The sequence below is a fragment of the Sphaerodactylus townsendi genome, linkage group LG02 (assembly GCF_021028975.2).
Source record: "Sphaerodactylus townsendi isolate TG3544 linkage group LG02, MPM_Stown_v2.3, whole genome shotgun sequence".
Lineage (NCBI taxonomy): Eukaryota > Metazoa > Chordata > Lepidosauria > Squamata > Sphaerodactylidae > Sphaerodactylus > Sphaerodactylus townsendi.
The window spans coordinates 21318135-21389533 of record NC_059426.1 but is presented as its reverse complement, the minus strand read 5'-3'; the positions used below and the strand labels follow the sequence as shown (position 1 = coordinate 21389533).

Sequence of the window (71399 nt, the reverse complement as noted above, 5' to 3'; positions counted from 1 at the left end):
ATTACTCTCTAAACTGTTGTTCTAAAAATGGACTGTTATATTGGTTATATGTTGCTCAGAGTCAGGGCCAAGTAGAATTGCTAACAGGCCTGAAAAAAACGTTTTGTCCTTTAAGAGAAGCGTAAGGCCTGTAATTGGGCAGCTGAAGTTTTTCCAAGCGTGGAGGTAAATATCATCACTTGGTAAATAAACATTCAATTACGCCTCTGATAAAAGGCCCTGGCCAGATCTTGGAAGCTAAATAGGGTCTGTCCTGATTAATATTTGTAGAGGAAGGAAGGAAGGAAGGAAGGAAGGAAGGAAGGAAGGAAGGAAGGAAGGAAGGAAGGAAGGAAGGAAGGAAGGAAGGAAGGAAGGAAGGAAGGAAGGAAGGAAGGAAGGAAGGAAGGAAGGAAGGAAGGAAGGAAGGAAGGAAGGAAGGAAGGAAGGAGAGTGGGGGGGGGCAGGTAGAGTCGCTACAGAAGCAGACAATGGCCAGACCATCTCTATTTATTCATTCCCTGTCTTGAAACCCCCTCTTGTTTCTGAGAGAGGTTGTCTTTTAATGTCATGGGGAGAAATTATATATATGGTAAATGGCACCGTCATTAGATCAGATAGGATTTTATTTTATAGAACAATTTTTTAACATATTAACATATTTTTTAACATATTTAACATATTTTTGTTATTGGAATGAATGTTTCTATTGATGGATGGTATTCTCTGAATGCTGTGAGCTGCCCTGGGCCCCACCTTGGTAGGAAGAGGGCGGGATAAAAATCAAATTACATAATGATGGGGTTGGCCTGAATCAGGTAAGATTTGATGGTACTCTCTACCGATACCAAAAGGATGGATATTTTTTTTCCCCAGGCAGTTGCCAAATCAAGTGTGATGTGCTGGTCTGAATGCTAGACTTGGCCCACAGAGATCATTTTTCCAATCCCCATGCTGCCATGAAACTCACTGGGTTATCTAACATACCTCCCAGAGCTGCTGTGAGGGAAAATCATATATATCACCTCAAAAAGCATATATATCACCAGGGAAAATCATATATATCACCTCAAGTTCCACCCCAAGTGGCAGGGGAGTGGGTGTTTAAAAATGGGATCAATAGCTCCTGTGGGGAGCTGCTTTGAATGCCTTTTGTAACATAAACATTTTGTAACATAAACATTTGGCTGCCTTTGCAATATGGTCCAAGAGGGACATTTTCAGAAATGAGTGACAATATGCGTTGAATATAAATGGAGAGTGAATTGCTTGTGGTTATCACAGATTTTTGCAGGTATATGCAAAAGGCACTCACAAGGATCGACCTCTATATGCATGGATGTAGCAAAAGTCTTGGACAAGACGTGACCCCTAATTCTGGCTTCAAACCATCCACTGACACAATTTTCCTTTTGTGCCAGTCAACCAGCCATAATGCTCAATGGGCAATTTTCAGCTGCGCTCTTACCCTAATTAATTGGCATGAGTCCCAACTATCGCCATTGCCAAGATGAGCTCAATGCTGCATCTGGCCACCCACAAGAGTTTTAACCTCATCCGCATTGCTTAGTTATATGCAATCTTTTCTTGCCCGTTTCAGAATGAGAAGATAGCTTTTTACTCGGAGAGGCTGATCTAGCAGATTATGTCACCTTTGAGAATTTGGTCAGTAACTTTTCAAAAACAGAAATTGACACAAAATACCTGCCTTTAGCAGTCAAGAACCACATGGGGATCTGGACCTAGGGCAGAAACCTTCTGTTCCTCTGTAGGGTTGCTAATGCGACTGAAGTCCCTCTCCTCCCCAAACCCTGTCCTTTCCAGCAGAGGCGGAGTGCTCACAGGGACATGTGGGGTCACATGTCCCTGGGCGCATGCCAGCTGGTCACATGGGGGCGGAGAATCAACCCCACACCCCTCCCCTCAGCCCTGGAGGAGCCTCCACCGGCTGAAGGAGCAGCCTGGCGGGGCTGGGCTGAGGGGCAGCCCACGACAGGCTTCTGCCAGCTAAGGAAAGTGGGGCGCGGGGGGGGGGGGTTTGGAGCAAGTGTTGCTCCAGGTACCATCCCCCCCACCCATGCCTCTGCTTCCCAGGATCTGCCACCAAACCTCTAGGAATTTCCCAACACAGGATTGACAGCCCTGTGATCCTGAACCTGCTCCAAAAGTCTGGGTCCCAAGTAAGAGGAAAGACATTTCCATTTCTTTAAATATTAATCATCATCAATACCCTGGCCAGAATGGATCGTAAATTACAAGCAGTTATCTAATGCCAGAGGAAATGTAAGTGTTTAATGGATAAGTTAGTCTACTCTGGGTTGGGAAATCCCTGGAGATTTGGGGTTGGAGTCTGTGGGGAAGGGCTGGACCTCAACAGAGAATAATACCATAGAGTCTGCCCTTAAAAAACCCATTTTCTCCAGGGGAACTGATCTCTGTAGTCCGGTTTGCCATTCCAGGAGATCTATAGGCGGCACCTGGGGGCTCGGATACTTTAGAAGAAGAAGAACTGGATTTATATCCCCCCTTTCTCTCCTGTAAGGAGACTCAAAGGGGCTTACAAACTCCTTTCCCTTCCCCCCTCACAACAAACACCCTGTGAGGTAGGTGGGGCTGAGAGAGCTCAGAAGAACTGTGACTAGCCCAAGGTCACCCAGCTGGCATGCGTTGCAGTGCACAAGCTAATCTAGTTCACCAGATAAGCCTCCACCTCTCAAGTGGCAGAGCAGGGAATCAAACCCGGTTCTCCAGATTAGAGTGCACCTGCTCTTAACCACCACACCACGATAATTATACATTTTATGTGGAATGTTTCTTCTCACTCTCGCCGCTTTAATTTGCCCCCCTCATCATCTACTGACAGATCATCCACCTGGAGATGCCAGAGATTGATCCTGGGACCTTCTGTATTCCAAGCACGTGCTCTACCAGTCAGCCATGGCCCCTCCCCCTGTAGTCTGAAGCTGCCAAAGATCTGCCTCTGTCCAGCAAGTGAGAATTGCCTATTAATTCATGCAGGATCCTTTACTGGAGGTGGGAACTGCCCCTGAGTATTTCATCCCAGCTGAGGTGTGGTGAGAGGGCAGAGGAATGACAAAGTTGTTCCTACTGAAACAATAAAGAACATGAGTGTGAATAACAATGGTAACAAAAGGGAAATAACAGAAAGTACCCCTCCCCCCAAAATAGACAAAATCACATCTGTAACCATCCCCGTTTGCTAATGAGCCTGCAGGGCCAAGCCTGAATGTAATCTAAAGCCAGCTAGAAAGTTTATGGCTAAGGTAAGCTCAACTTTGTAGGTACTGAATACTCAGGTGTCCCTTTCTGTTGGATCTAACTGGCTTTTAGATATACAAGAGATGGTAATTACAGTGCAGTTAGATAAAGACAATATAAATATGCACAAATAATTGCGTACACACAAATGTCTTCCATGTAGATAAATGGAGATCATTACACTGTGCAAAATTAAGCGATAATATTTATGTACCAATAGCACATCCTTTAATCCGAAAAAAATAGGAAGCTTTCCTTGTGTAGTCCCCTCATTAGCCACTAGGTGGCAAAGAAGTTCTTCTGAGGAAGTCCTTGCAAGGCAGCAGCATCATTGCTGCCCTCTGGTGGACTCACTAAGAAAGGCAAGTGCTAAGAAAATAATGTTGGCTGTCCAATGGATTCTTAGGAGCCTAGATGAAACTTGTGCCCAACTGTTTATTCCCATTTTCCCCAGAGCGTTTAATTGCTCACTTGGATGTTTTGTGAAGACTACATATTTTGTGAAGACTACATATTTTGCACAGCCATTTGAGATCTGAACTGAATACCACTGCTGTTTCATACATCTGCTAAGTAGCCATGGCTGCTAACGTGGTTCGTATTTAAGTTTGCCACCCTCCAGCTGGGGCCTACAGATCTCCTGGAATTACAACTGATCTTCAGACTGGTGCCCAATATTTTGTTACCAAATATCAAGTCAACAGGATAGAGCTGTAAGTAGCTTTATTTGCAAAGAAAGGGGAGCCGTCCTTACATGGGCAGACTCCACTGGCTCGTTACATATACTACATATTTATTCCCTTTCCCGATTCCACTACACCCTCTCCATTCTCCCACGTGCTAAGGATAATTGGACTTACAACTTTCCAGTCTGCTTATTTACATGTTGCTCCTTGATATGTTGCCCCCTCTCATATTCTTCAAGTATGTTCATTATAAGACAGTTTGTCATCAGAGCAGGAGGAGAAGTTAATATGCATTAGCCTATTAAGCATGCTCAATATGTACAATCTGATGCTAGCTAGTTACTCAGTTCAACTGGTCTCAGACGGTCTTATTTTATTCCACCCTAGCCAACTGCTACTTCCTCTTATTTCTTTGTTCTGGTAGAAAACACATTTCTCGTTTATCACAAGACTACAGAATTCAGTCCCCAGGGAGAAAAGGGGCTGCCTTCCCAAAACCTGCTCTCTCCAGGCTCCACCCCCTAATCTCTAGGAATTTCCAAACCCAGAGTTGGCAACCGTACAAATCATGTGTAGAATAGCACCAACCTCCTTCACTAGTTGACTCCTCCCTGCCTTTCCTTGCTATGTTGTGGTATTCCTCTGATAATTGAATAGCCTAAATTCATTTTAGAAAAATGTTTTACTTCCATCATTGCCAACAGGCCCGAAGAAAAATGTCGTTTGAAAGTGTGCTAATGGGCAGCTGAAACTTTTCATGGCCGGAAGGAAATAGCCTCACTTTGTGAAGAATGTCCTATTAAGCCTCTTTTAAAGAGAGAGGGCATGTGTGTGAGCTTTTTTCTCCACCAGTTGGCAACCTACAGTAAGGCACTCAAGAAAAAACACACCAAATTTTTCTGAATTTTTAAATCATCAAGCACAGTTTTAACGCCCAGGATTAAAATGCCTGACAATAGCCGCTACATTTTAAAGAAAAATTACATAAAAGCATCACATGGGAATGGTATAGCGCCCATGTGGCAGCCGTGAGCTTAACACAAAGACTGAGCAGAAACAATGTTAAAAATGAATTAAATGAAATAAATCAATTTGTTGTGGAAGTGCACTTAAAATACAAATTATTCAGCCTCTAGACAGAAACCACCAGAATAAGTAGTCCTCAATGTACACAAGTTGAGGATATACAAATAGGACCAAAAGAGAAAAGAAAAACAGGACTACACCAAACAATGTGCCAGCAAATCAAAAAAGGAGAAAAGATGCCAAGTGCCGGGTGACAGGTGACAGTAAAATGTCTACGTGTTTTGCTGTATAGGTTTTGTCAGGGTGATCAGAGTTTCTTTGTGCCGAACCTTTCCACAGGGGTTGAGTTGTATGAATAAGAGCCCCACCAAAGTAAACAGAACCAAACACATTTTGGCTGAATCGTAGGGATGACAGCTTTCAGGGGGAACCTGACAGTCCTCTGGAATTACAGCTCATGTACAGACTACAGAAATCAGTTGGCCTGGAGAGAATGGATGCTTTGGAGGGTGAACTGTATGGCATGCTACCCCACTGAGGTCCCTGTCCTCCACACACTCCATCCCCAAATCTCCAGGAGTTTTCCAAACTGGATCTGGCAACTCTACCTCCACCCTCCACCCCCACTGGTGGTCAGGGGAGACCTGGCAACTCAATCAATGGGCCTTCTTCAGCGGTTCCGAACACAGAGATATCCAAACACACCAAGAACAATTGTTGGTATAATATAAGCCAACAGGTGTTGATTGGTTCGCATTTTATACTGTATGGCCAAACGATGACATTATTACGATCTTGTTCCATCACTTTCACGCTTACCATATAAATGTATGGTGGTCAATTATGTCCAATTTTGGCAGTTCATTCCCTCATGGTGTGTATGCATGCATCAAACAGCAGTCTGTTAGAAAAAGAAAGAAAAGAAGATAATGGGGGAATAAATGGTGGAGAAATGGACAAGGGAAGGAAGAAAAGGCAATTGGATAAGCGAGGCCAAGGGGGAAATGGATGACAGAAGGGTGACTGAACTACGGAAAGAGAGACAGAGAACAAGGAAGCAGGTGACAAGGATGGGATTTTCCTTCCCTGCAAATCCTTGCGAGTCTCCATCTAGTAGTATATTTTGGCTTGCCTAATCCACCCTAATATTTAGCATATATACAAGAATACTGAAATTTTCAAGCACTTCACATAGACCATCTTGGTACAACATGGGCCATGATATTATCCCCATATGTCAGAGGGGAAGTAATTGTTAATGCTGAGAGTCCATGACTTGCAAAAACTAGGCCCTAGCTACAGCATAAAGCCACACCATAGGTGTGCCACCTCTTCGGAGCCCAGAAGTTAGGGTTTTCTTTTTCCTGCTGCAAGGTGGAGACCAAAGAACAGAGAAAACATCAAGATGGAGTCACTATTGTGACAGGCGTTTCTTGAAACTGAAGGGGCGCATACTGCCTCTCTGATAAATCTGGGGAACTTGCTAGGCTTTTTGAGATATAATCCTTCCTCTCAGTTGCAAGACGTTCTTGAAGTACCAAATCTAAAGGCTTTGGGTCACTCACCTGAGGTAAATTTTGTATTGTGCCTGAAGAGCAGACACTTCACTGAATCAGGTTTACTAAAACAATAAAGATTTATTTATGTGCAGATTATGTGGTAAATTCTCCTCAAAGCTTAAGGTTAGCAGACCTGCTCATCATCATAAATAGGCCTCACAACTCTCCCTGAGGCAGAGTTAAACCACTCAGCCACACTACCAGGCAGAGCTACACACAAAATTGTTTGCTCCTTTGCAGAGACAGTTCTCCCTTTTCTGTCTCCCCTCTCCCCCAGGCAGCTCTCAATCACCTTTTAGAAGGAGGCCGGAGGCCAGAGTTCCACTCCTATTCGCTGTTTTATCTCTCAGGGCAGGACAGCCTTCTGTCCTTCGCACCATTCCTTTAGAAAGTCAGTATAAAAAAAGCAAACCGGGATTTCATCAAGGACCGGAACTGTCACATGTCTACCAACTGATCTCCCCACTAGTCCCTGCCAACTATTCAAACGTTTGGGAAAAACTGCTTTTTAGTTCCTCGTGCTTTTCTTTGGCCCCTTCCATACATGCAGAATAATGCACTTTCAATTCACGTTCAATGCACTTTGCAGCTGGATTTTACTGTGTGGAATAGCAAAATCCACCTGCAAACAATTGTGAAAGTGGATTGAACGTGCACTATTCTGCATGTGCGGAAGGGGCCTTCATCCTGCTCTAATAGGCAGTGCTGCGGAGAGTGCCAAGATTCAGCATTCCTTTCCATCTGTGCCACAACTCATCCCAAACTCCCTGTCAGCTCCAATGCACAGAAAGTATCCAACTGATACAGACTGACTTTGCTGAGTCACACTTCTGGAACCTTCACATATACTTGTCTGACTCTTCACCTTGGAATGGATTCAGACAAAACTTTTCTTTACACATCAGACAAGAGAGACTGATTTTCAGAAACATGAGAATCTGGGTGATCTTTACAGAGTCTATTAGCTGGATTTAGGAAACCCAAGTTGTTAGGTGATGGACTTATTGTATGACCTTCTGTCAGCTGCTGTCCCCTGACTGTTGAACTGGGGGCTCCCTCGGTGGCTAGTTGACTGAGTAAGATAATAAAGAAGGCTGGATAAACAAAGACCAGCTGTCTGTAATTATCACAGTGACCCCCTACCCACATCTTTGGCTTGCTCACTTTTGCTTGGGGAATTTGTGCCAGATGACTTTTGTGTGTAGGTTAAGTATGCTGAAGGCCTCCACAGCTTATGAGAAAGAAACATGCCAACAGCAAACTAAGGCTGACATTGAAGGGGTGAGAAAACAAACCATGGCCAGCTCCATGCAAGTGGCAGGGTTTACATGTGTTTTTTCACAACGGCCATCCCTGGCTGTGCTGCTCTTAAAACTCTGGACATCTTCACATGAGATGTTACTTTAAAAAAAACTGATCTTGCGAGTCTGAAGTCTCTTCACCCCAATATATACCAGTAAGTTCAAACTATTTGTGTTACCACTCCCCACTTCCCCCTGCCAGTGCCCAAAGCACCAGTGGGCAACAAAAGGAAATGACAGAAGGCCTCCAGCAGTGGGAGACCTGGAGTCCTAATGTGATGTCATAAAGTCCACCCCTCAAGTTGCCATTTGCCCCAGGGGAACTGAGCTCTTCAGTTGGAAAACCAGTTGTAATTTTGGGGAAACACCAGGCCTGTCCTGCAGGCTGGCAGTCCGAGCTACAGAGAGCATCACCAGTATTCTGAAGAAGTATTTCAGGCACAAGGATGCCCCGGATAGCTGATTTCAGACTGAATCCTGAGCTACCGAGGCCTAGCAGTAGCCCACAAGTCCAATGTTGGCACAACCAGGCCATGAGCTCAGAGTCTGACCTCCAATGAGCAAGACTTCTCAGAAAAACATCTTGCTCATAAACAATGCCAAAGAAAGGGGGTGGAATAACCCACTTGGGATAAATAAGCCCTGCAAAATGTTCTATTTAATATATACTATGGAAGAGAGAATGGGTTTAATGTTTCTCTGAGGTTTTTGCATTTCTCCCCTTTGAATATCTGACTCATTGTCTTTACAGTTTATGATCCAGACTCTGGAAAGAAACAAAGATCTTTACAGTGAACTGAAAAATAACGCAAACCCTCAAGGCCAGATTGTTGAGGTAGAGGAAAAATAAAAACAAATGCACTAATTAACATCTGGTGTGTATTCTTGGTTTTTTTCTCCCCTCAGACATAAATGCAGTATTTGTGTTACAGCCTTGGCAATAATGACTATGAACTATATTATTAAGTCTGTTTTAAAGATTCTTGTGGTGGAATGATGTCTCAAGGAACACAAAAGGGAAAAAAATAATAGATTCAGACAAAACAATGGTGAAAAGCCCATTAGAAACATAGAAAGCAGTGATCACAGAAGATAACATAATTTTTTTCCTCTCAGAGTTTTTTCATATATCATAGCACTGTCTTTTTCAATAAATGGAAAGATGCCCAAAGTGCTTTTATCAAATATAAGCACACTCGGGGTTTTTTCTTGTTTTGAAGAAAATATCTAAATAATTTAATTCAGCAGCACTTTTGTTACTATTCTCTGTTTTTTAGATTAAAAATTTAACCATGCTGGCTCAATAGAGCATTCAGCGTTTTACAGAGCAGTCCTGTGAAGGTCTACTTAGATGCCTACTGCTCCATGGGGCTTGCTTCAAAAGTCTGATTAAAATTGCACAGTTAATGAGGCACAGTCCAGGAAAAGCCTTATGGTTGCCAACCTCCATGTGGGGCATGGAGATCTCCCATAATTACAATTTATCTCTAGACTACAGAGATCAGTGTCCCTGGAGAAAACAGTCGCTTTAGAGGGAGGAATCTATGGCACTACTAGACTGTGCTTACGTCTTTCCTCCCAACCCTGCCTTCCTCAGACTCTGCCCCCAAATATCCAGGTATTTCCCAGCTTGGAGCTGGCAACAATTGAATATGTCTACTTCATTCCTACTAAGATGCTCGTTCATGTGTGTTCAAGGACGATCCCAAAGACCTCCTGTTCACACCAGCCATTTGTAAATTCACCACACAGTTAACTGTACCCATCTAGGTAGAAAAAGGAGGAGTCTGGATTTATACCCCACCTTTCTCTCCTGTAAGGAGACTCAATGTAGAGGAGGAGTAGTAGTTTGGATTTATACCCACCTTTCTCTCCTGTAAGGAGACTCAAGGTGGCTTACAAGCTCCTTTCCCTTCCTCTCCCACAGTGAACACATAAAGTGGACTCAGGAAGAGGCAATCACCTAACGAAAAGGGAGAATTCCCACCCACTAAGGGATACCTGTTCTTGTACATTCATTCATATGCATGTAATCTTCACTATCTTTGGTTCCCACAAACAAGTGTTCCCAAATGTGATACCTGGAGAGGAGGAAACCAGGATGGCCCAGGCTAACCCGATTTCATCAGATCTCGGAAGTTAAGCAGGATCAGCCTGCTTAGTATTTGGATGAGAGACCACCAAGGAATTCCAGGGTCTCTATGCAGGCAATAGCAAACCACCTCTGCAAGTCTCTTGCCTTGAAAACCCTGCTTGGTCACCATAAGTCAGTTTTGACTTGAAAGCACTTTACACACACATAGGTGCTGAGAATGGAAGACAGCATTTTCAGATGTTACAGTAGTGTGTGATGGGAACCCACCAACCATGTACATATCCTCCCAATATGCTCATGTTATGTCAAAGAAATGATGTGTATATTTACCATGCACATGCAGTCCAAGTACACATAAACAGATCACTGGATTTTCAAGTGTTTATGTTCATACATACTTAGGTGGTAGCACACAGTAAATACAAGCATCACACCTTTTCACACAACTTGATTGAGGGCAGTATGCATGCCTTTTATTTATTTATTTATTTATTTAGGTTATTTATTTAGGTTATTTATAGTCCACCTCTCTTGCTGAGGTTCAAGGCTGATTACATAGGTCGATTCCCCACTTCAAAAATGGAAGCAGCGTCAAATCGTTTGGGAAAAACCGGGACCTTTTGAGCCATACAAATGAGGAGACGAAGAAATGGCTTATAAAAACAAACTGAAGAATTACTCATCCCTGAACTAGAACCAGCAAGCTTTTAGACTGCAACACAAGGCTGCCTTACCCAGCTAAGCCACAGAAGCTCTAGTGGCAGAAGGGGATAAATACTAGGCTTTAAGTGAATGCAAAGTGTTTAAACTGTGCTGGGGACAGAAACTGTGGGGATTCATGGTGGTGTGTTTCGAGTAAACCCGAATGACAGTGGGACTGGTGTATCAGAATCACCCTGCTTTCAGCCCAAACAGAAAAAACTTGTCCTGTTCAAAAATTAGCCCCAATTCCTTCATACACGATTAAAAAAAATGTTTCATATGTTCATATGGATAAGATCATAAATGCACTTAGAAAATCATACAGGGCTGTTCATAATTACAGCAAACACATAATCCATGTACAGCATACTTGATGTTTCTTTATGGGTATATTGAGTAATTCTCACATTACCTTCAGTTTATGTACAGCTCAGCATGTGATTTAATCCCTACATTTATTCAGGATCATGTCCCGGGCAAACTGAGTGCATGCTGGCTCTTTTTAAATGGATGTACACACATGTGTGGAAGCATTCACTGTTAACAGGTGAACAGGTCCACTATCAGTGTCCAAGTCAGTGCTCTTCTTTTTATCCTGGAATTCATTGTTTTTCAGAAGGACTACAAAGGTTAACAAATAATTGGTGCCATTACAGCTTTAATCACAGGCTGCCCAAGGACATTAGCTAGCACTATAGAATGAATTGCAATAGTTTCAGAAGGTAGCCCTTTTGGTGTGTGGTAGATTTGAGTTCAATGGCACCTTACAGATCAGCCAGAGTTTCATGATTTCAACATGATTGAGAAGATGGCATCAGAGGCGTAGTGGGAGGAAATGGTCCCCAGGGCAACACCTCCTCTGGGTGCCCCAGAGCACCCACCCCATGCCCCCCTTGCACTGTGCCCCACTTAGCTGGTGGCGCCAGTCCTGAGCAACCTGGCAGGGCTGAGCCGAGCCGAGCAGTGCCCAGTGGTGGCCCAGCCATGCCACTCCTTCAGCTAGTGGAGGCTCCGCCAACTGATGGAGCAGCTGGGCAGGGCAGGGCAGGGTAGGGCAGGGCCGAGGCGGCTGGAGGGGGGTGGCTGGGGACATATTTTCCACCCCTTATGTGATCAAATGGCAGCCGTCCAGGGACATATGATCCCACACGTCTCTGGATAGCCTCTGGATAGCATCATGACTGAGAGCAATGTATCAGACGAAGGAGCATGGACTCTCAAAAGCTTATACCCCCCAAATTTTGTTTGTCTGGAAGGGGCTATTGAACTCCAATCTAGCTGAACTCCAAGAGATATTCTAGCTCAATTGAGAAATACACGGTGGAGATAAAACCCAGAAATTCATTTCTGTGCTGTGAATATCAGTCATTTTCTGCTCCTGACATGGAAACCATGTATTCACAGTTGCACAGAAGTGTCCCAGTTAGGCAGCAGGTTTGTTTGTTTGTTTGTTTATTTTATTTCTTCAATTTATATACCGCCCGATCCCCGAAGGGCCCCGAAGGTTTGGAGAATGTTCTTGTTAGGCAAAAACAGGAGGCAACCAGCTGCAGGAGAACGATACAAAACTGCATTACACTGTTTAGAGAAACATCTGTGTTTGGAAGGAAGAACAGGATGCACAATTAACTGGGCCATCTTGTTCTGTCCCTCCAAAGGTAAAACTTAAACATTACTGTTTTTAAAGGGACGGGTCAGGCTTCCCTGGACCCAACCTGTGTTCTTTGCACCCTGCAACAGCCATGACAAATGACTTTTTAGAAATAAAATTGAGCCCAAATAGGCTCAAATTAGCATTGTGGAGGGAGGACTCACACATACTACAGAAAAACCAGGCTGGGGGAAGGGGAGTTATTTGTCCGATTTTGCTGCTCCACATAAAGCAGCAAAATCAGGAGAACTCCCAGCAAGTGTCTGTGAAAGAGAACAGCTTGAGAACCTGGACCCAACTTTTTAAAAATAGTAATGTTTAGTCTAGACCTAAGTCCATTGAAGTCAATGGGCACAGGAGGGCAGAATTCCATTTAGGAATGCTCTGTAAGTCTGCGGAAGATACTGATTTGCCCGTGGTGCAAAACAATGTGTTAGATCCACAAGCAAACACTGCATTTCTGCTCCCGTGGCCGACATAGTAATCCTAAGTCATTGACTTAGAAGAGAAAAGCTCTGCTTATGATGACACTGCCCGGGTGCTGAATGTGAGGTGCCAACATATGGAAAAACGGAAGTATCCTCAGAAGAAAAGAGAGAGAAATAGAGGCAGTCTTCAACCTTCTGCCTACTACTACATCTTGCCAGATCCCAGCTTGCGCAGCCTTATCAAAAGCCATGACAACACAGTTTTCCAACATAGGGGGAGGAGGGGATATTCAATTATGCATTGCTTACTAAATGTGAAAGGGGCAACTGGAGCTCAGCCACCCTTGTCCAAGACACAATGAAGTTTTAATTAAAAAAACACAAAAGAAAGGGAAGGAGAATAGCAGTTTTCCAGCCTCTCCTGGCTGCATTGAGAAATACCCCCCCCCCCCTTTCCAAGTTATTTTGAGCATTGATTTTTGGAGAAAATTCAAGGTTTCACAACTCTTTCTAACAAAGCTACCCTGAAAGGGGGGGAGGGCAGAATTCTTGTTATGAGCTTCAAGGATACTTAGGATGGTGATCCACTTGTGATTCTGCTGCCTTTGCCATTCAATGAAGCTCTACAAAACGTCATTTGTATTGAAGTGCTCCATGCAAGTGTCAGCATTTGGGATCACCTCCTGTCTTCTGGTCCTGATAACTTGGTTCCACACACCTGTTTTTGACTGCTATCGTAAACATCTGTATTGACTGTTACAAGGAAAACACCCCCACCCCCTTTTCTGGTGGTCTACTGTACAGCAATGTTTCCAAAACGAGTTTGCCCTTCATGAAAATAGAGCTTTGTATATTACTTGAGTGGGGGAGAGACAACCCTTGAAAAATAAATGAATGTTTTAAGGACACTAAATCTGCATAACACATTCTCTGTAAGCATGTATATCAACAGAAAGGAATAGTACTTCTGGAAAATACCTACTAATTTTTAGGAGATTTCAAGAATTCTTCAGGGCATAATTCATCATCGTACTTCAAGCAAGGAAGGCATGCAAATAGATCACACCTTCAGCTTGGGACACCATCTATTACTGCAATGGTTAAAGTGTTGGACTAGGACCAGGTTTGAATCCTCCTTCATGCCATGGAAGCTTGCTGGGTGATACTGGACCAGTCGCACCATCACAGCTGAACCTACTTCACAGGGTGGTTGTGAGGATAAAATGAAGAGGCGAACACTGTAAGCTGCTCTGGGTCCCGGTTGGGGAAAAGCAGAGTATAAATGGGGCAAATAAATACATAAATGATTGATTATGGTGAGTTTATTCTGGCTTTATGATGTTGATGTAGTTTAATTAATTCTTTTTTATATTGTACCTTGGCATTTAAATCTCGTAAACAAACGAGGGTGAACTGCCTGTGACATAGGAGTCTCACTGGAGTTCTGGGAGAGCTTTGGAAAGATTTGCCAAGGCCTGCCTTTTCTGGCCTTGAACACACAGGCTGCGGCTTCATACTGAACCGGGCCATCAGCTCATCAAGGCCAGTATTGTCTACACAGACTGGCAGCAGCTGTTTTGGCTCATTCTGCACAGCATTCTTATAAAGAGTTGCAATCATTATAAAAGAACTCATTTTCCCTTTTTATCAATGGAAAACAAATTCATTTATAATGGGAAGAGGAGGAGGAGGGGGAGTTTGGATTTTTACCCCACCTTTCTCTCCTGCAAGGAGACTCAAGGTGGCTTACAAGCTCCTTTCCCTTCCTTTCCCCACACAGACAACTTGTGAGGTAGGTGGGGCTGAGAGAGTTCCAAAGAATTGTGACTAGCCCAAGGTCACCCAGCAGGAATATAGGAGTGTGGAAACACATATGGTTCACCAGATAAGCCTCTGCCACTCAGGTGGGGGAGTGGGGAATCAAACCTGGTTCTCCAGATTAGAATCCACCTGCTCTTAACCGGTACAACATACTGGCTCTCTCTTAGAGTCACAGGTGAAGGTGTTTCACATCACTGGAGATGCTGTGAATAGATTGAATTTTTAGGACTGACTTCAGAAACAATATACTTTCAGGAATGTTCAGCAGTGATTTGCATGTGTGGCGTTTATTGTGGTATTTGATTTTTACCCACACGTTAGCAACATAATTATCTGTTAAACTGCCAACAGAGAAGGTAAGTAACTAAGGGTTTTTTTCCAACCCTTCTACTTCCTGTCTAAGACCATGCTAATTCTTTCATTGCACCCAGAAGTGCACAAAGGAAGGTATCCAGCCAAGAGTATCTAAAGTTTTGCCAAAATTAATGGATGGCCAATCAGTTTCCAGTAACAGTGGAAAAACATTCCATGTAGGAACATGTCATGCCCCCAATTTAGTGTTTAGTTTAAACAAAAAAGATAAGGATGCCCCCCAATACAGCATATGGCACAGAGATGTGTATATCAATCCCCTGCAATGGATGTCAACTATTCTGACTTAACAGTTCCTCTGATCTGCCCAGGGGTTTAATATGGATTGCACACAAGTGCAAGAACCAGATGTGCACAATCACAGTTGATGAGAACAATCCTAAGCAAAATCCTAGTCAATGGGGCTTACTCCCAGAAAAGTATCTTTAGCATTGTACACACTCTACCAATGACACACCTAAAATACCCTCAAGCAGTGAGAGTTGGGGCCATTCACACCAATATCACATTCCTATGTTAAAATTCTCAGGAATCCTAGGTCCGTAGATTTGTGACAATCCTATAAGCACCTAAATCAAGTGCAGCTGCTGCACCCCTAAGGACACTTCCCTGGAAACAAGTCCCACCGAACAAGGTACTTACTTATAAACTGAGCCTTATCCCCTGCATATACGTACATGCGCCAGGAAAATTAGGACTGAATTCTACTGGCTAGACGATGCATAAAGCACTCTGCCCACATTCAGCCTTCTCACACCTTACAAACTTTGCTGCACACTCCTGTCAATCTGAACAAATACCTAAGTACAGCTAAACTAAGCTTTAAGCAAGAAGACATTTCACCACTACATTTTATTTTTTTAAAAAACCTTTTAAAAACCATATACCTTTTTCTGCCTTGAGTCTCGTAGTGGTTAAGAGAAGTGTACTCTAATCCGGAGGAACCGGGTTTGATTCCCCGCTCTGCCACTTGAGAGGTGGAGGCTTATCTGTGGAATTTAGATTAGCCTGTACACTCCAACACACACCAGCTGGGTGAACTTGGGCTAGTCACAGTTCTTCTGAGCTCTCTCAGTCCCACCTACCTCACAGAGTGTTTGTTGTGAGGGGAGAAGGGAAAGGAGTTTGTAAGCCCCTTTGAGTCTCCTTACAAGAGAGAAAGGGGGGATATAAATCCAACAAGAGAGAAAGGGGGGAATATAAATCCAATTCTTCTTCTTCTTTGTATGGGGTGGGTGGGTAGGCGGGGATAAATGTTTATAGAGGGGCTGTGGTGGCTCAGTAGAAGCATCTACTTAGCCTGCAGAAGGGCCCGCATTCGGTCCCTGGCATCCCCAGTTTAAAAAGAACGAGGCAGAAGATGAAGGAAACCAAGAAGAGCTGCTAATTCTGAGTTGACAATTCTGACTTTGATGGGCTGATGTTCAGATTCAGAATACGGCAGCTTCATGTATATTTTCTCCAAAAGACCTCTCTCTTAGATGACAAGGTTTGATCTGACAGCAACCCAGGATCTGGAAGCTAATCAGCTTAGGAAGGATTCCATCCCCTCAACCTCATTTGGAGTATCTGGGCCCAGAACTGCAGCGGGATGGGCGTCCATCAATACTTGCAGGCCGTACATCCACCCTGCCCTGCCCAGAGGCAAAGTGCTGGTTTACAGCAAAAACTTGTTAAAGTCTGCAGACACTTTTGGAATTCTGACACCGTGTGGCAGGCCCTGCCGCAAAACAGAGAGGGCTACCACAAAAAAAAGGCACTTGTGGCATACTGTCAGCCATACAGTGAGGATCCTTGTGTTGTGGTGGCAGCTGCTGCCAAAACAATGCCTTTTAAACATCTGCACAGCCAATCAAATCTCCAGTGGCCAATGCTGGTCAAAAGCCTCACTTTCTAAAAACACTTGGCAGGCACCAGGAAAGGTGTTGGCGGGCACCATGTTACTGGCCTCAGGTTGACAGAGCGCATGGCTTCAGCAATTCCCAGACAGTGACCCATATCTGCGTGGAGAGTGTGGGAGTGACGGCTGGGCCACCCTCCATCCAACCCTTCAGGGAGGCTGCAGCAGCCCAGGGTATTCGTAACTCACCCTTAGGTTCATGACACCTCTTGGAGGGAGGCCCTATAGCTCCCAGCTTGGCATGACTTTTGGGGGCAGAAGGGGCACAGGTCAGGAATGTGCACAAATACACCCATGTCCCCCTCTGGCTCCCAAAAGCTCCAGCCCCATTTGCTGCCTGGTCCCTTGTCAGGAATTATGTCTAGTGATTGAGGGGCAATTTTAATTTATTATAATAATTTTTATTATTTAAAATGAAAGATATTATTATTTTAATAATTATAAGATATATATGTAATTTGTCTATTATATATAAAGGGTCTTTTTAAATTTGTATAATTTTAATATAGATTATAAATAATTAGATTAATGACTTTGATAAATTATTTCCTAAAGAAATAAAATATATTCATCATCTTGAGCAAGCTTTTGTACCAGCAAAGAAATCCGACCTAGAGGGGGAAAAGGCATGTTGGCAGATTCTAGCTCAACTCGGCAGCACCACCTTGTGGTGTGCAAAGGTCGTTCTGGATAGATGCTGGTTAAATCTCGACTAGCGGGGTTTCCTCGCCCCGCTAAAACGAATGGTGCGCGCAGTTCTGCTCTCTGGATGGGCCACTGGCACAATTGGTACATAACGGCATCTTTTTTGCTAATGGGACGCTATTTGCGCAACAAGAATAACGAGGTGTGCAGCTGAAATACTTGGGTTGGGGAGGCAGAGGACATAAAAGAATCTTGTGGCTGCCCTCTGATCAGTCAGTATAATATTGCCCTTACAAACAGATTGCATAAGTTTATAAGTGATGAAGGAAGAGAGGGGGGCAGTAGGGAGATTTCATGGTTAGCAGCAACTATCAGGCACTAGCAAGCAACCAAATGAGCATGAAAGATCAACTATAGTAAGACCAAAATAAAGCTTTTTTGAAACCCTATAACTGAATCTGGCTGAGCTATAGATAATCATAAAACTGAGCAATGTCTACCTTTCAAATACTTAGGCATTACTTTTCAGTCCTCCTTTTCATGGTGGGGACATTCCATTCTTATATCTGCCTGACACAGTTATGGGGTTATCATAAAAAATATCTAAACTGAAGGTGGGGGACCTTGTTGCCCTGTTATGAAAGCTTTCACGGGTAAGGTAGTTCCCCAGTTATTACGTGGGGTTGAGATCTGGGGAGGGAACCAAAAAATATTGGATCGATTGGACATCATCCAAAACATTTTTGTGAGAAAAATCTCGGGTCTCCTAAAAATTGAGGCAGGTCTGCCTTCGGTTTCCCTGAAGGTTCATCTAAAGCTCATGCAATTTTCCCTCAAACAGGCTAGTGCTTCTAATACACTGCTGGCGTCCTATGGATATCACTTCTACCTAAAGAAAAACTATTGGTGCAAGGTCTTGACTCCTGTTTTACAACTTTATGACTATCCCGCCCCCCTCCCCCCACAATGAAAATCTGGAACTATAATAAAATTCATCAATGGGCAATCAATAAGAAAGCATGCCAGGACATTCCGTTTCCTTAAAATTCAAAGTTTTCAATATAGCACTCTCACTTTAGGCCAGTTAAAAAATTATCACGACATTTATATGAATTTACAGATGCATCACTAAGAAGAGCATTTACAAGCACCCCATTTCAGAAAATGCCCTCGACTTACATTCAGGGAAGATAGTAAAATCTCTCCTGATCGTTGTTTCTGCCCATGTGCCTGTAACTATGCAGACAACCTTGCCCACTATTTTAGCTACTGTCCGTTATATGACAGTATTTGATCTAGACTGAGCCAAGTCATTCCAGTCTGTGGAATCAGATGAGGATCGTATCTGTTTTCTTTTGGCAGATTGTAAACCCAGCGATTATGTATAAGGTTGCCTCTTTTGTATATGTATCAATTAAAATAAGGAAAAGGTTTGTGCTTGTCAATCCTCAAAAATAGTTGTAGTCCTGTTTTGGTCTATTGAATTATTGTGTTTTGTCTTATCGTATATTTTTGTCTCACTATATCTCTTTTATTGATTTGGCTTTATGTCTTGTTGTTAAGGCTTGTGGCTATAAGCCTGCCATCCCCATTCAGCCTCTGCAGAGGCCAATTTACTGGTGGTCCCTGGCCCCTCAATGATGCGGCTGGCCTCTACCTGGGCCAGGGCCTTTAGTGCCTTGGCCCCAGCCTGGTGGAACGCTCTACCTCTGACCATCTGGGCCCTGCGGGACCTTGAACAATTCCACAGAGCCTGCAAAATAGAGTTATTCCACCGGGCCTTTGGGGGAGCCAGCCATTGATATGAGTGTCATTCCTTATGCTGAGGGCACATAGACCGCCCTGACATACTATTAGATACTAGCTGTCTGCTAGTTAATTTTAGGCTTTTATAATCTGTCTTATGTTTTTTTTAAAAAAAAATATTATGTATTTTAATTGCTGTACTAGATTGTGCACCACCCAGAGCCCTTTAGAGATGGACGATATAGTAAACTCAAATGAATGAATGAATAAGTCAGTAAATAAATAAATAAATAAATATTTATGAGTTGTCCACTGTAGTCGGTAATAGAAGGCAATAGTTCCATTGCTTTGGTGTTAAAATTGCACCCTGCTACACAAAAAAAATTATGTGTTTATTTCCTAGATGTTGCCCATCTTCCAAGGAGAACGCAATACCCTGCCTTCCATTTCATCCTCAAAACAACCCAATGACATAAGGTGGGCAGGGAGATGATGACTGGCCATATATATATATGGAGACATAGTTACTTTGCAGTAAGTCATGTAGACACATTTAAAAGAAACAAATTTATAATTTACTAATTGTAGTAAGTCAAACTAATATTAATTCTTGCAAAGGCATGGTTATTTTAAATTGATAAAGACCTGGTGCTCTTTGAGAAGTTTTACCGGTACATGATCTGCTGTTTAATCAACTGAAAAGACAACTCCTTACTGTGTTTGTCTAAAACTATGATGCTCAGTCTTAGTTGTTTGGCTTTCTGTCCAGGACAGGAGTTGGTAACCATAACTCATCTGACAGAACGTGCTGAATGCGTGGATTATATCTCTGGCTGAACAAAATTACAGCATTCCTCCCCAGAAGCTCAAGGAGTTTTCCAAAGAACAGCAGGCATACAGCTTAGCTAATTCAGTGTCCTCACTGTAACAGATAAGAGTATGAATCATAAGTTGAGCAATTGTTTTATCAATCTGTAAAGTAATAAAAATGTGACAATTAAGTGAGAAAAGTAGGTCTAAGCTTCATCTCCACCCCTATCTCCCTTTCCCCTCCCACCTTCTAAACATGGATCCCATGAAGATGCCTGTTGGGAGTTTCACCTGTCTTTTCATGTAAAAGGTGGTGTTATAATGATTTCACTATTGATGTAAGATTGACACACATATATATCTCTATAGACCCTTTGAATTTTGACTGTGCAATCACTTGTTAAGAGTCTGTTCAAGCTGCAGCCTGAATAAACTTTAATATCTCTCAAGTCCTAGTGATCTTATTGGATTTTACAGAGGGCTGGGATCTTGAGCCTGTTCAATGCAATACAAAACAAAACAAAGTTTATGTCAATCATAAACAGCAAATCCCCTGCCTGGCTCTAATACAGAATTAAAAACTCCATTTTAATATAAACATTTAAAAATACATCAATGAACATATAAACTACATATACAATGGACAACAACGATTCGAAACCCCACATACACTCATGCACAAAAAAAGGGGAGATTCTCTGGACCAATATATACACAACAAGTCTCTACCATGAGAACATCATATTCAATGAATTGTGCACAGTTGTGAGGTGAACAAATTGGCTGGTGGTCAATCTCCGATGAAGGTGTAGTATTGATCCGGGATGAATTCAATACTTTCGACTAAAAAGTCTTCTTCAGCCACTCACATCATTCTGGTACAAGTTGTTAGCCTGAGACAATTCCAACTCCTAAATATAAGGCATTACGCTCTGGCCTTAAGCTCAACTCCACAGGTCTGCTCAGTCTCTTGACATTGTGTCCTGTTCCTGTATGTATAGTTTATATGTTCATTGATGTATTTTTAAATGTTTATATTAAAATTGAGTTTTTAATTCTGTATTAGAGCCAGACAGGGGATTTGTTGTTTATGATTGACATCTTGAGCCTGTTCCCCAAAGGTGGGATGTCAGTCATACTGATTGTCCTTCAAGCTGAGTCCGAATTCATCAATCCGATCCCACCTGAGATGTTACAACCTAAGAACCTGGGGATTGAATCCAGACACCTGGTGCATGCAAAGCAAAACTTCAATCAATTTCAGTGGGGTTTGCTTCCAAATGAATGTCAGAATATTCACAATGAAAGCTCCCTTGGGCATTAATGCTAATCACAAAGCCCTGATCTAACTATAATTGTTCCATTCATGTCAGTAGTGCGCATGGGGCAAAACTCTGAGCACATTTCTCAGTCCCATTTAACTACTCCATCAGGACTGCAAGGGAGGGTCTCTGCAGCAACTAAAGGGCAGAATGTGAGTAATTGTTCCACCACCCTGTTTCCCTGAAAATAAGACGTAGTAGAGGTTTTGCTGAAGTGCTAAATATAAAGCATCCCCCAAAAGTAAGACGTAGCAAAGCTTTTGTTTGGAAGCATGCCCGTCGAACAGAATACCAGAGCATGCAGCTGTGGAGCAGAAAAATAAGACATCCCCTGAAAATAAGACACAGCGCATCTTTGGGAGTAAAAATTAATATAATACACTGTCTTATTTTCGGGGAAACACGGTATATAAAAATTCCCAGTAACTTGAAAATTAGCACAGCATGCAAACAGATAAACTGTCATTGTTCTTCCAGGTGTGCGTTTAAAAAACTTGCAAAGAGCCTTTATCAAGGGCAAGGTTAAGAAGCCTCATTTAGAAGTGATTCAGGCCATTTTATCAAATGGTGTTACAGTAGGGTTGCCAGATCCACCATGGTCACTGGCGGCAGCTGCGAGGTATGGTTCTCAGCTCTAGGCTGGGAAACTCTTAGAGATTTGGAGATGAAGCCTCAGGAGGATAGGAACACCAGTGGGTTACAGTGTCATAGATGCTACACTTGAAAGCATCCATTTTCTTCAAGGGAACTGATCTTTGTAGGCTGGAGATGAATTGTAATAACAGGGGATCTCCAGGTCTCACCTAGAGGTTGGCATCCCTATGCTGTGGCATGATAGAAGAGGACAGAGAAAAGGATCCTCACTTGACACGAACTGAGGGGTCAATAGTCAGCTACTGACTTTATATTAAGCTTTACAGAAACACTGTAGAAACCAGAGCGTTTTCCCCAATATATCCTGGGATAAGGAAGTGAACCATCCCAGGTTGGGCATGAATTCTGCAAGGTTTCCGTGCCTAAATCGGGCCCGCCCCGTGAGATTTGCCTTTATCACGCAGCTTTCAAAAAACGATGAAATTGGCGGTTCTTATGAAAAAGCACATGCCGCTCTCACTCCCATGCAAACACAGTGGGAGATGGGCCGGTTTATTTTTCCATCTTTGCCGCTAGCTGCAGCCAATCAGAACGTCAGAAAAACAGAATCTACGTAAACGAACGCACACTACGTAAACGTAAATGTGGAAAATGAAAATAAACCAGGGGCTCATGCATAATTCACTGTTCTTCCCCCCCAACCTGAACACACTGATGGGCAGCTGGGTGGAGAAACCAGGATAAAAACACTCTGGGATATATGATCCTGGGTCTATCCCAGGATGTTTTGTCTGTGGGGGAAACGCCTAGGACAGTGATGGTGAACCTTTTTAAGACTGAGTGCCCAAATTGCAACCCAAACCACAGTTATTTATCACAAAGTGCCAACCCGGCACTTCAATTTAACCTGAATGCTGTGGTTTTAGAAAAAAACGGTTGGCTTGGTTCCCTCTTCCTCCTCCCCACCCGCTTGAACAGGGGCCATCCTGCTCTAGCCTCCAGCAAGTCCTGCGTGCACCGCTCTGTGCCTCTCTAGCATCTCTGCCTCCTCTGCACACACACACACACACACACACACCCCCCCGCCTCGGGCAGAAGCCACCCGGAGCACAGGTACCAGGCCCGCCAGCCAAGTCCTCCCTACTCACCACGGTGCGCGCACATCGTGCTCAGTGGCCCAGGCCAGCCTAGATGTGTGTGTGTGGGTGTGGGTGTGATTTTCCGCCCCCCACATGATGAACTCTGTGTGTGCGTGCCCACAGAGAGGGCTCCGAGTGCCACCTCTGGCACCCGTGCCATAGGTTCGCCATCACTGGCCTAGGACTGCCAATCTCCAGGTCAGGCCTGAAGAAACTTCTGGAATCTTAACCAATCTCCAGATAACAGAGATCAGTTTCCCTGGACTTTGGAGGGGTGGACTCTATGTCATTAAACCCCACTGAAATCCCATCCCACCCCTACACTCTTCCCAAGCCCACTTCCAAATCTCTAGGCAATTCCCAACCTAGAGCTGGCAACCCTAAAAATGATCACGAAACCCTTAGTCACTTGCAGCCAATATTAAAATGAATCTAATGGCTCCTGATAACATAATCCCAAGCAGAGTGATAGTCTAGGGTTGCCGACTGAGCTGGGAAAATTCTGGAAATTTTAGGGAGGGACCTCAGGTAGGTAGAAGGCCAGAGGCCACCCTCCAAAGTCGCCATGATTTCCAGGGAACTGCATGGAGGTAAGTTGCTATTGTTGGAAAACTCCAGGGCATGTCTAGAGGTTAGTAGCCCTGTAACGCCATTGCAGTCAATGGGCTAAGAAGAATGTAGCTCTGCTTATAAGGCGGTTATCCAGTGGTGGGATCCAAAAGTTTTAGTAACAGGTTCCCAGGGTGGTGGGATTCAAACAGTGGCGTAACGCCAATGGGACTGGGCAGGGCACGACGGGGGCGTGGCCGGGCATTCCAGGGGCGGGGCATTAATAATTTCTCTGTTACTGTAAAAAACTCTTACTGTAAAAAAAAAGTTCCTAATTTCCAGCTGGTATCTTTCTGTCCATAATTTAAACTCATTATAGCAAGTCCTATTGTCTACTGGCTACAGAAACAACTACTTCTCCTCCAATTGACTGCCTGTCAATACTTTCAAATACTTAATTTTGTTTCTAGAAATCAAAAGAAGGATACTTTCCTTAAACAAGGAACGTTACCATATTACTAAAACATGTTTTTAAAACAGGCCAACAGGGAGAATTATCCCGTTTTCTTCCTTCGCTAACCAGCCACATAGGAAACAACAGGACTTTATGATTTTGGGACCTAATGGAATTTCTAACGGAAAAGCAGACCCAATTAGTAACCCCCTCTCGCACACACCTACTCTCGGGAACTGGTGAGAACCTGCTGGATCCCACCTCTGCGGTTATCGTAAATCCAATGGGACTGCTCAAGATTATCAAAGCAATGGGATTCCCACACGCTTTCCCATCTTTCAGCTCGTCATTTAGAAAAAATATTTTTCTTAGCTTTAACCTTATTCAGAATAAAATTCAACATCATGTAATGTTCCGAACATTAGGTTCGGTTTAACTTAACTCTTTTTTTAAACTCTCCAAAATCTTTTTTAAAAACTAGTTCAACAGCAGGCAGCCGTTAAATCCGTTTCGAATGCCGCGCACGGCGCAAGCGCCGTCTTCTTCCAGCTCCTCGCGCGTCTCGCCATTTCCCTTCGGCCACACCCTTTCCACGCCCCACTCCCTCTCGCCTTTGAGCTTCCCGCCCTCTCTTGCAGAACCAACGGAAGGCGGCCAACCAGTCACGCCAACAGCGAGCGAGGGGGAGGTGTTAGTCCGTTCCCCTCACTTCTGTCCGCTAAGCCCCGCCTCCCAGGGACGCCCCGCCCCTCTGGCCGCGCGTGCGCCGTCGTCAGCGCGCTGCCTAGCAAGGTGTGGGCGGGCCCGGCTGAGGCGGCTGGCGGCGCCCAGGCCGGGCGGAGAGCCTCCATGAGCAGGCGCTGCCCACCTGTCGCCTCCGTCCTGAGGGGACTCCTCAGCTCCGCTTTCCTCTGCCTGGCGCGGAACATGAGCCTGCGCGGGGTGCCGGCTGCCTGCCTGGCGGGGCCTTCGGGCAGCGGCAGCGGGAGCAGCCGCAACCTCTTGGCCCGCGCCGCCGGTGCCTCCGCCGCCTGCCTCTCGTCGTCCCCACGGGTGAAGCTGCCGTGGCTGCGGCTGCCCGAGGTGCCGGGCGCCGAGCCCTACCGAGCCAACGACGTGCTGCTGTTCTTGCCCCCGCCCGCCCCGCGCCTGGAGCTGCCCCAGCATCATGTCATCTACTTCCCCGGGGACGTGCAGGTGAGACCCTCCGCCGCCCCCGGCACGGAGCCTAGGGGGGATCTTGTTTCCGAGGAATCATGCACAGGATCGGGCCGTGCAAGAGTCTGTGGACTCCAGTGCAGAATTGCTGCAAGCGAAACGCACTGATTTGAATAGATTTACGGGGGAATCCTGCATAGAGGAACTCCAGTCTTCGCGAATTGAAATAAATAGGCTTCGACTGAAGTAACTTCTTTTAGGATTGCACTGGTGTGAGCAGACATGCAAGGGGATCCTATGCCGAGTTACTGCAGTCTCTAAGCCAATTGAAATGAATAGGCTTCGACTGGAATAACTCTCTTTAGGATTGCATTTTCCATGCAGAGTTTGCGTTTCCATACAGAGTTCCTCTCGTCGTTTCATAGCAACCCATGGGCTTCGACTGGAGCAGCTCTGTAGTTGCGCTGTAACCCAAGCATGGTGCTTCCAACGGTTGGAATCCAACCTGGGAGTAAGCGCCATTGGACACCGTGGGACTTGGTTCTGCATAGCATTGTGCTGTAAGTTACATTATTTTTTTAAAGTATTTTCTGTAGGAAAGTACCCCCTTCATCAAATGCTAGAGAGGAACTGTAGAATCGTAAGTCTAAGGGATGACTCCTCTTGATATATCTGGAGTGGTTAAAATGTCTAATGTGAGAAGGGAGTGCATGTTATTTCAAGTTTATGTCCATTTTGGTGTGCATTTCCTAACACTTCGCCCTGCCTGTAGATTGCAGATAAAGATTTCAGGCTTCTACAGAATAATAATAGAAATGCAAACATGCCCTGTATTGATAGGTCTTTTGTTACTGGGGTCCTCAAACTGGCCTTGATTGTTTGGCACAGGTGCATTTGGTGATGATCTCCCCCGCACACACCTCCACCCTCCTCTCTCCTTGGAAATAATTGCTGCCTCTCCAGGAGCCGCCTCACAGCCTGTGATGAAGAGAGTTTACAGTTAGAGATTCTGTAGTTACAATCTAACATGTGTTTAAGTGAATTTAAGCCCACTGAAATCCGTTGGTTTAGAAGAGAAGAAGAGTTTGGATTTATATCTCCCCTTTCTCTCCTACAGGAGACTCAAAGGGGCTTACAATCTCCTTGCCCTTCCCCCCTCACAACAAACACCCTGTGAGGTAGGTGGGGCTGAGAGAGCTCCGAGAAGCTGTGACTAGCCGAAGGTCACCCAGCTGGCGTGTGTGGGAGTGCACAGGCTAATCTGAATTCCCCAGATAAGCCTCCACAGCTCAGGCGGCAGAGCTGGGAATCAAACCCGGTTGCTCCAGATTAGACACACGAGCTCTTAACCTCCTACGCCACTGCTGCTCCTTAACTGTACTTAAGGCAAGGCTCAACAAATCCCAGGTGTCAGGTCACCATTGCAGACTCAAAATTTCATTGTAACACCTAATGTTTAAAAAGTAAAATATCAGACTTTGCAGGGTGAAAGGAACTGGGTCCTAGAACAAAGAAAAAAGAGCAACATTGTTTTTCTTTCAACTGGAATATCCTATTGCTCACATAGGTCATACTAAAAATGTTATTTATGGCTGACAAGATACATTCAGACTCTGTGTTAAGTTTTATTTGTTGCCTTATTTCAGAACTATCATGAAATAATGGTTTGCCATCCAGAAAATTTCCAGTGGGAACGCTGGTGCTTAGAAAACATCGCTGCTATCCTCGGCCATCGTTTCCCCGGCAGTTACATTTGGGTTATAAAATGTTCTCGGATGCATTTGCACAAATTTAGCTGTTATGACAACTTTGTGGCAAGCAATATGTTTGGAGCGCCTGGACACAGCACAGACTTTGGAGCCTTCAAACACCTCCACGCACTGCTGGTGAATGCATTTAAAATTGCACAGAACGTTCTGCTTTCAAAGAAGACCACACATGGTTTTAGTGAGGATGAAAAGGCCACACTGTACAAATCTCCCACTGTTCCTACTACCAATGGATGTCCGACAACAGAAAAAGAGCAAGACTGTGAACGCTTCAGCAATTCAACCATGAACTTTATTGAACCTTCTGTGATTGGTGGGGTGTCATTCACTTTAATAGGTTTCAGTAAAGGTTGTGTTGTCTTGAACCAATTACTTTATGAACTAAAGGAAGCAAAACAGGACAAGGACATAGATGCCTTCATAAAAAACATACAAGCAATTTACTGGCTGGATGGTGGTCATTCTGGAGGAAGCAACACTTGGGTGACCTGTCCCGATGTGCTAGAAGGATTTTCACAGATGGGGATTACCGTTAATGTGCATGTCACACCGTACCAAGTGTTTGATACAATGAGGTCGTGGATCGGAAAAGAGCACAAGAGATTTGTACAAATTCTTGAGGAGTTTGGTGTGAATGTCAACAGCCATCTTCATTTTGCCGATGAAGCCCCTTCCTTAGAGAACCATTTCAGAGTTCACGAAGTATTCTGACACTGTGAATGTATCCCATTGTTACATTAACAACAAAAGCACATCTTGAACTGTGACTTAACAGTTTGAGGCAGTGGCTTCTAAATCCTGGGAGGCTGAAATACTATACTGTGTACTAATGTTTACTTTTTATGTTGGCACTGGGCTTGAATCAAAGTCTGTCTTGCATTTGCACCTGGAGAGCCTCGAATCCGTGGCTTAAGGATGAGGATTTTTGTTTGGCTCAAAACTGTATGACTGGCGAGGAGAAGCCACATCTGTTTATCTGAACATATTCTTCTTAACATCAGATGAAATACTGGCTTGATATTTGCTTTTAACATGTATGGATTTAATTTGTGGCCAAACTTTTACGTCCAGGCTCCGGAAATAAGTTCTAGGTGTCGAAAATCTGTGAAAAGCACATCCTTTTCATATCGAAGCCTTAGTTGAAGAACAGTGAAATCAAGGCTTTGGGATGCATTAAGAGCATTTGTTTCTTGCACTTTTGCATAGCACAAACAATGCAAGGTTGGTTACGTTGACGTTGTCTAAGCCTTCAATGTACATAAAGTAAAAACACTTTCCTTGGGAACTGAGACATGGCTAACATTCAGTTTCAGCAAGGTGTTCTGCAATTTCTAATCATATCTAAACATTAGCTTTGTTTGGAGTATTAAGCATTTATTTTCTAGTGACCAAGATCTGTGTAATCTTACCCCTGCTTCAACATTCCCTATTAATACTGAAGCTTCACTAATTCTTAATACATTTTTAAATTTTTGTATCTTGAGACTGTTAGACCCTTTGGAAATAACTGTGTTACCTTTCCTAAAACTCAAGCCTCAGACATCTACAAGGAGTTGATGTAGTTTGCAGTAGATATTAGAATAAACTTACAGAGGTGGTTGCAAAAGATCCTAATACAATGATTGCTGTTGGTGTATACACTGAAACAGTTTTGGTAAAAGGAACAGAAAGAGGTTAGGTTTCTGTATAAAACACATCCTTTGAGAAGACTGCAGAAGCACCATAGTGTTAACCTTGAAAGCCAAAATTTACCTGTCACAATCAGAAAAGCATCAACAACTGTGACAAGAGCACACTTTAAATGGCCTCAAACTCAGTATTTCCAAACAATCTCCATACTGTAATATTGCCAGAACACAGTATCAGTCTAAACGTTTAAGTGAATTACACTGAAATCCTAAGCAGTTATTCCAGTCTAAGTCCACTGAAATGAATGTGTTTAGGCTGGAGCAAATCTCTTCAGGAATGCACCGTTAATGGTGTAATCCTCTGCAGACTTACTCCAATCTAAGCCCACTAGTTTCAGTAAGCTTAAAGTAGCCACAGGGCCACACTATACATTACTACAGAGCCGCTCCCCATCCCAAAGCTTCCATATGGCTTCAGGGAACACAAGCTGCATCCGGAGAACCTGGCCCCAGTTCCTTAAAAACAGTAATGTGTTGTTTGGCCATAACTCTGCAGATGATTGCACTATGGATAATATTGTGGCAGAAAATGGTACCCAAAACTGGAACTGAGAACAAAACAATACAATCCTCTCATATCCTGTTAAGATTAAATGCGATGTAGACCACATAACCTACGGAAGTGACAAAACAGCATTTATCGTGCATCAAAAGGATATGAAGTGAGGTTCTAGGGGCTTATGTGAAATGTGAGATTAGCTGTGCAGTCCTGTGCAGAGTTAAACCAATCTAAGCCCATTCTTTTCAATGATCTTAGGCATAAATCTGCATAGGATTGCACTAAATGCCTGTCTGTTTAATATGGACACTAGCTCTGATTTAGCAGTTCTTTGCTGGACCAGAGAGTTACATTGACATCAGTTCAGGCCTGCACACAAAGCAAAATACTTGTAGAAGTGAAAAGTGAGCTTGGCTTGGGAAAGTGCGTGAGGTGTGTCTCAAAGTGCATGCAAACCTCTGGATCAGGACATTTTGGGTAGCTATACTAGTGTGCGTTCTTGGATAGCAGCAGTACTTCTGTCATCGCACATTCCACTCACGTTTCTGCAGCACTTTGAATTACATGAGAGATCTAGGCAAAGGCTTTTGCCTTTCAGTTTGCGGAGATTGTTTTAAAGTAAAATTTGCTTGGAGGTATCTTAATTATCCCTCTTGTGACCAAAATCCCTAGCTTTTTAGCAGCCACTGTTTTGCTATCAGCTGGAATACGAAGACTGAGAGCTGGACAGAACAGTTATGCTTAAGGGAGTATCTTAGAATAACTATTTCAGAGAGATGAAGGTGTTTTCTTTGCCAATCCATATGGCACACAGCAACCACTATTGGCCTTTGAAAGTTTTGCGGCCCTGTTTTTATAAATCAGCACTTTTAAGCAGTAATAGGTGCTGACCTTTTTGAAATGGTTCTCTAAAGTTAATTTTTTCCAGAACAACTAGCTGCAGTGTTGAAATCCTTGAGATAGTTGACTGACTGTTAGATTGTGCCTCTTTTCATTGCAACATATGAGAGAAATGAGCAGATAATATAACATGGTAAGGGGAGATCTGTGGCTATAAGTGTCATGAATGTAAAACGAATGAAAGATTCCTCAGTGAATTGTTTTGATATTTTGCCAATGTCCACAAAAGTAATGTTTGAGAATTCAGAATTATCTAAATACTTGCTTGTAATCTTTGAATTCAGTGTTACAGTAAAAACTGAAAAAATAAATTGATCCTAATAACCAGGTTGCAATTTTTCTACTATAACGCCCTAGCTGTTCAAAATGTGTTGTTATGGATATCCGCTACATTAGAACTCTGTTGGCTGACCCCAGGGCCTTTGGGATCTTAAGCAATTCTACAGGGCCTGCAAGACAAGAGTTGTTCCACCTGGCTTTCGTTTGAGGCTGTCCATTTTTCCACCTTGCTGACCTCCCAACTATCAACTACCAACACCCTCCATTAGCCTTGGATAGACTGGATAGGCTTGTCGAGGGTGGGAGATATATATATCACAGGCTACACACGATTTATTATCTACATGCCATCGAGTCATTGTACTTTTAGATATGATTAGGTTTTAATTATTTATTGTATTAATATATTTTAACCCTTGTATGCTGCCCAGAGCCCAACCTTGGTAGGGAATGAGTGGGTTATAAATTTAATAATAAAAATAATGATAATTAGGAAAATATAAGAATATAAGTCTTGTTAAAAGTTGACTTGCACAGTTGTCACAAAGCTTGACGTCTGATGAGCACATCTCCAAATTACAAGGTAAAGATCTCTACAGTGTTCAGAGGAAACCATATAATAGCCTGCTGTTTTCTGGGAATACTATCCTACCTGGCAAACACATAGGGAGAAAGATGTCCCATTTTATGTTCAGTAGGGTATTCGTTACCCATTCATACGGTGTCCATTTTTCCTGAACTACTGCTCACAAAAGCAGGAGCTCAATGAATGATCTTTCCCATGTTGCAAGACCATCTTCCATGCAAATTATTTTGTGGTTGTAGTGCTTGTTAGTATTGCATGCTTCATCAGAGACGTTTCACAGCTCTTGACAACCTGCATTCCTCTGTCTTTTAGAAAAGGGTAGGTGAAACAAAGAAGCAAAAAGTTTTTTAAGTAGTCCAAATTGCTCAAAGGGCTTTTTTGCTATGCAGTTATGTAAATGTTGCTTGCCTTCTCTTTTCTATAGCCGGATTAATGTAGCAGTTATTTTAACATTCTGCAAGCTTTAGAATGCTTAAAACCTGTGTGAATGTATAAACATTTTATTCTAACATACTGTTGACTACATTTCTCTTAATAAATGGAAAGGGGAGTTCTAATTGTTAGGGAAGCAATTCGCTTGCTGTTTGGAAAGATTTCATCTGAGTATCACAGCATGATTGCTTCTAAGATGCAGACAAAACTGCACTAGATGGGTAGGAAGTATGAAATATTCAACAAAAATGTTTTCATGAAAGTGAAATATTGTAAGACTCTATGTGAAGCGTTTGTACATAAGACAATCTCTGAAGATCCAATGTGCCCTTTATTCATAGTTCGTGCTATATGTTTTTTCTTGGATACGTAAAACCATTTTCCGGCCATAGAAGTCTTTGTATTCCTCAGGCAGCTCGTCGAGTGTCTTCAACGCCCTGTCCAAAATCTGAGTTGCTCTTGAGGCTGCAGCAAGATCTTTGTTTCCATAAGTGTCTGTCTTGTCATAACATTCGGCAGGAAGGTGTTTCCAAAATACATTGACTCCAACCCCAAATTCCTCTGAAGTCACATTGTGGAACCACAGAGCTGCAAATAGAAGAGAAATCCTTGAAAGAGAGTATTGGACAAAGAATTAAGAAGTACTGGACAAAGAAGAAGGTGTTGGGTAAAGACATACGTGATCCAAAGGATGCATAAAGTTTCTTTTTGAAAATGCAGTTTAATTTTGTTTTATATCCAGAAATTTATAATTGATTTGAAGAAGAGTGGGGTTTATATCCCCTCTTTCTCTCCTGTAAGGAAACTCAAAGGGGCTGACAATTTCCTTTCCCTTCCCACCCCCCAACAAACACTCTGTGAGGTGGGTGGGGCTGAGAGCTCAGAAGAATTGTGCCAAGGTCACCCAGCTGGCGTGTGTTGGTGTGCACAGGCTAATCTGAATCCCCAGATAAGCCTCCACAGCTCAGGTGGCAGAACAAGAAATCAAACCCGGTTCCACCAGATTAGAGTACACCTGCTCTTAACCACTACGCTGCTGCTGCTCCTTTCTTTGAAAGGATGTTTCAGTGGTGGTGGAAAGTCCCATCAAGTTACAGGTGACTTTGGGGGACCCGTGGGGTTTTCGTGGCAAGAGATGATCAGAAATGGGTTGCCATTGTCTGCCTCCACATCATGACTCTGGTATTCCTTGGCAGTCTCACATGTAATATGAACCCTTTGATCCAAAGGTGGATCCAACCAGTTCTCACCAGTTCTCTAGAAGTGGTTACTAATTTTTTCTGAGTGTCGAGAAGGGGTTACTAAAGCAACCTCCCTGCCCAATAGGGACTGGAGGTGCGTGTGTGCGGTGGCACCACTGTTTGAATCCTACCACCATCGGAACCTGTTATTAAAATTTTTAGATCCCACCACTGCTTGGATCCATCCAGGTCAGGGCTTAAACACTACATGTTTTAAACTGTGCTGTATTTTATATTCTAGCCTATGTGCGGTTTGAGAGAGACGGTTCTATTATAAAAAAAATTTTTTCTAAGAATGTTGATGGTCTGGGTTGGCAGTAGCCCAACTTATACGTCCTTCCACACAGGATAAATGAAACTCATGATGTATCACATCCAGTAAACCTATCTGCATCTCAACTTTTATTTCTGTTTATTTAGCATGTTGTGTCAAATTCATGCTGAGATTAAAAAGTTGAATCAGATGGGCAAACTAAAAGGATGTACATAACATGTGACTGGGTCCAAAGCGTGCTTTTGTTGCCAGCGCAAACTGTAAAATACTTGTGGACCAGCTAAAGTAAGAACTAGGAGTAGCCGTGCAACCTCACAATAAAGACCGCACGGGCATCTAGCCAAATGTACCAGAGAGGACACAAAGAATGCCCCCCATATCTCCTTGCATGAATTGGTATGTCAAAACTGAAAGCATTCTAGAATACATGTGAGGTAAAGAAATTCTGGAAAAACTGATGTGTTGGTTAGAGGACAGGACTGTGCTACAATAGCTGATTGGGTAGTGCAAATTTTTATATGAAGAGATATATTGAGTAGACTGCTATATCCCCAGGAAAGAGTGCCTGGCACTCTGACTTTTGTTCTCCAGGACGCATTTGATTAAAGCAGTCCTAAACTGATTTTTTAAAAACAAAAACTAGTTTTATGTATTTTTATGTACTTTTTTCTTGTATTTGATTTACATTGTAAGCTGCCTCGATCTCTAAGGAAAAATGGTGGCTAATGAATGTTTTAAATAAATAGATACTGCCAAAGAAGCAACCTCCCATGCAAGAGTTGGGTGGTAATCATTTATTTACTATATTTAAGACATATTTATGCTGCCCTTTCACTCAAAGAGGCTCTCCCACTCAAAGAGGCTCTTATGTTTTATGCTGAACATAAAAACATTTGAACAATAAACCAGCATTTAAAATTATATATAAAATAATTCAGGAAAAACATGAACACATACCAAAAACTAGGGAAGGAGGGCCAGTAACGGTTAGAAGACAGTGACAGAGAAAGACAGACAAAAGTCCCACTCAGTTATAATGTTCTAATTAGATCTAAGATGTATTGTCGAAGGCTTTCCCGGCCAGAATCGCTAGGATGTTGTTGGTTTTCCTGGTTGTATGGCTGTGTTCCAGTAATATTTTCTCCTGATGTTTCGCCTGCATCTGTGGTTGGCGCCATCAGGAGAAAATACTACCGGAACATGGCCATACAACCCGGAAAACCCACAACATCCTAGATCTCAGATGGTTGGAGTCAAAGAGCATGAGGCTATTTACACACATTTGGTCTCCTTTGCATTGTGCGTGCTTTCCCTTTGGGTTGGATTCTCTGTTATGCATGTTCTGCAACTCACAACACTCTCAGATCTGAGAATGTCCATGGTCTCGAAAGCTCTCCTAGAGCAACTTTACAGAGAAAACGAAGGGAATCAACACGTTTCGCTTTCTTTAGGTTTCCTCACTCCTCCCAGCTTTCCCCACTACTACAATAGCAGTTCCTCTCTCCTGGGGGGTGGGTCACATGGTGGCTCGGCTTGGCTGTGGAGACTTAGCAGTAGGAGAAACCTGTTAAAACAGGAAGCCACAGGGAAAACCCACTGCGAAGCACACAGCCCTGCATGCATAACAGCCCTGTATATTTCACTTACAGAGTTCTTAAAAAGTAACCCTTTAAAGGAAAACCACAGGCACTTGTACCCTACACTCATGTTCAAAATGCTGCTTCCAGCAGAGGAAGGCTTGAGAATTTAGACAATCGAGTGGAAGGATACAAACCTACGGTTGTGTGTGTCATCTTACCTGGTATGAACAAAACTTCTCCTGCATTGAGAAGACACTCGTAACGTTTGGCCTTGGCAAAGAGAGGATATCTCTTCAAATTTGGCATATCCACATCTAAGACCTCTGACTTGCTACCTAAAAAGGGCAAACAATGACTATTATTGCTTCTATGAAGTCACACAGATGTCATGGCTGCCAACAGGCTGCAGGGCCAGGATGCTGCTTATCTATGGTTAATCCTGACAGCTACTCTGAGCTACAGCCTACCGACTCAACTGTACCTGTGACCACGGTCAATATTTTCAGCTCTCAAATATGACTTCTCACTTTGAAACAAGGCGTGCCTGAAGTGTAGAGTTTGTCAGAAGTGCCACATCTGTGTCTTCATGTTTAAGGATGCAGCTTTGATCCCAGAAATATTTCAATTAATCCTGGGCATTACAGAACTCTAGGATTCTATATAAAAACTAGTAGGCCTGGCCACACGTTGCTGTGGCTGAGTCTGGTGAAGTGGAAAAGAAAGAAAAGGGGAAGCGAATGGTTTGAACATATGTCCTTGCACAATTATTGCAAGGGAGGGGAGGGGCAAGGGGCCCCTCACTCCCCTCCCTCTCTCTCGTTTGCTTGCATGGCGTCCCGTCCCTCCCTCACCTTCCCCTTCCTCCGCTAGGGTGGGTGGGCCATGTGCAGATGGCCCGCCCCATCCCTTTCACTCCAGATGGCAGTGTATTTTCAAAGGGAAGGTATGGTTGTTGTTTCCCTTGTAGGGGTGTTGCTTTTGACGGCCAGCAGATGAAGTTGTTATGGAAACAGAACTGTGGTTCCAACTGTCACAGGTGTGGCATGTACATAATAACGGGCACAGTTGTGACATGTACACAACAGGAGGTGTGGAAACAGTATGGAAACCTGGCCGCACACAAATGCACGCAGTGTGAAAACCTCTAAGTTCAACTTCAGTCCAGTAGTTTGGGAGATTACCTATCAGCAGAAAAACGCACTGATATTTTTATATATATAGATAGCAAAGAAACTCAGGTTTCTTTAAAGGGCTTGTAGGATGATAAGCACTTTGTATTGGGCCTAGAAACACGAAAAAATGTGTGGATCTCTCCCTTTCCACAAAAATATTTCAGAGATCTCTACCACACTGTACTTTATCAACGAACTGCCAACTCTTATGAGAGCATCTGAACGAAGCCTGTGTGTTCAGAGGTCACTCGGTATTACAATTTGATTTGCTCCTGACAAAACAGCTGCAGTGGAAGTTTAATAGTGTTCAAGATGCTCCAGCAGTTCTAAGGAAGCTCTGCGTACAGAAGAGAGATTACAGTTCTGGATAAGTCTCAGTTTCTCTATACTGGGAGCTCAGCTGTACCTGGGACTCTTGGGACAGGGGAGGCTGGCATGGAAAATCCAATCTATTGGCTAGTCAAGAGACACTTGTTTGTGCCTGCAAGAATTAAAGAGAAGCCATTAGCCAGTGGCGGAGCGCCAAGGGGACGGGGGGTGCGTCGTGCACCGGGCAAACGCCTGGGGGTGGAAAATCACCCCCGGCCCCTCCCCCCTTTCCCCGCGTCCCCCTCGCGGCGCGCACACACACTACCCCCCTTCCCACACTTACCTACATTCCTTTTCTTTTTTTAGTACTTTTTGAGGCTGAAAAAAGCGGCCTATTTACAGTTCAGGCTAAAAACTGCTTCAGGAATTACAGTTCCCAGGAGACCTTGGGATTCACAAGGTCTCCTGGGAAGTATAGTTCGTCAGGCAGTTTTTTCCCTGATCTGTGAAGAGGCTGCTTTTTCAGCTCCCAAAAAAGCAATGCTAGGAAATAGAAAAGGACAAAAGCGTGGGAATGGGGGCGGGGAGTGCCGCTGGGAGGCAGGGCCATGCAGAGGGGCAGAAAAACAGACTGCTTGCACCCGCGCATGCTCTGGCCAACTCCTTCTGCCATTAGCTTAAACTTAGCAATATTGCCTCAATGGGATTCTCCTTTGATAGTCTGGAAACCTGTGCTGCTGATCTATTTTTTCAAAACAACCTGTAAATAAATAAATCTTCTGTGTTGTTTATGTACAAACCCTGCCTCAATGATCTCCCTATTCTTCTGAGTGCTGCAAAACTTACTTTATGGCAGTGAACCCATTGCTTTATACTTATTCCCCTAAGAATATCTTGTATTTGAGAGGAAAGTATATAGTTTAAAACAGAGCTAGCTCTCTATCTTAAAAAAGAGTGATACTGAAAGGTTTTTTTAAAAAAAGTATGCCCTTGCATAGTACTCATAATTTGGTTTTAAACAAAACGGCACACACCTGAAAGATACAAATAAGGGGCATCCCGAGGACTGTACAGTACAACTCGTTTCTTCCCTGTCACTTGAATTAAGAAGTTATCCATTACCTGCAAGAAATAAAAGGGTTAAGTTTGCCCTTGGCATATGTCCAGGGGAAAAAATCTAATTGTCATGCATCTGTATTGAGAGTTAAGCAACTTTTTGACAATTGTTTTGAAAATCCTTGATGTCTTGGGAAGGAAGGAGCAGGGAAGGCTTTGCGCTCAAACAGGGAAAAAGCGACTGGCATAGAAAACAACGGAAATGTACAAGCTGGACTCACCACAGGAAGGAAGTTCACAAGCAGGAAGAAGCCGACATTCTATCTGCTTTCCTTCAACCATTCAGAGTATTCAATACTATCACCAGGCGCAATTCGTGTCAGAAGGTGTGCCTTTCCCCCTAGCCACAATGCTACCTACCAAAGTGGGGGTGAGGGCAAAGCAGGATGATCCTCAACAAACCATGTCAATTTTCCCTTCCCATCCAGTACTGGTCACTAATGGGTTGTACAGGTCACCAACTACCTGCCATAATCCACCAAAGCTTTACCTCTGACCAACGATCAGGCATATCCTCAACTTCTCCATCTTTGTTTCCTCCAATGACACTCTTTAACTACTCTTGACAGCCAACATGGCTCTTCCAACCAATCTAGCTACTCCTGCCCCCTGAGCATCCTTTACTTTGACCATCTACATCATTCAGATACCTTACTGCACTGCCATTTGCCCTCCACCGGAAACCGCTGGGGCCAGTGACCACTCACTAAGGGTGGTGTGTGTCCCTGTTTTTTGATGTGGATATGTGTTTAGAACATATTTGTCTTGACTTTTCAGGATCAGCAGGGTGGCTCATAGCAGATAAAAGACAACGATAAGACCAATAGAAAAAGATACCAAGCCCGGTGACGTTAAACCTTTATTACCTTCAACATCTCACTGAAAAACCACTGCTTGGGAAAAAAGACACTTATGGACTTGGTCCAGTGTGTAAAATGCAACTCCCAATTTCTGCCATAGCTGAGTTTGTGTCAGGAAAGAATATCTTGTACTGATGAAATAGGGTTGCCAATTCTGACTTCCATTAGAATTTGACACTTCTAGGCATCCATGGGGCAGATGGGAAATCTCTAAGCACCATCTTCTTGAACTGTTTGAATTCATCTCCTGATGGCTGTCACAGAGAGGCACAACCACATCTGGGAACAAACCAAGGATCCTCATGGAGCAAGCAAAAAAGCCCTTTTGTGCCTGGAATGAAAATACTCCCAGAAGTGTTACATTCCAGACTCAAAGTTCTCCTCGTGTCACTTGCATAAACATCTAGACCAGGGGTCTGCAATCTGTGGCTCTCCAGATGTTCATGGACTACAATTCCCATCAGCCCCTGATTGGCCATGCTGGCAGGGGCTGATGTGATTTGTAGTCCATGAACATCTGGAGAACCACAGGTTGCAGACCCCTAATCTAGACAGCCACTTGACACTGCTTCTAGACACAGGAAATGTAAAAGCTGACTGAAGTGGCAGATGCCAAAATGGGATTGTGAACTGTGATACACTGCTTATTGCCAAGTGGAAAACCCACAAAAGGTATGAGCTTTTGGTCTCTACCAGGCCTTCTGAAGTTCAGACCAGGGTAGGGTTGCTAGCTGTGGGTTGAGAAATAACTGGGGGGGAGAAGCTGGGGAGGGCAGGATACAATGCCATGAACTCCACCTTCAAAGCAGCAATTTTCTCCAGGAGGATTCATTGCTATCACCTCGAGATCAGCTGTAATTCCAGGAGAACTCCATACCCCACCTGAACATGAACACATGAGCTGTAATTCCAGGAGAACTCCATACCCCATACCCTGAACATGAACACATGAGGCTTTTACCAGTCTGCTCAGAGGCTAGGGCACTTCCTTGCAAGTCATTTCTATATTGTCCTTCATGTATGTGGACTCAGTCATGCAAAGGACCGTGCAGGGGAAATAAAGAAATTGAAAGGCAAACTATAACAAGAAAAAAACCAGGCACTCCTGTCTTTGGATATGGATTCTATAATGTGTCAACATGACATTGACCACAACAGCAACCTTTCTGAATGCAAATAGTAAAAGAAGTGGGGGTGGGAGAAGAGAGTTGGATAGCAAACCAGCCCTTTTTGTCAACTAAGAGCACTGACTTCTGTAGTACAGGGGTAGGGAACCTGCGGCTCGAGAGCCGCATGCAGCTCTTCTGCCCTTGCACTGCGGCTCCACAAGCCGAGCCGCCAGCCCCATCCTTGCCCGCCCTGAAGGCAGCAGGGCAAGCGCACCAATTGCCCGCGGCTGACTGGGCCGCGTAGCAGGCTTCCCCTCTCGCCCGCCCTGTTCGAGCAGGGTGGGTGCTTTCCCGGCGGCCGATGAGGCCGAGCCATCGGCTACATCCTTGCCCGCCCTGCAGGCAGGCAGAAGCGGCCTTTCAATGCCAGCGGCGGCCAGGCTGCGCCGTGGGCTTCCCCTCTTGCCTGCCCGTTGGCCGAGGCGGGGTGCTTCCGGCGGCAGCCGAGTCAAGCTACCCGGCTTCATCGCCACCTGCCCTGCAGGTATGGCAGAGGCCCGAAGCGCACCAATTGCCTGGCTTCCCCTCTGCATGCCCCGTTGGAGCGGCAAGGTCGAGCCGCTGGCCCCATCCTTGCTCGCCCTGCAAGCAGCAGGGCGGATGCATCTATGCGCTTCTGAGAATGAGCGGAGTAAAAGGTAAAAAACCCCAATATATACAGTGTTATCTTTATTTTAAATGTTAAAAATTATTTGCGGCTCCAAGTGTTTTCTTTTCCCATGGAAAACGGGTCCAAATGGCTCTTTGAGTGTTAAAGGTTCCCTACCCCTGCTGTAGTACAAAGCAAATAGCACAATGGTTCTCAACCTGGGGGTTGGGACCCCTTTGGGGGTCGAACGACCCTTTCACAGGGGTCACCTAAGACTCTCTGCATCAGTGTTCTCCATCTGTAAAATGAATAAATGTTATGGTTAGGTGTCCCCACACCATGAGGAACTGTATTAAAGGGTCGCGGCATTAGGAAGGTTGAGAACCACTGAAATAGCAGAAGCAGCGCAGGGAACTTCCAGAGCTTCTAGTCTGAAACCAATAACCCAAAATCAACACAAAGGTTGCTGAACCAAAGTGCAAAGACAATGCAACCAGTTTTCTGTCCATAAAGCAGACTTAAGAGCTCTGAAATGCTGTGCTAACAAACGTTCAGAGATGTGTTGCCTACATCATAATGGGTCCAAAGCTGCAGTCCTGCTGAGCCAATGCGGAAGACCGTGGAGAAGAGCTGCTCCTTCTCAAAGTATTCGGGGACCCAAATGTCATCCGCCAGCAGGGGAAACTGTCTTCTGAGGTCTGCAATATCCTGAAAAGAGAGGACCATTCTTAGACTTCCTATATTGCACCACATCTTTGAAGAGAGAAGAGTGAATCCATTCAGACACAACTATATCAAAACTCTACACACAGGTAATACTTCTATTGCCAATGACAGGGAAAAATCAAGGCAAGTGCCTCCGCCTCCCTTCACTTTGTCCTTCCCTCTGCACAGAAACTGCAAAAGCTTGAGCACTCTATGGTCCCATTTTTGAACTGATGGACACCTGTAGTATTCTGACACAGGGTGATAGGTGCAACCACAAAATGGCTGTCGCAGGAGGTGGAGTCAACCATAAAATGTCTGCTGCAGGAGGTGGACCCCACCCACCCACAGGAGCCCAAATGCAGAGGATAAGAGGGGTAATTTTTTTAAAATTTACTGGGAAAGACAAGTGAGAGAAAAGAAAACCAACACTTTGTGGCAGTCGCCTCTGAAACTGTCACTTCAATCTGCATAACTAATCAGATCTTCAGTGGCCAACCGGAAGTCATGCTGCAAGCCCCACCAGACCCTACCCACATTCTAAAAACACATAGTGGGAGCAGATAAAGTTATCTCCATGGCACCCACAAGCTCCAAGATGGAGACCCCTGATACAGCTCCTAAGGTACAAAATATTAATGCAGCTTGAGACACAGGCTCCCAACAAGACAGCTTAGTATGCAACTGAGAATCAGAGCAACCAAGACACATCACTCAGAGCTGTTCCTATTCTAAATCCTGGTAATTCAAATCACGTTCAGGATGCTAAATACGCACACAGTTGTTTTGCATGAACCCTGAATGCTTTATTCTAAATCCTATCTTTATTTAATTTTGTAGTGTTGAAGACTTCATAGCAGAGGTATAAGTAAGAGACAGGCAATGAAGATAGATAGGTAGAGTAGCATGTGGGAAGGAAAGGTGCCATAACACAATCAATCCATAACCTTTTGAAAATGCTGCCAATTTTAATAGGTATATCCAATACCACAAGAGCCATTCAAATTTATGATAAAGAGGGCTCTTCTTTGGTCTTCTTTCATTCCCCCCAACAGCCTCACAGAACTGTTGTCACTGGGGATTTTTTGGGAGTGGGGATATGATGGCAAGCCCAGATTTTTATATATATAATCTGGTTAACAATATATATATTGTTATCCTAGATTACATATTAACCCAGTCATTAACCCAGATTATATATTGTTAGACTAATGGCCCTACCTTATTAAATTTGTTTACAAAAAAAGAAAGATTGAAGCCAATATAGTTGGTGATATGTCAAAGAGATTTTCTCCACTGGCCTGTCCAAGCAAAGCTGAACTCGGGGGAGATTCATCACTCCAGTAATCAAAATTAGAGGGTAAAGGTAACATTCCATCAGTCTATACCTGGATTTTATTGCTTTAGGGGCAGATGGTCTCCACCCCTTAGTCCAGAGGTGGGATCCAACCAGTTCTAGAGAAGTGGTTACTAATTTTTTCTGAGTGCTGAGAAGGGGTTACTAAAGCAACCTCCCTGCCCAATAGGGACTGGAGGTGCGTTTGTGCGGTGGTGCCACTGTTTGAATCCCACCACCATCGGAACCTGTTATTAAAAATTTTGGATCCCACCACTGCCTTAGTCCTTGTCTTCACCACTGAAACAGCAGTTAGCCAATTATGGAATAAAGGGTGCATCATCTTGGGGCAGTCTTCCAACAAGAAGTTCCATGATTATAATTCTGGAATGTTAGTCGGGTTAGCCTGTCGCAGTGCAATTAAACAAGAGTACAACAGCCCCTTAAGGATTAACAACATTTATTCCAGGATACACTTCTATGAGTCACAGCTCATTCTGAATCGAGCCAAAGTCAGTTATTATGACTCACAAAATTTTAGTCTCAAATAAACATTGTTTGAGGTGCTACTGGACTCCCGATCAGTTTTGCTACATGGGGTTTCTAAAACGAGTTTTTCCCCTGTGTACAGATGGTCTTGGTCTTTCATGGTTAACTGGAGCCAGTCAGTTATCTTGGACAGCCTCTCATTATTTCATGCAATTAGTTGCAATGCCAAAAAACAACAACAACAACAACAACACACACACACACACATGCTGTCCTGTTTTCAGAAAGGGATTTTCTCTTTGCAAGGGGCCTTCTTGAAAATGACCGACTCCTGCAGTGGGGTAAAGAACTGACCCCGTCACCTGCCCCTCCCAGTCACTTGAATATCCGGCCACCATTCCTCTTCCCAAAGGCCAAGGTTGTCTTGCTCCTTTGTATTTAAATTTGATGGTGATGATAGCCTTTATTGGCATTCCAAAATACAATAAATACAATAAAACAATAAAACAATAAAACAATAAAACAATTGTCCATGAAAGACAGATAGTTACAGCAGCCATTCAGACTCTCATCAAAAGTTTAGTCCAAATGGACTCATCAAAAGTGCCATTCCTGTACACCTCTCCACAGACCTGACTAAAAACCCACCAACAGAGCCCAGGCCTCACAACAGCATACAGTGTCAACACTCCACTATAAAACACAGAGTTTGTTAGAGTGGCACCTAATCCTAACACAGAACAAGGGATAGGGGGTGAGGAAATGGGTGTATTTAAATTTCTGATTTTGAAAAGGGAAGGCTGATGACATGTGCTTGAGAGAACATCGCTCACCTTCCGAGGGTCTTCTCCCAGAGACCGCAGATAATACTTTTCATCCTCAAAAATGAAAACAAGAACTGCTTAAACAAATCAGCTTAAACACATCATGTCTACCTCTGAGTCTATTTTTTATTTTGTTATTAAAAATTAATACACCACTTTTCATCTTGTGCAAAATAATAGTTAAAAATATCTCAACTTAAAAACCAAAAATAACAACCCCCTCTTCCCTCTCCACATTTTAACCTCTGAACAAATCTTGTCAGAAAGATGATTTTGAGAACACCTGTCTGGCCTAGAGGTCTCATGAACTTTACAGCAGGGTGGCCATTTAATCCTACCCCCCACCAGCTTTCTAACTGCCACACCCCCTGGCTGGCCTTTCACACACTTCCAAAGAACCATGTAATTAATTCCATCCAACCAAGAGGGAACTAGGGGTTGATTTCTCAAACAGCAAGCCCCTCAAAGCACACAAGCAACTTTCAAAACTGAGGTGATGCGCAAAAACTATTTGTGATCAAAATTTGGTAGTGAGAGTGAGAAATCCCACAGTAGCTCTGTGGACCCCAGGCCGAGAGATTTTATTGCTTCTATCTAAAACAGCTTCCAAGCTAGCACAGGAGGTGCTGTTGCATAAAAATGTGATAAAGTGATTAGAGTGTTAGACCTGGAGCTGGGAGACCCAGGTTCAAATTTCCACTTTGCCGTGGAAACTTACTAGTTGACCTTCGGCTAGTTATCCTCTCAGCCTAACCTACCTCACAGAGTTGCTGTGAGACTAACAAAGAGGAGAAGAATGTAAGCTGTTTTAGGTCCCCAGAAAAGAGAAAGGTGGGATATAAATGAAGTATCTAAGTATGTAACTAACAAATAGAGTTTTATAAGCTTTACTGGCCGATGATCATCATAACCAGATAAGAATCCCTTTTTTATCTCCACTTCCCTCCCCTCTCTTTGCTCTCATTGTCTTGGGGTGGGTATTTCTCTTCTTGTCACATTAATGGCACTGTACAAACAACAAATAATCATAATAACGTTCACTGTTGTGAATTATCTGTATATATAAAGAACAAATCTCCCAGATATGATGGTTGGAATGTGCACAAAATATGCTCTTTTGTGTAAGTACATCTTGAGAGAGAGAGAGATCTCCAGGGAGAATAATTAAGCATGGGTGAAGCTTCCATTACAATGCCCACTTAACTGGATTAATTGGGATTGACTTTGAAGTCAACACATAGGAGCCACATGGTGCACAGTGGTAAAGTCAGTATTGCAATCAAAACTCTGCTCATGACCTGAGTTTGATCCCGACGGAAGTCAGTTTCCAGTAACCAGCTCAAGGTTGAGTCAGCCTTCCGTTATTCTGATGTCAGTAAAACGACATTATTCTGATGTCAGTAAAATGAGAAGGCAATGGCAAACCACCCCGTAAGCATAGTCTGCCTAGTAAATACTGTAGTAAATATTGTGATGTAACATCACCTCATGGGTCTGTAAGACCCAGTGTTTGCATAGGGGGCTACCTTTACCTTTAAACACATATAAGGCTGTACTGCATATATACCTTCACATGGAAAGTGCTGGACTGTCTTTTGAGTTGCAGCCTACTTTTTTCCTCACAAAAATTTAACTTTCAAACTAATTTCAGTTCTAGTAACTAAACTGTACAGTTACCTCAGAAATAAAGTACTCTGCGTGTTTGGCTTCAGCTGCTCTCTTTACAAATACATCAAAGGGCAGTGTTCTGAAAGGAAAGTAATAAAAATATTCCACAGGCCCAAATAAAAGAATTGACAGTGTATTTCATACAAAAAGGAATTGCTTCATTTTAAACGTTGAGATTATGTTAATGCTTTCTCCAGACAACCTGCTTCAATTCCACGCAAAGCAGACTCCTTTGAATCTAGCCCTGCTGATCAACACAACAATCCCAAGCACAGTTATGTCCCAAAGTCATGTCCATAAGTCCTAAAGCCAATAGTAGCTACATGGGATGAAACCACTTCACTGATTTGTGGCTTAATTTTCATTTTAAACTTGGCATGCCATTACTGTTTTTGTGTTTCTTTTACGTCAGAGGAACCACTTCCAAGTATATTTGCAAAGGGTCTGGCAGTAAGTCTCACTCACCTCCCCAGAACTAGCTTGTGGCTTTAATTTGCACAGAATTAATGATTTCATGTTCCTTTTAGATAGACCACTGATGCATTATCAGCTCAAAGTACAAGGCAGAGGACATAGTGTCCTCTTTGGGGTTCAAATTGTCACAGTCTAGACAAGAGGAAATACGTTGGAGAAGACAGCAGAGGAATTTCCATGGGCAAATGATGAAAGACAATCGAATGCCCTGGATTCCGTTAGTCCCATCCTCCAGTTTCGGTTCAGTGGAAAAAGAGGCACAGTTATTCAGCCACCGGAAAAGAAAATAGGTCTGTGATCCAAAGGGAAGCCATCTGACAATTAGGTTCTTTGAAAACAGTTCCCAACTAATTCAGGAGACACTATGGTAGTACTGTACTGCCTAACAATGATGCCAAAAAATAATTACTCTTTAAAAAATCTTTTATGATTGCATCATGTCCCTTCAGCCAAATTCATTCTAGAATAAGAGTTCTGGGGAGGCAAACATTCTAAAAGTTAATGGGAAGAGTTTCTTTCAACAGCAGAACAGGATTCCTGAAATTTAGTTGTCTCCTGAACACACTACATCTTTTGGATAACCTTTCCCCAGCCCATAAAGTTCATTAGACATACTTTCCAAGCTTCAGAATTTCATGTACCACTTGTTCCTCACGTACCCAGCTCCAACTTGCATGTGTACATGTTCACAGGGGCATTTCTCATCCCAATTCTTAACAAACAAACCCTGGTCCACCATGTCCAGTCTCAGAAACCAGAGCTCACTCTCCTGGCTGGGGTCTCCCTCCTTTTTAGTAAATGCTAGGGGAACAGAGTTCCCATTCATTTTGGAAAACTCTCAACCTGATTTTTTTTTCAAATATTTCCACGATGCAACTTCTAATTTTAAACAGAATTGCAAAATGGTGGCCAAGAACTGCCACTATTATTTAGTTGTTTGTTTGTTAAAACAGTTATATCCCATCTTTTCTTGTAGTTCAAAGTGGCTTACAATAACAGTTAAAAACATTTTAGGCTTTAAAAACCAAAAATAGCAAACCCCATTTTTCTCTCACCTCCCTCCCTCCTTAAAAGCTGCATGCCAATTGAAACCCGCTCAAAAGCCCTGGCAAACCGGAAGGCTGTGCAATCTGGAGTCTCTCCAAGGAGGAGAACCTTCTAATCTCTTCAGGGAACCCATTCAACAGAGCTGGAGACACAACAGAAAAGGCCTGGATTCTGGTCATCGCCAGACGGGTCACTGGAAGTGGTAGGACAGGTACCAGAGGGCTGACTGACAGCCATAGCTGACACACAGGAACATATAAAAGGAATCAGAGACCCCTTCCACACACTCAAAATAATGCGTTTTCAAACCACTTTCACAACTGTTTGCAAGTGGACTTTGCTATTCCGCACAGCTTCAAAGAGCGCTGAAAGCAGTTTGAAAGTGCATTATTCTGCATGTGCGGAATGAGCCAGACATTCAAATTAGGGTTGCCAACTTAGGGTTGGGATATATCTGGAGATTTTGGGAGTGGAGCCTGAGGAGGGTGGGGTTTGAGGAGGGGAGGGACTTCATTGGGGTGTAATGGCATACTTTCCAAAGCTGCCATTTTCTCCAAGAAAACTGATATGTTGTCTGGAGATCAGCTGCAATAGCAGAAGATATTCAGCCACCAACGGCAACCCTAATTCAAATAGATTGCTTGATCATACCTGAGCAACCTGTACCTGATAGGCCAAATACAGCCCACCAGCCTGCCCTGTGCTTGTCAAACCACTTTCTCCATTGAGCAAAACCAGGGAAAGATTTTTGCCCTTTATGGATCCTTTTTGGCTTGGTGGGCCACAAGTGCCAGGGGTCTGTGTTCAGTCCAAGGAGGAAGGTTTGCAGAAGAGTGATCTCAACTGCTGTTTCTGGAAAGCAGACTGTTATAAAGTGCAACCTTAAAATTCCCATAGCAGAGCAAGACGGTTACCAAAATATGGAGCCCCGTTATGGAAAGTAAAAGCATTAACCCTGAATAGAGTTTACAGTGTAAATACAGAATCTCAAAATGTTAGCAGTATACCACTAAAAATAGAATAAGATTTGGAATGAAATACCTATACACAAAGTTCTTACTGAGGAAATCCATCTGTGGCACTGCAGAGACATGGACCTTTACTTCTTTACTTCCCACTGTTTGACTAAGGTAATCCACGGTCCATTTGGATGTGCAGGGACCTAAATCTATTCCTTTCAGTACTGCGGGCTTTCTCTGAGGATGAATAAAAAACAGAATTACTCCCATCATGTACCATCTTTTTACTGCCTTTGCCCATTTCTCAACACATGAAGTATTTCTAATTGAGATCTGTCCAATACTTAATTGATCTATTATTAGTCACTAGGTTACTGGAAATGCAGGCACCAGCTTAAAGGGGAGAACCTTGTTCAAAGAGATACCATTGTAAGACACTATATTACTTTGCTGTCAATGCAAGCCCCATTAGCACAGTGCTCTTATCAACTTTATCTCATTCTTCCTCACGTTATCCCAGTAAGTCACCACAGAGGACTATTCTGAACTGTAAATAATAGTGTTGTCTATAACTTCTAGGTAAGATCTTCAAAGACTTGCACAATGTACTGTTAATATATTTCATGTAAGTGTTTCTATCCCACCAAAAATTAAACCACAAACCCCCAAATCTCTATTTCTGTACTATTATTATTTGTTTTTCATAACCTCATATACCTGCATTTGTCTAAACAGGTTCTTATGTTCACAAAAACTTATGCTCAAACATAAGCTGCTTGATCTTTAAAATGAAACTGATTCCTGAGAGACAGCCTTATTAATTTGTTTTAGCAAGCATCAACAGGAATCTTGGAACACCTTCAAGATTGGCAAAAAAACTCTATTCCAGGAGAAACTCTTGTGGACTAGAGCCCACTACTATTGCAAGAAGATCTGCAATAGAAATAAAAAATCTAGCATAGGGAGGATCCATTCCTTGGACAGAAAGAAGAGGGTTTTAGTCCATGGAATCTTCCACTTGTTCAAGTACCCCAAGCCAGATATCACCAGACCCCTGCAGATTACAGGACTCTGTTCGACAATCATTAGAGGTAATTCCAGGAGATCCAATGTGGGGCTGAGGCCACCCAGGTTTTCCCTACCAGTGGGTAGATCTCCTGCAGGAAGCGCTCCTGGGTGACTCCAGAATACTGAGCCACAGTGATGACTGCGTGCCTTTCCATAGCCAGGACGCCAGGCTCAGCCTTATTCTCGTTCATTTCCTCTGCAGTGTGCCGCTCTTGTTGCTTCTTCCAGGAAACCAGGGCTGGGGCCGCCGACAACCTTGCCTCTTCACAACCAGTCTGCAGGGCAGACAAGCAGCTGCAGGCATAAAAAATCATGTTAGGTAGACCCCAGGAGGCCACTTGCTACTTGCCTCTCTCCTTTGCACCCCGAAGAGGGGATGGAACAGAACTAGGGTTGAATCAAACACGAAGTTAAGAAGCCAAACCAGGAACATCTTCAATCAACATTCCAAATTGGAATCATACTGTTGCAAGTGAACAACAATGGTGCAAGGTGGGGTGCCCGTTTGAGATGGGATGCTGCACTAGATTGACCACTAGTCTGATCCAGCAGGGTTCTTCGGATGTTATCCTGCCCTGCTCAGAAAGCACAGTTTTGTGGCCAGCTCCCTGCAAGGCCAAAGAGAAAGATGCACACTAGGATCACAAGATGGACACGCTGGCCCTGTTTTTTCTCATCCTCAGAGAAAGCCCGCAGTACTGAAAGGAATAGATTTAGGTCCCTGCACATCCAAATGGACCGTGGATTACCTTAGTCAAACAGTGGGAAGTAAAGAAGTAAAGGTCCACGTCTCCGCAGTGCCACAGATGGATTTCCTCAGTAAGAACTTTGTGTATAGGCATTTCATTCCAAATCTTATTCTATTTTTAGTGGTATACTGCTAACATTTTGAGATTCTGTATTTACACTGTTAACTCTATTCAGGGTTAATGCTTTTACTTTCCATAACGGGGCTCCATATTTTCCTCCCGAGAAAGTGTTTTTCGGCCAGGGTGGGAAATCTCCCAGAATTACTACTGATCTTCAGATGACAATGAGTTTCCCTGGAGAAGATCACAGCTTGAAAGAGAGGGCTCTGGGGTACTCCATACAAGCTGGGAGAAACCAAAGTCCTTCTCAAGGTACTGCTCCCAAATCTCTAGGAACTGCGAAGGTGGCAGCTCTAGCATGCCACACTCTGGTATGGCGGCTAGGCATGGAGACTAGGGGGAGCCTCCACGTTCAGAAGCAGTCAGCTTTTGAATCTTAGTACCAGGAAGCAGTATCAGGGGAAGGCCTCGGCCACTGTGCCCTGTTGGTAGATCTCTGGAGGAACTCATTGGCTACCGTTTGAGATGGGATGCTGCACTAGATTGACCACTAGTCTGATCCAGCAGGGCTCTTCGGATGTTATTCCTGCCCTGCTCAGAAATGCAGTTTTGTGGCTGGCTTTCTGCAAGCACCAACTATCTTTGATGAGTCAGCGAAAGACAAACAGAAGGCAGAGATGGGAGCGGGCAACTCTTAACAGAGAGCCAATATACCCATTAGAAGCCTCAAAGAACTGATGGAAGTTGTTTGAACATACTGGCATACTGAGGAAGACGCATGAAAAACGTTCTATACGCGCGAGACGTTTCTATGTAGAACCTGCAGAATTGACACATGGACTATATGGAACTGAAGTTTTGTTTCTGAATAGAGAATTGAATGGACTAAATGATTATTTATGTTTAGTTATAAGAGTTGGAAGATTTATGCTGCATTTTTAAGAACCTTGTCAAAGAAATAAGGAAATGTAAATACAAATAGAAGTGTTGAGTTGTTCAATTATATATAAGATTAATATATAAGATTAGACACAGCCAGAGTGCAACGTGTGTATTTTTGAGTTTATTTGGTTTTCTGCAAGGCCATAGGGAACGCAGCAGGGGCTTCCTGGTGCTGATGCTGGAGTCCCTGCTGGAGAAAGATGCCCACATGGCTTGCCAAGAAGAAAAAGAGTTTGGATTTATACCCCACCTTTCTCTCCTGTAAACAGACTCAAGGTGGTTTACAAACTCCTTTCCCTTCCTCTCCCCAGAACAGATACCTTGTGAGGGAGGTGGAACTGAGGGAGTTCTGAAGAACTGTCACTAGCCCATGGTCATCTAGCAGGCTTCATGTGTAAGAGTGGAGAAACAAATCTGGTTCACCAGATAAGAGTCCGCTGCTCATGTGGAGAAGCAGGGAAACAAACCCCGGTTTCCGGACTAGAACACACCTGTTCTTAACCACTACACCACGCTGGCTCCCACCTGAAACAACCCACCTGAAACTCTTCCTTCTTCGCCAGAAAATAACCCCGGTCTTCCCGAGGGGTGAGCTCAGCCCAGACTGGCCTTCTCTTCTTTCCGCAACGCCATCCTCAAGAGTACTTCTTGAGAGTAAATCCCATTGCCTCCCGTGCTGGAGGAGGAAGGGCTCAAAGGCGGAACCTTCAGCGCGGCGCGCCTGTTCCCGGCCGGGCTGCTTTCAACACGGACCCTATGAGTTCTTTGGGGGTGATAACGGCCGGGTTCAGGCGGGCGACTATGGCGCTGCCCGCGGGGCTCTGCTGCAGCCGGGTGCCCGCCGCGGCCCACCCCCGCCGCTTCCTTCTGTTGTCGGCTTCGCCTCAGGCCCAGTCGGGCCGGCTCGGGCCTTCCTCCCCTCGTTGCCCTCCTCTCCCGGCCCCTTCGACCCTCCGGCCGCCGCTCTGGCCCCCCACGCGCCCCTACAGCAGCGACTCCGAAGGGCGGCGGGGACGGAGCGTGGTGGTCGTGGGCGTCCCCAACCCGCTGATGTGGCTCCGCACCCGCCTGTACTTCTTCCTAATCCGTGCCTACTTCGACCAAGAGTTCAGCATCCACGAGTTCACGCAGGGCGCCAAGCAGGTGAGGCTGGACTGGCTCCCTTGTGGTTTCCCGTTGCTCCTACCTCATAGGGTTGTTGTAAGAAGAAAATGAAGGAAGTGAAAGGGGGCTACTTTTAGCTGGAGGGTGGGGTTGCAGTGCCCTAAAACAAATACATGCAGCAGGTTAAGTATAAAAGCAGGTAATGGAGGTTCACTAAGGTTAGGGCTGTTTCGTCCATCGAAAAAAATATTTGATGCCCTTCCACCCAATCAGGTGTCTCCAAGGTGGCGTTTGTGAAAGCACTGAAACCTTTGATCAGTTAAAAAATGGAATTGTAAAAAATAGAAGCACACAAACTTTTAATATAGTTGCACAGCTGACATGCTATGGCCACCTGTAAGTGTGTCAAGTGTCAGAGACCTTGTTACTATTACACTCCCCCCAGATTGTATCTTAGTTGTTTTTATTATTATTATTTTCAATTTAGAAGCCTCCTGTAATCTGAGGCTCTGAATTGTAGGTTCCCTACCTTCTGTGTAAATCTGTCTCTGATCATGTGCTGTTTTGTCTTAAAGACATCTGAGTAGCTTCTCAGGATACTGGGATGGACTCTGTGCATGACTCGAAAAAGCCCTGAATCTCACCCCTTAAGGGGAATGATGGGATCAGCAGCAATGTCCCTGTGTATGTGGTTGTGAGAATTACTCATTAAGCCATCCATGCTGAGGGATCTGCTTGCGGTTCTGTGTTTACCAGGTTTTGTGGTATCACCTCATCTGCTCCCATTGTGAGCTTGTAGTGATTCTACCTTGGCTGTCTTGTCCAGAAGCTTTCATGGCCGGCTCTCAGCCAGAATACAAGACCCATTGGTGGGCTCAAGGGAATTTCCTGTGTCAGGAATTGGAACTAGCAGGTGGGTCCTGAAAAAAGGGGCATATTTGGCCTGACAGACTTTGTGCAACAGCTGAGCTTATGGCTACAAAATGTTGCATGTTGAAAAGAGTTGTATCTCCTGATAATGGGTGCATCTTACTTTCCATTTCTTCCCCTATGCTCAGTTTCACTCAAAATCATGCTGTTTCTCCAGCACAAATGTCGCATTGAGAGAGAGCTCTTCTTGTTTTTGAACATTTTAAAAGACAGTTCTACCGTCCCAGCTCTGCCTTGTATTTCTCATCTGGTATTTTGGACCTGCCTTGTTCCTTTGTCCTCTTTCCTCCCATTTTTCAGTGACAGGTGATTCCTGCTTCAACTTTGTATATAGCCTGCTGTTCCATTGCCCTGTCTAGGGTTTGGATTAAAGGTGTAGTTTCTTAATGTTGGCTGGAACTGCATGGTATTTGAGCTGCCTGTTGTTACATTACTCCTAGGGTTGCCATAGAGTAACTTGTAAGAGGGGACCCAACCCTTGATTCTAAATACATTATCATACTGTCAGATCTAGTAGAAAATCCTGCTGGTCCTTGTGGCGATGACAGAATAAGCAAAGCTGTTGAAAAATCTTCCCTTTTACTTCCCAAAGCATCATACATCCTGACAGGAAGTTAACAGAAATATAGCTTTCTGTTCTCTAACATACTCTGAGAATATTACTTTCCACTTCTTCCCTCATGCTCAGTTTCACTCAGGACTATGGTGTTTCAGCAGCACAGATTATGAAGATATTCCTACATACTTAGGGAACTCCTAAACATGCAGAAAAGCATGTAACTCCAGAAATGGTCTGGTAAGACTTGTTTGAAACATTGACAGCGTCTAGGCCTCATTTAATTGGGGGTGGGTGGGGAAGAACCAGAGAAACTACCTGTACAAATCCCTGTAAGTTTGAAGATTGTAGGGTTTGGTAACATTTCCAAATTCCCCTCCACCTTCTCGTAAGCTTCATGCTGGTTGTTATCCATAAAGCATGTGTAATTGTGCAGAATCTGCACAGAAGCCCTGCCCACAGACTTACAATCAAAGCCTAAAAGGAAAATACATCCTGTTTGTGGTGAATGAAATAATGTCAGTTTAAATGCGCTTAGGCCATTTTCTAAATTATACAGCAGATATAATTATTCTGCAGCGATGTCTGCTTCCTCGATATTCTTGAAAATCAAATAAGTGGGCTTTTCCCCCTCTCCTGCCTTGTCTTCCAGGCCTTTGCTATTGTTTCGAGGTTGATTTCTGAGCGTAAATATGAGCTGCTGGAGGAGTTGATATCTCAAGAGGTAAAAAAAGTTAATGTCCATTGTTGTGGTGAAAACCATTCACCTCCTTCTGTTTCTTAAGTGTTTTAGAGGACAGAGGGGCCTTCAGATATGGTTGTGTAATATTTCCTGTCCTCTGCTAGTAGACCGCCAGGTGATCAGTGGCAAAACTGAGTTGGGTGACTGGCATCTGAATTTCTAAAGAGAATGGGAAGTGGATTCTTCCTTCTCTGACCTGTGCTGCTGCCAATACCTGCTGCTCCATCCTTCATTCTTTTCCTGATCTCTGCTTTACCATTTCTTTAAAAGCCAGAGAGGGGCAACTGAATGAGGGGGTAGGATGAGCGTTACTGTAGTTTCAGACTGCAGGTGGAGAGTTGCGTTTTTTAATGTTTTCCGTCTAAAAAACCTCCCTGCAAATACAGTGGAACCTCAGTTTTCGTTGGTAATCTGTCCAAAAAGAATCGATGAAAACCGAAACCGATAAACTGAGGCAAACTTTTCCATAGGAATTAATGTAAATCCAATTAATCCATTCTAGGCACTCCAAAAAACATACCAAAAACACATTTTTTGGTGAATAAACATAGTGTTTAATGCTGAAAAGAGTAACAAACAATAACACTAGGACCAGCTTCAGAGCCAGTGGACCAATGTCGCACCAGAAAGCTGTCCAAAGAGGTCTGTTTCTGACGCCTCTTTAAAATTTGTCTGAAATGGGGCAAGACATTGTCATTAAACAAGTTGCAGACATGGCCTGCAACAGCTTTGCCTGGGTGATTTTTCTCCACAAACCCCTGCACCTTACTGCAAATCGATGAAAACCGAGGCAAATCGATGAAAACCGAGACAAATTTTTCACTGAAAAAATCAATGACAACTGAAACCGATGAAAACCAAAGGCAATAAAAAACGAGGTTCCACTGTAAGAACTAGGAAACCAGGGACGTATGTTATAGCAGTATTCTTCCTGTTCTGTGCTAGTTTTCTACTTGGAGAACTATTAAGGTTGCGAGTCTTTGAAAAATGTCATCCCTTCCCTGCGTCCTAAAGTGGTACAGTCTACCCTGTTCCCTCTTTCTACTACATGTTTAGACAAGCCTTAATTTGAGCTTCCCAGGGTTCACTCACAGAGCTCTTGTTAGAGGTCAGGCTGAGCAACACATCACAAACATCTATACAACCCGTGCTGTGTAGTGGTTTAGACAGGGTATACATGAAATAAATACATGCAGAGTGCTTTCAGTTTATCTCTGCATAATGTTAATAAGTAGTCACACATTGAGAAGAGACTGCCAAGTCAAGAGTATAATTTCCAGGTCTGCATGAATCTCAGCCACTCTCAGTGAAGTTCTGAATCACCTTTATCATGATGAACTGGTGTTTAGTGTTCCAACCCTGTGTCCCTCCGGTTGGACTCCTAGAAAATCTTCCTAGCTTCTGTGCATGACATATTGTAACTATATGTACACACACTCTAATTGGCTAGATGCGAGTCCAGTAACAACAAGATTTTCGGGATGTGACTCTTGAAAGCTTGTACCATGAAAATGTTGCTGGTCTGTAAGGTGCTCCTGGACTTGAATTTATTTATTTAATTTTATTAGATTTGTGTCCCGCCCTTTCCCCCACACGGCTCAGGGCGGGTCCCAACATAAAACTTAATAATCAATTACATTTAAAATATGACACCATTGTAAAACCAATAAAACAATTTAAATACAATAATATTAAGCGCCTGATTAATAGGTAGATAAAAACAGATGGCAATATATACACCTTTCTATCCTCCCTCTCCCCCCCGAGGCCGAACAAGGTGGTCTGTAATTCTCAATCTGGCTGGCAGGGGTCTGCAACCTGCGGCTCTCCAGATGTTCATGGACTACAATTCCCATCAGCCAATTGGCCATGCTGGCAGGGGCTGATGGGATTTGTAGTCCATGAACATCTGGAGAGCTGCAGGTTGCAGACCCCTGCTAGACAGAAAGGCCCGGTGGAATTTAGCTGTTCTGTTGCAGACCAGCAAGGCTTCCTTTTGAAACACACACACTGCAAAATCTTCCTAAATATTCACAGCTAGATCTCTACAGAAACAAGGGAGCTAAGGCTGAATAACTGGGGTAATGTGCTAGACCCTGTGCAGTTGGGTTTTTGAATCTGATTGGACCTCCAGATACTTCTGCATGTTGTTTTTCCTGAGCACTGGTTATGACAGGCAGCAGCAGCATCCACCCTGTGGGTTGATTTCAGAGCTCCCATGTCCTTTGGGATCAGCGTTAACAGTCCTCCTTCTGCATCAGATGCTTCAGATGCTGAAGGAGAAGCTTTCTTTGCTGTCTGAAGACCACAGAAGTGCCCTCGCGGCTGACATGGATGAAATAATGTACACAACAGCGGGAGATGTTGGCATATACTACGACGATAGTGGTACGCATTCCATTTCAAAGCATCCTTACACACAGGAACGATGCTGCCTTCTACTGAGTCGGACCACTGGTCTGTCAAGGTCAGTGTTGTCTGCTCAGACTGGCAGCAGCTCTCCAAGGTCTTGGGCTGAGGTCATTCTTCATACCACCTACCGCCTGGTCTTTTTAATTGGAAGCATAATATCTGTAACTTTCTGCATGTGATGCTAATGCTCTGCCACTGGTCCAGAGTCCTACCCGCTGTGAGCCAGCATGGTGTAGTGGTTCAGAGCAGGTGCACTCTAATCTGGAGAACTGGGTTTGATTCCCCGCTCTGCCACTTGAGCTGTGGAGGCTTATCTGGTGAACCAGATTAGCTTGTGCACTCTAGTACATGGCAATTCGGTGACCTTGGGCTAGTCACAGTTCTTCGGAGCTCTTTCAGCCCCACCCACCTCACAGCATGTGTGTTGTGTGGGGGGGAAGGGAAAGGAGATTGTAATCCCCCTTGAGTCTCCTTACAGAAGAGGAAGGGGGGATACAAATCCAAACTCCTCCTCCTCCTCATCCTCTTCCTCTTCTGTCTGTTACCAGCTGTTGCAGAAAATTCCCATTACGGTTTTCTGTTGGGGGCTTCTGTGTGTGTCAGAAACCTGTTTGTGTTTCCTTACCCAGTTAGTGTATCCTCGCCATACTAACCCTGCGTGGCATTTGTGTCAGCCCCAAGCAAAGCCTAGATATCTTTTCTAAAGTGACAAGGCAGCCCATGGTGGAGATAGGTTTTTAATTTAGCTCCCAGTCTCCTAACAAGGAGCCCAGTCCTTTTGATACTCTTTCTTTGGGACAAATTTGTAGCTTGGCAGTAGAGCACAGATTTTTGCAGAATGGCTTTCCAAATCTACACTAAAAATCTGAAGGAGAGAATGAGAGGCAATCAGTATTCACATCAGTCTCGACACAACTCCCCTGTGTTACAAAATAGCGCTCCAAATTTTAGATCCTATTGTGTGAAAGCTTGTCAAGAGTTCTTAAATTCTGCTGGCTTTTTTATTTTTACAAGCAGCAAAATGCAGGCATTTTCCTGTTGTTTTACACATCAAGAGTATGCAATATTCTTTTTTAAATTATGCACTATTCTGTTCACTCAGTTCAGTCCATTGATTCAAGATGCAGCAACCCCTTTCCAGATCTGTCTCTAATTTCTCCTTCATCTTGTAAACAGGAAGAAAGTTTGTTAGTATCCTGATGCGTTTCTGGTACCTGACCGATGCTGACCTTCCTGACGAAACTCCAGATGGAACCAAAGTCTTCCAGGTTGTTTTTGGCGATGAAACAACCAAGGAAACAAAGCGCCTCTTAACAGCAAACTATGAGTAAGCCTGTCTCTGGCATTCTGTGGGGACTTTCTTTTCTTCGTCAAGTCAATGCCTTGTATACTGCCCTCTTAATTTAAGTCTTAATTCAATGCAAGTGGTTCTTCCTATTGCAAAAGAGCTGTTCCCGGAAGGCTTCTTTGGCTGGAGGAAGATGTATTTGCTAAGTGGAGTGGTAGGATGCATGTTAATCAGGAACTCTTTTTTGTGAAGAATCCCCTGTGGTGGTCATAATAGGCCACAGCAACATGTGCTAAGGAAGACCGTGTTTCCACCCTTTTAGTGAACTGGGAAGGCTATTGAGGTTAACCCTGTCATTGTATCATCAAAGGCTTTCACAGCTGGAATCAACTGGCTATTGTGGGTTTTCCGGCCTGTGTGGTAGTTTTTGCTTCTGACGTTTCACCCGCATCTATGGCTGGCATCTTCAAAGGTATGTCACAGCGAGATGTGTCATGGAGAGAAACTTACCTTGCTGTGACATACCTCTGAAGATGTCAGCCATAGATGTGGGTGAAGCATTAGGAGCAAAAATGTCCATGGCCCCACAGCCCAGAAAACCCATCACACCCAGCTAACCCTGTCATTGTTTTATTCCTTGCAGCATTGGAAGTTCAGAGATGTATGGTGGTGGAAATTGCTGTCAAGTGACAGCTGTCAAGTGATAGCTGACATGGCAAGTCTAGCCTGGTTCCTGTGGGCATTATGGTGCCTGCTGGCATCTTTCCTGGTGCTCACCAAGTGTTCACCAAGGGAGTGAATGCGGTTAGATAGAGCTTTTGCCCAACAGGGCATCTGATGGGCTGTGCAGATTAAAGGGCATCCAGTTAAGCACTGCTTCTGCCTAAAATGTGAAAGAGTTGCTATTAGAGTTGCATATCATCCCTCTCCCCTAACATTTTGTGTTAGAGCCCATTGCCTTGTGTCAGAATTTTAAAGGTACCCACTGGCTCAGAAAGGCTGAGGATCTCTGCCATAGGGTTTTCAAGGCAAAGGACATTCCGAGGTAGCCTCCATTGCCTCCTTCTGCATAGTAACCCTGAATTTTCTTGGTGGTCTCCCATCCAAGTATTAACCAGGGCTGACCCTGCTTAGCTGATGAGATCAGGCTAGCCTGACTGTCCAGGACAGTTCTCTCAAAAGCCTTCTTGATAAGCTTTGGGCAATTTGCTTTGTTCAGTGTATCATCTCCTAAAATAAGAATAACAGTGATATTGTGAAGATATCATCAGTTAAAACCAACACAACTGAACAATGTAAGGGCTGGTATAGACACAGTGGCTTAGTTCCTCAGGGTGGCTACCAAAAGTCCCACCGATGAGCTAAATGAAGTTTGTTCATGTCTTCAATATTCATTCCATTTGCAGTAGTACTAAAACCTCTATAACAACATTTAAATAATATTCTTGCTAACTCCTCTTATATTTCTTTGGCTTTTTTTCAAGGTTCCGAAGAGAATTTACCCAAGGTGTAAAACCGGACTGGACGATTACACGGATTGAACATCCGAAACTTTTGGAATAAATTCACTGAATACCACTTTCATGGACCATTATCAATATTTGAATATATCAATCATCTCATGACAGGAGCGATACAGTCTTTCATGGGCTGATTTTGTACTTTTCCAAATACAGTATATTGCTGTGATAAATAATAAAATGTTTTCCACCAGATTTGGCAGCGATGCCACACATTTGTTCTTGACGTTTCTCTGAATGCGTCTTCCAAGGCCTGTACAGCAGGAAGCATGCTGGGCTCTTATACTTGGAGACCTCTCTGTGCAGAAGCGGGCAATTAGTAACAGAACACTTAATAAATAATTCCTTTTTTGGTGTGGTTTTTTTTGGGGGGGTGGGGTGGCAAGGTTTATATTGTGGAATTGGTGACTAAAAATGCTAAAAGAACAGGAATGACTTCACCAAAAGTACAGGGTGCAGTTACAAGCCATAATTTTTAGGCTCAAACTCTAGAACAAATTTACCAAAATGTCACCTTTTCCTTTCTGATCTGTACTATTTACTTGTGAAAGAAAAGATAATTTGGTAGACTAAACAGTTTGGAGTTTGACAAATGACTTTTCCTTCATTGTCTTCTGTGCATGCACAGTAAATGGTCTTGTCAAGTCTCAGAAATTACACAGGACCTTGCTTAGTATTTGGATGGAAGATCACCAAGGAAGTCCAGGGTCGCTGTGCAGAGGCAGGTGATGACAAGCCACCTCTGCTCACCTCTAACCTTGAAAACCTGAGAGGTCACCATAAGTCATTTGAAACTTGACAGCACTTAATTATTGCTCTGACCTGGATGGCCTAAGGTAGCTTGAACTTTCATCTGGGAAGCTAAGCAGGTTGGCCCTGGTCAGTCCTTGGATGGGAGACTACCGAGGAAGTCCAGGGTCGCTGTGCAGAGGCAGATGATGACAAATCACCTTGGTTCATCTTATCTTGAAAACCACATGAAGGGTCACCATAAATTTAGTGCTGGTAAATCAGAGGCTGAGAAGAAGCTGCTGTAGAATATGTTAGACAATTGGTTCCTCTAACCCTGTATTATGCCAACTGCTGAGAAGTGGTTCTCAACCTTTCTAATGCCACGACCCTTTAATACAGTTCCTCATGCTGTGGTGACCCCCAACCCTAACATTTGTCCATTTTACAGATGGAGAACACTGATGCACAGAGTCTTAGGCGACCCCTGTGATAAGGTCGTTCGACCCCCAAAGGGGTCACAACCCACAGGTTGAGAACTGCTGGTATAGTGCCTCAACCCTGCGTCCTTCTCAAGCTTTGCTACTTTGCCAGAGTGTGCCTGTGGGTCATTATCCATAAGAACTAGACTTTGTGTTGCTGAGCCTGGAGGTAAATTTGCTATTTCCAGGTGTGTGGCAGGCATCAATTCCTGCACTAGTAATGTTCCTTTTAGAACATATATGGAATGGTGCATTGCATTTTTAATTTTTTAAAGATTAACTTGCAGGCTAGTGTGACTTTACAAGATTTAGCCACCCTGAGTCTGTATGGTTGGGTATTAATTGTATTTGGAAGATTGAATTACAGCTGAATTAAAAGTCCAAGGGCAACTTAAAAGACATAACAATCTTTATTCTGGAATGAGCATTTGTGAGTAAACTTGCTTTTTCAGATGCTCTGATTCACAGAGCTCATGTTGGAATAAATGCTGTTAACCTTTAAGGTACCCCTGGTTTATCATTTTGTTTTGTTATAGTACACTAATACAGCTGGTCTAGTATGTGTTGTGGAAAACTCAAAGGGAAATATCTGAGGCCTGATTAAATGGAAAATTATCGTATCCCATCTGACAAGCAGGCATGCAAACAGAAGCCTTGTCAAAGTTGGAAAACAGACAAGTAAATTGATTTTTTGGGGGGGCCCAAAATAACAAGCCTTGAAATAAAAAAATGGACAAGTTGTAATTCTCGTTTAAGGGCTGAAGCTGAAATTGCTTGGACCAAAATCATAATTTCTTCTATTTTTCTTACGGGTTACTGCGACCTTCAATGGACACTAATAATACTGATCTCCCTCACAGAGTTGATGTGAGGATGGTGTAGTAATTGTAGAGACAGCTAAATAGAGGGAGAGAAACAGCAAAGTAACGCCTCCTTCTGTTACTGTACTTGGTTGTAAAATGGTTTAATGAGTGGATCTTTTGCAAAAAGTGGATGATGAAGCCCCATCTCTGGGACTGCAAGAGGCTTATTAAGAACAATTGGCGTGTTTTCTATACAAAGGACACTTTAGAGTGCCTGTGTTTTGGAGGGAAAAGCTAGAGTGTCTGGTCTTTTCTGCACAGCACAAATATAATGTCTTAATGTTATAAAAAAAACCCATTTTGGCTTCATTTGTCGGCACAGCGTGGGCAAAAAAAGCTTTAGCAGGGAAAGTGGGTCTTTCCCCCCCTCCCCTCCTCTACTAGCTGAGTAAAACTTGGCAGTTTCATTTCGTTGTTCCTGCCATATTGTGCTGCTGCAGAGATTCTCCATCCCTGCCTCCATTTGGTGAAGGTTTCCCACAGAGGTTTCCCCTGCTAGTAGTTCATCTGTGGCGTTTCTGTGATTAAAAAATACCTGAATAAAGTCTGTTTTGCCTGAAGATCCTGCGCACATGTCTTTTCTTCTTTTGTTTTGAGGGAGGTGTCTCTGTTGCTATGACACCACGATATGAGAATCACAGCTGCTTGAAGGGCTGGTCTATCTCCCACTAAGAAGCAATGGGTAGACCAGGAAACCTTCAGCAAATGGAGGCAGGGATGGAGAATATCTGCAGCAGCACAAAATGGCGGATGTGAGAGGCTAAAATAAAAGTAAGAGGTTTGGGCAGAAAAAATAATGCATTTCTTTCTCGCCTGCTTTCCGCACAGCAAGCAGGGAACGACTTGACCCCATCTTGGGGGGAGGGGGGAGATTGCTAATTTAGCAATTTTTGAAAAACCAGGTTTGGAAAAAAATTAAGCGAACTGAAAAAGTTATGGGAGAGAGACCTGTGTGGATTTCCTGCCCAAAACACTTTTTATAATATCCTTTCCACTTAGGACTGCCTAAACTCATAACCTAGAAATGCAGTTTATACCGTGTTTCCCCGAATATAAGACAGTGTCTTATATTAATTTTTGCTCCCAAAGATGTGCTATGTCTTATTTTCAGGGGATGTCTTATTTTTCCTGTGTTCTGTTCGTTGGGCATGCTTCCAAACAAAAAACTTTGCTATGTCTTACTTTCGGGGGATGCCTTATATTTCGCACTTCAGCAAAACCTCTACTATGTCTTATTTTTCGGGGATGTCTTATATTAGGGGAAACAGGGTAAGTAGCTTATGATCTAACGCTTGGTCCTTTGGTTATTGAAAAAAATGGTATGTGGCTTGTGCCAGTCCACTAAGCGTTACATCACCCCTTTTTATGTATGAGGGGGAAGAAGTTGACAATAAGAAATTTTTCTCCCTCTCCCAAGGGCAAACAATGAAACTGATGGAGAATAGATTCAGGATAGACAAAAGGAACTACTTTTTGCAGTGAGTAGTTAAAATGTGGAATTTCCTGCCAAGAATGTCCTGATATAGACATTTTTAAAAGGGGATTATCTAGTTTCATAGGAGAGTGGTCTAACAGGGGCTGCTAAAGGGAATCATGGTCAGAGGCTGTAAACCTTTGAAAGGCCTCAGTGCCAGGAGGCAACAAGGGAAGGCCTCGACCTCTATGACTTGTTGAGCCTCCAGAAGAACTGGTTGGCCACTCTGTGAGAAAGGATGCAAGAAGAAGAGGGATTGGATTTATATCCTGCCTTTCTCTCCTGTAAGACTCAAGGCGGCTTACAAACTCCTTCCCTTCCTTCCCGTACAGCAGACACCTTGTAAGGTAGGTGTTCATTGGTCTTTATTAGCATTTCAGCTCTATTTTTTTTTCTACAGCTAGAATGTTGGTTACATCCAAGGACAGGTTATTTATTTCCTTCCACTAAGAGTTAATTCTTCCAACTGAACATTTCTTCCTCTGTAGATGTCCATGCTGTGGTGCACCAGTCTCATACTTTTAACTAAGATTTTCACTTCAGTCATTGGACTATAACTCTCCATGTTTTTTTCCTTTAAAAACAAATTCTTATAATCTTAAATTATGCACCAATCAAAGGTAAAACCTGTGATTTGTTTACATGTGGCAAATTTAGAACATTCTCTTGCTTGGGTTTATTTGGCATGGTTTGTTGTCTTTCCAGCTCTTATGGGGTACAGGATGAAGTGCCATCCTGTGACCATTGAAAGCCCTTCTCTTTCTGTCCCCTCCACCTCATCTAATATTAGTCAAGTCTTCTTGTGAATATGCAGATAGAGACTGCAAATATTTTAACCTTTCATTTTAATTTTTTCTTGCATTTCTGCATTTGTTTATTTTTTTCCTCACTTTAAAAATTGTCTTTTTTCTTCTTTCTCACTTTCCCTTGTTCTTTATTATTAAATGTTAATGTACATTTTTCACCGACTGTAAAAAATAGAACGTTAGCTATTTCCAAAGGGGCACCGTATCAGTCCCAGAATTTATAAAAGTAAGGGTATTAAGAATACACTGAAAATCATTAAAGAGCAAATTGGGGTATAAGCCCAACTTTCAAAGGAGTTTGCCATAATACAATTGCTCACCAGAGGTCACTGTATGCCCATATAGACAGCCATTAACTACACTATTACAGATAAAATGTGGTTGTATAAATAACTATTGGATTTGACTATCATAAAGTGAAAGTTGGGGAAAGTTCCCTATGAGGAAAAGCTGAAGTGTGTGAGGCTTTTCAGTTTAGGGGGGAAAGGTAGGGGATATGACAGATTTACAGTAACAGTTTGGAGAAAGTGGATAGAAGAGAAGTTTTCACACAATTCTACAATACTGGGATACTCCATGAAGATGACGGTCAACATATTAGGGGAAAAGAAAATACTTGTTTACTCAATGACCAATTAAATTGTGGCATCTGCTACCAATGAATGTAATGACGGCCACAAGCACAAAAGGTATGGAAAGGGGTTAGACCAGGGGCGGTCAACCTACGGTGATCCAGATGTTCGCAGACTACAATTGGCCATGCTGGCAGGGGCTGATGGGAATTGTAGTCTATGGAATCTGGACCATCATAGGCTGGCCACACCTAGACTAGACAAATGGATGAAGGATGGATCCGTCCATGGCTGTTCGATATGGTGACTAAAGGGAACCTCCATATTCAGAGGCAGCAAGCATCTGAATGCCAGTTCTTGAAGGCAACATGGGGGTGGGGGAGGTCTTGGCTGGGCCAGTTTGTTGGTATTCTGCAAGAAGACGATGACGAGGAGGAGAAGGACGAGTTTGGATTTATATCCTTTCTCTCCTGTAGGAGACTCAAAGGGGCTTACAATCTCCTTGCACTTCCCCCCTCACAACAAACACCCTGTGAGGTAGGTGGGGCTGAGAGAGCTCCGAGAAGCTGTGACTAGCCCAAGGTCACCCAGCTGGCATCTGTGGGAGTGTACAGCTAATCTGAATTCCCCAGATAAGCCTCCACAGCTCAGGCGGCAGAGCGGGGAATCAAACCCGGTTCCTCCAGATCAGAGTGCACCTGCTCTTAACCTCCTACGCCACTGCTGCTCCACTGTGTGAAACAGAATGCTCATGGACCACTGGTCTGATCCAGCAATATTCTTGAACTTTCCCTAAACCAGATATCTCTTTTTAAGTTTCTTTTTCTTTTTCCCCCCGCTGTGGACTGGAGTTCAATCTTTTTCCTCCTCAGCTACAGATTCTGAAGAAACATTAAATGTGACACGTTTGGATGCCACGTTTGGTATTGATATTCCTTCTTAATCCGGTTTTAGAAAGGGAAATTCAGGCCTGTATGCAAGAGTTACATTATAGTCTTAAACAACACTACCAGTTGAAACATTACCTGTAAGAAACAAAAATTACTTTCTCAGAATGAAAACACCTGAGGCTTGATTAATGGTAATGGCTGGTATGACAGGAGTCACCTGCAGGTTAATGAGGAAAGTCAGATAAGGCAGGGGTCCCCAAACTTTTTAAACAGGGGGCCAGTTCACTGTCCCTCAGACTGTTGGAGGGCCGGACTAAAAAAAACTATGAACAAATTCCTAAGCACAAATGATTGTAAAATGTTTGATTTCACCTTTCAGCCTTTCTGTCATGGTCTATTTTTACAACAGTGACCGAAGTATGTCAAGTACGGGCTGGGCTCCAAATATTGTTGGGGAGGCTGTGGAATACCTTCCCCTGTAAAAAAAAAGCAGAACTTTCCCAATGAAGCATTCCATCTAACCCAGGATCAGGTATCTTCCTGGGTTCTTTCCTCCCTAGCAGCCAGGGAGCGATTCGCCAGCCTGGCTGATGCCAATGGGAGTGAGGCGGGACAGAAAGCCTGAGAGCAACACATGGAGTAGCCGAGAGGGAAGGGCGGAGCAGGCGTTGCCACATGTAAGGTTTCCAACTCTGGGTCAGAAAATTCATGGAGATTTGGGGGTGCCCTCATGTAACTGCAATCAACGGCCGTTGGGGCCGGTTCCTCCTCTCCCTCGAGCCCCCACTGCACATGAATGGAGCCATACATGCCATGGCCGAGCCCGGATAAATGCCTTCAGGGGGCCACATTTGGCCTCCGGGCCGTAGTTTGGGGACCCCTGAGATAAGGCAATGGGGGGCAGAGGGCTGGATGACCCTGGTTCTTTTTCTTGGTATACTGATTTTTTCCCTGTTTTTGTCCCCCTCCTTTCACAAATGAAAGGAAACCCATCACTTTCACCCTTAAGAATGCAGCTAAAGACAGCTTTATTAAGGCCTGATTAATTTGATTAATTTACTCACAGTCCTAAATTGTGATTTTAAAATTCGGTTTTTACCTATTCTATTTTATGTATGTTATCTATACTGTAAGCTGCCTTGACCTCTGTAAAGAATAAAGGTGGCTAATCTTTGAAATAAATAGATGACCTTCTTTTGATCTCTGAAACCCCAAAACATTACTGTAGTTTGGCCCTCATTCTTTGGATGCCTATGCCAGTAAAGGTTATGAAATGAAATGAATTCTTTGGATGGAGAATTTGGGCATAGTTCACTTCCTCTAGCCTCTTCGCCTCCCATTTGGACATTCACTTTCGCTTGCAAGACTTTGGAATCTCCCGTGACTCTTGATGTAAAGTAATATTTTTCTTCCTACCTTTCGCTCCCACCAGAGAATCTGAAAAAAAAATATCTACAGTGGTTGGGACTTCCTCCTACACTGTTGTGCTGGCTCTTGCGGTTTCAGAAAGATTTTCTCCAGGAATTTATGATCATGTTGTAATAACACCCTCTTCTTTTTTTAAAAAAAACTTTATTCACAGTAACCCGCCTGTTTCAGCAATTCACTTTCCCATTTTCTTGAAATTCAGCACTTTCTGTAATGGTTTTTCCATCCTTGCTGTGTTCTTGAATGTTTGGGGTTGGTTGTGTTGAGTTGAAAAAAAACCTACAATGTTAGTGTCTCTCAAAAGCATGCAGACAAATATTTCGCAGCCTTCTTAAGAAGCATCCATTGATTAAAGCTACTTAGCCTTTTGCATTTCCTTGTTGTTTACATCTTGCACTCTGTTCAGTGTATCTATTCTGGATGCCTGAATATGTCTCTCACAACCCAAATGGATGCCTAAGAGATTTATTATATATGCTATTGTTTTGAGTTATTTAACTTTTGACCAAGCTGAGTGGAATGACCACCCTTGCCAATATTCCCGCTCATAAACTATGCACTGACCAAGGCTTTGATCCTCAGGTTTTACTGTCAGCAGAAGTTTCTAACCTTTCAAGAGGATTTGAAAAGGCACAGGGATCTGAGGAGTAGCACATCTGCCTTGACATGTGTTCAAGGATGAAGGCTGGTATATTGCAACTCTTGTTCTTTTGAAGTGAAGTTACTTTCCTGAATCATGTTTTATTCCCGTGGTTTTTCTCATCTTCCTAGTGTGCTTCAGGCCCTTGCTACTGAGTGCTGTACAACTTAATCTTATGCATCTCTTCTCAAATGTACGTTTCACCAAGGAGGAAAAGAAGCATGGTATAGCCGGATCTCATCAGCAGAGTCAGTACTTGGAAGGGCTACCACCAAGGAAGGCTCTGTAGAGGAAAGCAATGCCAAAACACTGTGGTGGTCCTTCCCAGGCTCCATCCCCAAATCTCCAGGAGTTCCCAGCCTGGAACTGGTAACTCCACATACATCCATTCCATCCCAGTGGCCAGGGGGGATCTGGAAACTCTAAAGGAAACTGGAGTGCTATGTGGTTTCCGGGCTGTATGGCCGTGTTCTAGTAGCATTTTCTCCTGACGTTTCACCTGCATCTGTGGCTGGCATCTTCTGAAGGCGAAACGTTAGGAGAAAATGCTACTAGAGCACGGCCATACAGCCCAGAAACCACACAACCCCCCAGTGATTTCAACCATGAAAGCCTTCGACAGTACTCTAAAGGAAACTGAACTCTGTAGTCTGGAGGTCAGCTGTAATCCCAGGATATTTCCAGGTCCCACCAGGAACCTGGCAGTCACATTTATCTTTTAATTGTAGGTAGGAGGATCTATTAGTCAATACCTGGCTGGCCTCCTTAGTGAATATGATCAGAAGTGGCAGAATGGGAGTCCGAGATCCTGGAACCCACCATCAGACAGGGTTCAACACATCACAGAGGAAATCAGGGATTTGTTTATAATGTCTTCTTCAATGATGAGAATCCTAATCTGCTCTGCCATTTTCACACATTGTTGAAAAGTCTTATCTGCCTACTACAACCTGCTTTCGATTATTCCTCAGTAATCTGTCCTCCACTGACCTGAAAGTCAAGTTTATTTGTTATCTAGGTAAGGAGTCCCTAACCATGTTTAGAGAGAGCAATGGCCCCACCACAAAATGGCTGCCATGCGGGGGCAATAATAAAATAGGTGTTATTGGATGGGACCAATCACAAAATGGGGGGGGGGGGTTGAAAATATTGGAAGATTCTAAGCTGAGCATCTCCCTATGATGGAGACAATTGATTTTCCAATGGAAATAATTATGTTGTACTCATATGAAACTTTTTTCTGAAGTGCTTAATGCACATTGCTGCATTAGAGTAGTCAGGCTGCAGTTAGGTCCTGGAGATCTGGAACTACAGCTGATCTGCAGATAACAGAGGGAACTACCTTAGAGAAAATGGCTGCCTTGGAGGGTTGACTTCATTGCATGATAGAAGGGTGAAGTCCCACCCTTCTGCTAACCCCACCCTCTCCAGCCTCCACCCCCAAATTTCCAGGGATTTCCAGAGTTCAGCCTTGTGACACATGCAAGATACAACTTGGCATTGCAACCATAGAGTATTATGACCCACCATTTCCTTATTTCATGCAGCAGCTGACAGGCTTCTGCGGGTATCCCGACGTGAACTTTGTATGCCTTGACAAAGTTTGTATTCTCCCTTCCCACAGAGGTCTTGGGGAGGGGGAATAATTTGCGCCTAAGATGGGAGGGGAAAGGAAGAAGAGATGGTCTCAGTACGGTTACATGCAACTGTGGCATGATTTATCATCTCGGTAAGAATGGAATGAATACAACATGATGAGGAGACATCTGCGACATGAATGGAGTTGGAGGCCGACCCAGCATCAGAGCCAGACTCCAGCTAGGAATTTGAAATGTATTCTTTTTAAAAAGAACAATGCTGTGTAAATGGAAAGTTTTTCCTTCGGCTGTTCTTTCTCCAAGTTAAGCAACGCGGTTGTTGTGCATCCATAAACAGACCAAAATGGAGAGACAGGGCATACAAGAGAGAGAGTTTAGGATGAGAATTATGATACTTGCATGGCCACAAACCTCCCAGCCAGTTGGGATAATCAAGATCTTTGGTACTGCTAACTTCCAATATCCAGATTTGTAGTTATCCATCAAGACTCCTGACAAATACTTGACACTGTTTGCCTTCATGATTCCCACATTGTTCAGTTTTCCTAGCCCACGACCACAGACCTGGAGAGATCATATCATTTTAGGAAGCACATACAGGGGCCATGGATCCAGCCCTGCTCCTTCCCTATATTTGCATAGTCAGTCATTGATCACCAATCCAACATTGTACCCTGTCGATTAAAAAAAATAGAATATTTCTATGCTGCCTCTTCAGGATTCCAGTCATGGCAGTTTATAATAATAAACTGAATTTTAGAAAAAAGCTATTAAAGACACAAGCCTATGATGACCAGTCTCTTGTGGTTTTTCGAATAAATATGTTTTGTGCAAAATACTGTTTATTTATTCCTTTCTTTCCAAGGTGCTTATCACTGCTATCAGGAATTTAATTCCAAATGCCTTTTTAATTTATCCTAATGCATTGTGTCCAAGCTCTAAAACAGTTTCAAAGGTCTATGTGGTCGTACGGAAGAAACTCTCGTTGGCGTGGGATTCATTTTATTTATATATTTTCTTTAGCTTTCTTTAGCTTAGGTTGCAAGAAGTAATTTATCTTATTTCTACAGTGAGTAAACCACTCTGAGGCAATAGCTTCTGGCTGTGGTGACTTTCACTTCACATAAATCTACTCTTTCTAAATCCCTCTGACCATATTAGGATTTGATTCCATGTCTGGCCTTCCAGTGTCTTCTATGTGTATTCAATCTATTTCTTTGGGCAGTTTTGTACTTTATATAACCCTAGGAAGGATTTTAATTAGAAATCTGCTTTCTAGGCTGTTATCATATTGTTTTCTGTTTACTCCATCCCCTTCTCCCTCTCAGTTTATGTCCAACTGATTGACTGTCTCTCTCACTGAAACAAAACCCTTCCCTGCCTTTCGTAAATTTCAGTCAGTCACCTCACTCTCTCATCCCCCTTTTACCCCATCTTTCTTCTACAACTTGCCTCTCGTTTAAAGACACACACACACACAACACGTTTTAAATTGTTACAAAGCGAGTGGACATAAGCAGCCTAGCCATAAAATAGCAGCATAAAAAGCATATAAAACTCATAACTAAAATCCCGGGTTAAAAAATGTTTCTCAGCCTGGTACCTTAAAGAAAGTAAAGTAGGCACCTGCGAGCCTCAAGGCGTAGAGTGTTCCAAAAGTGTGGTGCCACCTCAGAAAATGCCCTATCTCTAGTCGCCACCCACCTCACCTCTGAAGGAAGAGAGCAGGGCTTGAGAGGCAAATCTTAACTGGTGGGTTGGATAGTATGGGATAAGGTTGCCAACTCTGGGTTCAGAAATACCTGGTGGAGCCTAGGAGACTGGGACGAAGGGTAGGGACTTTGGTTGGTTTTCATGTCATGCAATCCACCTTCCAAAGCAACCGTTTTCTCCAGGAAAAGTAGAATAAGTGTTGTAAAATTTTGATGATAAATCTGGAGATCAGTTGTGAATCTGGGAGATCTTCAGATTTAAGTGCCTTGGGGTCAAGCATTTGGGCCTTAAACACAAGAACTACTGCTTTGCTTTGTGCCTGGAAACAGAAGAGAAACCAGTGTAGATCTTTCAGCATGGGGGTGAAACACCAGAAGTTCTACAGTTGGCCAACGCAATAGCCCATTTCAAGGAATGTCATACTCATGAATAGTTAATGCTGTTTTACTCCCAATTGATTATTAATCATTTGAATTGTTAATTAGATTAGAACTCGATGGTAATTAGAGAAATGTTTATAACCTCATAAATGAATTGACGGATAATGATGATTCACTATAGAAATCAAGAGGGGGCAGACCTATACAGGTCTAGCCGGCTTAAGACTCAGCTAGGATCATATAACAACAGATTTGGATTTTAGTTTGTTATAAATTGGAGAGTGAAGGAGAAGTCGCACTTCTCCTTATTTAGTAAATGATAATGTAATGAAATTCTGATATGAAATTGACTACTGATATATTATTTACAACTTTCTCTGTCTTTTTTGCAATGTAATTTGTCTATTCTTTTCCTCTTTCATCCTTTCTGATTTTTGTACTTCCCCTTCCCCTTTCCCCTTATTATAAAATCTTTCTTTTAACTAATAAAGCATTTTTAAAAAATAGTTAATTCATCCATCTGTCTATCCATCTGTCTAAATTTGTACCATGCTTTTCTTACCAATGGGGACACAGATTATTACCCTCTCTTCCATTTTATCCTCACAACATTGTGAGCTGGTTCAGACTGAATGTGTGACTGGCTACCCACACATCAAGCTTCAATGGCAGAGGGGTGATTTGAAGCTGGGTCTACCAGGTCCTCTGCTACTGCATTATGTTAGCATATGAGGTGCTACAGTGAGATTCTGTGTTGTGTAGCAGTTAGTAACATATTCTCAGCCTAACCTATCCTCATGGTGTTGTGAGGATAAAGACGCCAGTGAATCACCACGAGGCGACGTTGCTGTTCGGGGTGGGCAGAAGCGAGACCAGCTGATGACGCCCAGTAGGGGCAGAAGGGGATGGGGAGCCATGTCAGAATAGGGCTAGCATCACCAGAAGAAAGGAGGAGCGAACAAGACTTTAAAGGGGCCCGCCCTCCTTTGTCCGGGCCATGTGCTTGCCTGCTGACTATTTGCCCACCCACCTCTCCCTAATTTTCTATGTTAATGCATGCTTGTTTTGTCATAGCCTAGTCTTGGCGGTTTGGCGCATGAGTATGGCTCTGGAAGGGCAAGGGCAAGGGAGCTATGCCTTCCTCTCGGGAACGGCAACAGCGGCAAGAGGCGACCGGACCGAAGGGGAACATCTCTGGCCAGGAGCGTCCGCCCGGCAGAGCCCCACAGTAGAACGAAGCTCGGGACTGGGCACCCGCCCTGCTGAGCAGTA

At 43.5% G+C, this 71399-nt stretch overlaps 3 protein-coding genes across 3 annotated transcripts; 2 read left to right on the top strand and 1 right to left on the bottom strand.

Annotated features, from left to right (window-relative positions):
* The first annotated feature begins 24843 nt into the window (after positions 1–24843).
* LG02H2orf69 (linkage group 02 C2orf69 homolog) lies at positions 24844–30418 on the top strand. The gene is made up of 2 exons (XM_048483721.1): positions 24844–25255; positions 26863–30418. The coding sequence occupies exons 1-2, from the start codon at positions 24908–24910 to the stop codon at positions 27694–27696; spliced, it is 1182 nt and encodes a 393-aa protein (XP_048339678.1). The 5' UTR covers positions 24844–24907; the 3' UTR covers positions 27697–30418.
* Positions 30419–31681: 1263 nt separating this feature from the next.
* TYW5 (tRNA-yW synthesizing protein 5) lies at positions 31682–50669 on the bottom strand. The gene is made up of 9 exons (XM_048483722.1): positions 50540–50669; positions 48324–48543; positions 47264–47418; positions 44711–44780; positions 43043–43087; positions 40250–40387; positions 36980–37067; positions 34683–34799; positions 31682–31957 (listed from the first exon to the last, which is right to left on the bottom strand). Exons 2-9 carry the CDS (start codon positions 48438–48440, stop codon positions 31701–31703), a joined length of 987 nt encoding a protein of 328 aa, XP_048339679.1. The 5' UTR covers positions 48441–48543; positions 50540–50669; the 3' UTR covers positions 31682–31700.
* Positions 50670–50735: 66 nt separating this feature from the next.
* MAIP1 (matrix AAA peptidase interacting protein 1) lies at positions 50736–58747 on the top strand. Its single transcript, XM_048483723.1, has 5 exons — positions 50736–51143; positions 53243–53314; positions 55594–55720; positions 56921–57071; positions 58517–58747. The coding sequence occupies exons 1-5, from the start codon at positions 50757–50759 to the stop codon at positions 58593–58595; spliced, it is 816 nt and encodes a 271-aa protein (XP_048339680.1). The 5' UTR covers positions 50736–50756; the 3' UTR covers positions 58596–58747.
* Positions 58748–71399: the final 12652 nt, after the last annotated feature.

Bases quoted from the DNA above. Each gene is read 5' to 3' on its own strand.
- LG02H2orf69 (XM_048483721.1), top strand. From the start codon at position 24,908: ATGAGCAGGCGCTGCCCACCTGTCGCCTCCGTCCTGAGGGGACTCCTC. The intron at 25,256-26,862 runs GTGAGACCCTCC...GCCTTATTTCAG, and splicing joins ACTTCCCCGGGGACGTGCAG to AACTATCATGAAATAATGGT.
- TYW5 (XM_048483722.1), bottom strand. From the start codon at position 48,440: ATGAACGAGAATAAGGCTGAGCCTGGCGTCCTGGCTATGGAAAGGCAC. The intron at 43,088-44,710 runs GTAACTGTACAG...TTCATTTTTGAG, and splicing joins CAGAGTACTTTATTTCTGAG to GATGAAAAGTATTATCTGCG. The intron at 37,068-40,249 runs GTAGGCAACACA...TATTTCTTGCAG, and splicing joins AGCTTTGGACCCATTATGAT to GTAATGGATAACTTCTTAAT.
- MAIP1 (XM_048483723.1), top strand. From the start codon at position 50,757: ATGAGTTCTTTGGGGGTGATAACGGCCGGGTTCAGGCGGGCGACTATG. The intron at 51,144-53,242 runs GTGAGGCTGGAC...CTTGTCTTCCAG, and splicing joins TCACGCAGGGCGCCAAGCAG to GCCTTTGCTATTGTTTCGAG. The intron at 57,072-58,516 runs GTAAGCCTGTCT...CTTTTTTTCAAG, and splicing joins CTCTTAACAGCAAACTATGA to GTTCCGAAGAGAATTTACCC.